The sequence below is a fragment of the Oncorhynchus clarkii genome, chromosome 12 (genome assembly GCF_045791955.1).
Source record: "Oncorhynchus clarkii lewisi isolate Uvic-CL-2024 chromosome 12, UVic_Ocla_1.0, whole genome shotgun sequence".
Taxonomy (NCBI): Eukaryota; Metazoa; Chordata; class Actinopteri; order Salmoniformes; family Salmonidae; genus Oncorhynchus; species Oncorhynchus clarkii.
Genome location: NC_092158.1, coordinates 53,557,536 through 53,618,483, shown reverse-complemented (window position 1 = coordinate 53,618,483; position 60,948 = coordinate 53,557,536). Strand labels below are relative to the sequence as shown.

General features: G+C 40.9%; 1 protein-coding gene across 3 annotated transcripts; it reads left to right on the top strand.

Annotated features, from left to right (window-relative positions):
- Positions 1–7,502: 7,502 nt before the first annotated feature.
- LOC139420804 (septin-8-A) lies at positions 7,503–53,460 on the top strand. 3 transcript variants are annotated; one of them, XM_071171089.1, is made up of 10 exons: positions 7,503–7,703; positions 16,268–16,382; positions 16,643–16,838; positions 17,693–17,879; positions 19,424–19,585; positions 26,216–26,312; positions 28,465–28,633; positions 28,842–28,974; positions 30,685–30,854; positions 51,453–53,460. In XM_071171089.1, exons 1-10 carry the CDS (start codon positions 7,674–7,676, stop codon positions 51,613–51,615), a joined length of 1,422 nt encoding a protein of 473 aa, XP_071027190.1. In that variant the 5' UTR covers positions 7,503–7,673; the 3' UTR covers positions 51,616–53,460. The 3 variants fall into 3 exon arrangements, with proteins under 3 accessions (XP_071027190.1, XP_071027189.1, XP_071027192.1); XM_071171088.1 differs by having other exon boundaries at positions 51,450–51,677; XM_071171091.1 differs by lacking the exon at positions 51,453–53,460 and adding an exon at positions 33,503–34,491.
- Positions 53,461–60,948: the final 7,488 nt, after the last annotated feature.

Here is a 60,948-nt window from a genome sequence, read left to right as displayed (position 1 = left end):
ATTCAAACTCAGTTTTTCACAATTACTGACACGTAATCCCAGTAAAAATTCCCTGTTTTAGATCAGTTAGGATCACCACTTTATTTTAAGAATGTAAAATGTCAGAATAATAGTAGAGAATGATTTATTTCAGCTTTTATTTCATTCATCACATTCCCAGTGGGTCAGAAGTTTATATACACTCAATTAGTATTTGGTAGCATTGCCTTTAAATTGTTTCACTTGGGTCAAACGTTATGGGTAGTTTTCCACAAGCTTCCCACAATAAGTTGGGTGAATTTTGGCCCGTTCCTCCAGACAGAGCTGGTGTAACTGAGTCAGGTTTGTCGGCCTCCTTGCTCACACATGCTTTTTCAGTTCAGTTCAGTTTTCTATAGGGTTGAGGTCAAGGCTTTGTGATAGCCACTCCAATACCTTGACTTTGTTGTCCTTAAGCCATTTTGCCACAACTTTAGAAGTATGCTTGGGGTCATTGTCCATTTGGAAGACCCATTTGCTTCAATATATGAACATTATTTTTCTACCTCATGATGCCATCTATTTTGTGAAGTGCACCAGTCCCTCCTGCAGCAAAGCACCCTCACAACATGATGCTGCCACCCCTGTGCTTCATGGTTGGGATGGTGTTTTTTTGGCTTGCAAGCCTCCCCCTTTTTCCTCCAAACATAAAGATGGTCATTATGGCCAAACAGTTCTATTTTGTTTCATCTGACCAGAGGACATTTCTCCAAAAAGTACGATATTTGTCCCCATGTGCAGTTGCAAACTGTAGTCTGGCTTTCTTATGGCGGTTATGGAGTATTGGCTTCTTCCTTGCTGAGCGGCCTTTCAGGTTATGTCGTTATAGAACTTGTTTTACTGTGGATATAGATACTTTTGTACCTGTCTCCTCCAGCATATTCACAAGGTCCTTTGCTGTTGTTCTGGGATTGATTTGCACTTTTCGCACCAAAGTACCTTCATCTCTAGGAGACAGAACACGTCTCCTTCCTGAGCGGTGGGACGGCTGCGTGGTCCCATGGTGTTTATACTTGTGTACTATTGTTTGTACAGATGAACAGATGAAATCTTGGCTGATTTCTTTTGATTTTCCCATGATGCCAAGCACTGAGGCACTGAGTTTGAAGGTAGGCCTTGAAATACATCCACAGGTACACCTCCAATTGACGCAAATGATGTCAATTAGCCTATCAGAAGCTTCTAAAGCCATGACATCATTTTCTGGAATTTTCCAAGGTGTTTAAAGGCACAGTCAACTTATTGTATGTAAACTTCTGACCCACTAGAATTGTGATACAGTGAGTAATAAGTGAAACAATCTGTCTGTAAACAATTGTTGGAAAAATGTATTGTCATGTACAAAGTAAATGTCCTAACCGACTTGCCAAAACTATAGTTTGTTAACAATAAATTTATGGAGTGGTTGAAAAATGAGTTTTAATGACTCCAACCTAAGTGTATGTAAACTTCCGACTTCAGCTGGGGACACATGGAAATAATTGGAAAAATATGCTGACTTGTCTTGGGAGGTGGGCTCAGCTAGCCTGTAGTCGTCAGCACATTATATAAATGTTAGCCTACTCCAACATTATTCAACGGTTAGCCAACAAAAAGTTTGAAAAAAATACCAAAAACACTAGGGAGTATCTGACCATTCACATACCTATTCCACACATGCATAGAATGCATTGATACATTTAAGTATTACAATATGCTAGGCAAAGGTGATGCAATGTTACAAAAACAGTAGAAATGCCAGGCAACACTGTTTCAATACCAAAGACATTACGCCGATTCTGTTGCAAAACATTTAGTCTGTTGCAAAAGTAACCTTTTACTCCAAACGGAAAATGTTTTGCAATGAGAACGAGAGTTTTGGACAAATTCAGGTTGGTCCCTCCCATTGATGGTCCCTCCCCGTTTCGTTCTGTTTGTTCTGTTTGCTTTTGTTTGGGTCTTAAAGGCCCAGTGCAGTCATATATTTCCACTCTTTGAGATTTAAATAATACTGTGAAATTGTGAAGATGATGAAAATGCCCTTTTAATGTAATAGCTGTTTTAAAAAGACCATCTGCAATACCAGCCTGTTTTGATGGGATGGAGTTTTGGCCTGCCTGGTGACATCACAAGGCAGTAAGTTAGCTAATAGACCAATAGGAAAGAGAGTTCCAAATCTCTCTGCCAATAACATCTAGTTTTCAGTTTCCCCCTCCCCACTCAGACCACTCCAAGACCAATAAGATATTTACAGCAGAAAATGTTTTGTCTTTGTAAGAGGGACATATCCATAGATTTTTGTTGTTGATGTATCTACACTCAAGCTGGGCGATGTTTGTACAATGTCCACATGTAGCCTACACCTGAAGGGATATCCCTTTAAAAAAGAGTGCAGCATTGAAACTGCAGTAAAAGTGCAATAACTGCAGTCGACTGTGGAATTTTGGAAGCAGTAATAACTGTTATGACTCCAACCTACAGAATAACTGCAGTGTACTACAATGTAACTACAATTATACTGCAGCTACACTGCAAAATTACTGCAGTTTAAAAAAACGGTGTTATTTTGGATGCAGTATTCACAGCATACTGCAGTTATACTGCACTCTAACTGCAATCTTTAATCGTAAGGAATTAGTTCTGGGATTTGTCTCCCAGGAAAGATCTAACAGTGGACATAAGGAGAGATGAGACAAAACTAGCCAATTATAGAATAATGTGTTGAAGGACAGCTGAGCTGATTGAAGACCACTTAGGCTTGTTGATATTGTTTCCACGGTAACAATTGACATGACGTGATGAAACTTTGAAAATAAGTTGCAAGCTACTTTCGTAGCAAGGCGCTGTAAAACAAGTGTCTTATGAAAAACTTTCCAGACACTGGGTCTTGCTATCTTGCCATAACTGACTTGACAGAGAAATATTAGCTAGATAGGATGGCCAAGAACTGAAGAACAAGGACATTGAAAAGGTAAATCTAGCTTTTTTTTAATGCATCGGCAGAACAGAATGGCAGCGTCTCGTAAACTCATGGGTGGGGGAGTGTGTCTCTTTGTTAATAGCTGGTGCGCAATCTCTAATATTAAGGAAGTCTCGAGGTTCTGCTTGCCTGAGTTAGAACACTTCATGATAAAGCTGTAGACCATACTATTTACCAAGAGAATTTTCATCTATATTTTCTGTAGCTGTATATTTACCACCACAAACCGATGCTGGCACTAAGACCGCACTCAACAAGCTATATAGGGCCAGCATTCCTAGTGGCCGGGGATTTTAATGCAGGAAAACTGAAATCCGGTTGACCTCATTTCTACCAGCATGTCAACTGAGTGTGCAAAGCTGTCATCAAGGCAAATGGTGGCTACTTTAAAGAATCTCAAATATAAAATATATTTTGATTTATTACAAACTTTTTTGCTTACTACATGATTCCATATGTGCTATTTCATAGTTTTGATGTCTTCACTATTATTCTACAATGTAAAAAATAGTAAAAATAAAGAAAAACCCTTGGATGAGTAGGTGTGTCCAAACCTTTGACTGGTACTGTATATGTATAGTACATAGCTATCTCAACTACCTTGTACTCTGCACATCGTCTCGGTACTGGTACTCCTTGTACAGTCGTGGCCAAATGTTTTGAGAATGACACAAATATTTGTTTTCACAAAGTTTGCTGCTTCAGTGTCTTTAGATATTTTTTGTCAGATGTTACTATGGAATATGGAAGTATAATTACAAGTATTTCATAAGTGTCAAAGGCTTTTATTGAAAATTACATGAAGTTGATGCAAAGAGTCAATATTTGCAGTGTTGACCCTTCTTTTTAAAGACCTCTGCTATCCGCCCTGGCATGCTGTCACTTAACATCTGGGCCACATCCTGACTCATGGCAGCCCATTCTTGCATAATCAATTCTTGGAGTTTGTCAGAATTTGTGGGGTTTTGTTTGTCCACCCACCTCTTGAGGATTGACCACAAGTTCTCAATGGGATTAAGGTCTGGGGAGTTTCCTGGCCATGGACTCAAAATATCAATGTTTTGTTCCCCGAGCCACTTAGTTATCACTTTTGCCTTATGGCAAGGTGCTCCATCATGCTGGAAAGGCATTGTTCGTCACCAAACTGTTCCTGGATGGTTAGGAGAAGTTGCTCTCGGAGGATGTGTTGGTACCATTCTTTATTCATGGCTGTGGCTGTATTCTTAGGCAAAATTGTGAGTGAGCCCACTCCCTTGGCTGAGGAGCAACCCAACACATGAATGGTCTTAGGATGCTTTACTGAAGGCATGATACAGGACTGATGGTAGTGCTCACCTTGTTGTCTCTGGACAAGCTTTTTTCCGGATGCCCCAAACAATCGGAAAGGGGATTCATCAGAGAAAATGACTTTACCCCAGTCCTCAGCAGTCCAATCCCTGTACCTTTTGCAGAATATCAGTCTGTCCCCGATGTTGTTCCTGGAGAGAAGTGGCTTCTTTGCTGCCCTTCTTGACTCCAAAAGTCTTCGTCTCACTGTGCGTGCAGATGCACTCACCTGCCTGCTGCCATTCCTGAGCAAGCTCTGTACTGGTGGTGCCACAATACCGCAACTGAATCAACTTTAAGAGATGGTCCTGGCGCGTGCTGGACTTTCTTGGGTGCCCTGAAGCCTTCCTCACAACAATAGAACCGCTCTCCTTGAAGTTCTTGATGATCCGATAAATGATTTAGGTGCAATCTTACTGGCAGCAATATCCTTGCCTGTGAAGCCCTTTTTGTGCAAAGCAATGATGACGGCATGTGTTTCCTTGCAGGTAACCATGGTTGACAGAGGAAGAACAATGATTCCAAGCACCACCCTCCTTTTGAAGCTTCCAGTCTGTTATTCAAACTCACTCAGCATGACAGAGTGATCTCCAGCCTTGTCCTCGTCAACACTCACACCTGTGTTAACGAATCACTGACATGATGTCAGCTGGTCCTTTTGTGGCAGGGCTGAAATGTAGTGGAAATGTTTTTTGGGGATTCAGTTCATTTGTCTGGCAAAGAGGGACTTTGCAATTAATTGCATTTTTTTTTACAAAACATCCACATTCAAACGACAACATACAGACGAACACAAACATCCACAACATCCTGCCCAGACCCACCTGCTCACACCCCCATCTCCTGTGCGCATATTACTCTTGCCACATGGCCTCAAACTGCACAATTTTGTTCCTCTCCGTAGCCCACACACTTTCAACATTTAGATAAAGCATTTGACCTTTCCATTGTGTTAATGATGGAGGAGTGGTTGATTTTACGTTTTAAGTATAACGTTTTTGAAGATGATTGAAGAGAAAAGTATTGTCCAACCCATCAGGTATAGTATCTCACTGCACCCATATATGCCATGTCTTCAAAAATGCTGACATTTGAATACTTCTGGCAGCCAACTTTCTAACTCCGCCCATAACTTTTGGACTTCATAGCATTCCCAGAAGGCATGGATTATTGAGTCATTGTACATTTTACACTTAAGACATGACTCTGGCATTGTGCTGTAGAATTTGTGAATTTTGTCTCGTGTAATACATTTTATACATTAGTTTATACTGGATTAAGCATTTTCGATAACTGTAAATTCATTAGTTATGTTCCAACATTCCCTCTATCTTGTGCCAATATCAGTTATTTTTTAAGTCTTGCTTCCAGTAGTTTATGTATTGTAGTTTAGATTGTCAGTTGGACAGGCACTCTGCAAGGTTCTGTTTATCTTACCGATCATATAAATATCATTTTCTGACTCAAATAGAGTTCCTACAAGATTGCTCTGTCCAAAAGATTTCAAATTGAAATTTGTTGATATGAAACTTTTAAGTTGCATGTATTTTAAAATATCTACATTGGTCAGTCCAAAACTGCTTTTTAATTCGGTCATAGAAATAAATGTATTTCCTATCACCAAGTAATTTATGTTTTTTATGCCTTTAGTTTTCCATGTAGACTAACTTATCTTTGAATACTGAAAAGCTCTTCAAGGATTTTTCCATAGGGTTGTGTTTTTAGGTACCGTAGTGATATTTGTTCTTGTAGAAGACATTTGATTTTCTTCTATATTGTTAGTGTTCTTAACTATTAAGTTGCTGATGTGTTTAGCTTTATCCTTAGAAAATAGACACGTAAAAAAAAATCTGGGGATGAGTATGCTCCTCCTCAGTATGTACCCATTATTCCACTTTAGTGCATTTAACTATATGTTAACTATGTTTAAGTAAAAGCCCTGGGTGGCAAATTGATACAATTGCAAGTCTGGAAGGTTAAAACCACCCTCTGATTTAGAAAGATGTAGAACTTCCATTTTTATTCTATGAGTTGTATTTGACCATATAAAGTCTGTTATGACCTAGTATACTTTTTAAAAGAATGTCTTCTGTGTGGTCATGGGTATTACCAAGAATAAATATAACAACTTTGGGAGCCATGCCATTCTGAAGAGGTTTATATTCTGCCTGTAAGATTTATGGGAAGATTGTTTGTTTTAATTAGATCTGTATACGTATTGTTGAGTAATGGGATAAAGTTATCTTTATATATTTGTTGTTTGTTGTCACTTATTAAGCCATCCTAAGTATTTGATATGTTATTGTGGTCCACTTAAAGGGTTGCTGTAGAGATCAAGAGTTGTTATTTTCCCTATTTTATATACAGAGCATTTAGAGTATTCTGAACATATTTTTTTGCAAGGGGGGCATTGTGTTTTCAATATTGGTCTGGAATATCAGGAACTATTCTGCAAATAAGTTTAGTTTATGTTCATGTTTACCAATACTGATACCTGTTAGGTTTGGGTCCTGTAGTACAACTGCAGTTATAAAGTGCAGTATAACTGTTGTACGCGGCAAATACTGCGTCCAGAATAACAGATTTTTACTGCAGTAATTTTGCAGTGTACCTGCATTTAGAGTGCAGTACAACGCAGTTATTCTGCAATTACTACATCCAAAATTCAACAGTTGACTGCAGTTAATGCACTTTTTGTCAGTTTCAATACGGCAATCTTTTTCTGTAAGGGCAGTGCAAACTGGTGGGAGAGAGGTCATTCATCCCTGTCTTGTGCTCCTTTCTAAAGCGATTCATCAGATAATGTATTATTTGTGTGTATATCAGTACATTTGTAACAGCCTAAACATAACGAGACTTATATTCGATCAAATAAGCCTCACGTAATTCGACACTCTATCATAGACCTCCATACAAAAAAAGGGTTTATCTCATTCGGACAAATTTTGGGCGCAGGAAAATCCTCTCGTTTCGCCTCTTACGCTCTTGCATTGATTGAAGAAAAACGAGGCCAAATCAGGTATTGCAGTCAAAGCTCTCCAAACTACAAATCCCATGAGTGACCTGCACGGCAAAAGCTTATCGATGGCTTTTCATAATCATCAGCGCTTGGAACGTCATTGATACAATGTTGAAAATGTTTCTTCATCTGCAAAGATAATAACAACCGTTCCAAATCTTCAGCGCGCTGTCCTGTCGTCGCTTGCATACCTCCGACAGCATTCCTAAACCAAATGGGAGTTTCCAGGAAGTGGCCATATTGGAAGCACTACCAAGCTCGTTCCCCTGTGTCAGTTTACGGAGAGAGTGAGACGAGGGCAGTTCGTTCCCTTTTGCCTAGCTCGGCATTAAAACGTATACATTCCGCACCATGGCTGCTACGGATGTAGACATATTTTCCGTAAGTACACTAATACAGTTTTCTGCCTATCAGCGTATCGCAATATGCATCTATGTAAGGGAATTTGCAATTATTCGTGGAAGTGTGGGCTATGTGGACTAACCGTAGTGAGCAGAGATGGTGGAAGTGATTTCTCTCAATAAGTGTTCACGTTGGATTGTCTTGATGGTGTTGTGCTCAGGACATGGCTCATTAATTATTTGCGAGTTTCGTAATGAGTTGACTACATACAGAGGCATATCGTTATTGCTGTATTGATAGTAGCATATACCGGTAGTATGTGCATTGGTGTAATTCCTCCATTGAGTTACACCAGCTGATAGCTGCTCATACCACGGTATGGTACCTACAGGAAATTGTAGTGACCCCAAATCTCCCTGGACAAGCATTTAGACTACCCCATATTAGCTACAATGTAGCAACATTGTTTACTAATCATTGGTTGGTTTTATCTAATCATTGATTTGACCTTCTTCCCTTGAGAAACAATGTGGTTACATTGGAACTTCCTGTTTAGGCAGTCTAAAATTATGCTTTAGGCTAGCCGCCATACTAATGATTTAATGTTGTGATGGAGATTGAATTGCCTTTTTGAAGGGAAGATGGGCATCTTTTTGTTCAGTAGCCTAATTTTTTTTGAAGAGTATTTTTTTTAATATATATATATATTTTGCAGCACTTCATTGTTTCTGAGTATTATTAAACTGATGTTTTATTTTTTATTTAACTAGGCAAATCAGTTCAGAACAAATTCATATTTTACAATGACGGCCTACCCCGGCCAAACCCTCCCCTAACCAGGACGATGCTGGGCCAATTGTATGTCGCCCGATGACGGCCGGTTGTGATACTGCCCGGGATCGAACCAGGGTCTGTAGTAACGCCTCTAGTACTGAGAAGCAGTGCCTTAGACCGCTGCGCAACTTGGGAGCCGTGATGTAGTAGTTCTTTCTGTCTGAATGCATCCCAAAATCTATCCTGAAGATACAGTGTTGAATTGCATCTCACAACCTCTAAAAGCCAGGATGTTGAATTAAAAACATATTTTAACTTATTTTACCAGTTGTCTGTACGGTTGGTCCTTTTGCAGGTAGGAATGTGATACAATTTATCCAAAGGAAAGTATAATTACATGAACTTTTCAAAGCGCTGGTACGAAGTTCAGATTTCTATGATCTGAAACATGCGCAGATCCACGTTGTGTGCATACTTCGGGTGATGGAAATTTGAACGCACTACCAGCGCTTTGAAAAGTTGAAGTAATTAAATCAAATTAAATCAAATAAAATCAATAATTGTCACATGCTTCGTATCAACTGGTGTAGACTAACAGTGAAATGCTTACTTATGGGCCCTTCCCAACAATGGAGAGAGAGGAAAAATAATAACACAAGGAATAAATACACAATGAGTAACATTAACTTGCCTATATTCACAGGGTACCAGTACCGAGGCTATGTACAAGGTAATTGAGGTTGATATGTACATATAGGTGGTGATAAAGTGACTAGGCAACAGGATAGATAGATAAAACAGTAGCAGCAGCGTATGTGATGAGTCAAGAGTTATTGCAAATAGGGTCCATGCACATAGTCCGGGTAGCAATTGGTTAACTAATTATACTTTTCTATGGATACAGAATCACACTCCAACTTGCAAAACGACCAACCACACGGACAACCGGTAAAGTAGGTTAAAACATTTTCTTCAAAATTCTGTCTTTTAGAGGTTGTGAGATGAAACTTTCCTAATCCAAATGCTCATTTATGCCTGTCGTAGAATTCAATGTAACTCAACGTATGGTCTTCAGGGCAGTGTTCATTTTGGCAGCTATTTTAGATGGTCTAGTTTTAGTCTTAAAATACCTTTTTTAGTTTTAGCCATGTTTATGTAATTTAATCCTTCGTTAGTTTTAGTTATCAGTCGACTAAAACTCTGGACAATTTGTCTAGTTTTAGTCACAACCATTTTAGTCACAACCATTTTAGTCACAAGTCAGTGCATTTTTTATATTAAATTATGAATATTTAGGCACATTCAGATAGCCTTGTCCAACTAGGCCTATTATTCCTTTGTGTACCTTAGCTGGCAACATTGATATTGTGGCAGATTTTAACCAATGCCAGCCATAATTAACTCTATAGGCTATAGAGCTTTGACTACAGGTTAAACAATTTACAGCTCTGATTTTCTCCACATCATAATCAAGGGGGCGAAATAACAGTGGCATTAAAAAATGCCAGAAGTATTACTATACTTCTAAAATGTTACATTGTTTGAGTTTTTTTTCCCCGTGTGTCTCGTTATAGTCATAGTTTTAGTCAGGAAAAATGGGTAATTGACAAGTATTTTTCGTTATAGTTATTGTTGGGGAAATTAACACTGATTCAGGCTACCCAAAACCTAAACCTGGATTATGATTAGATGTCATCAAAAACAATGCAAAATATGAATGGTGTTTGTAAGGCATGTGGCTACAAAGACACCACACAAGATGGTGTGATAAGCTTTTTTGGTACAGGTCCACAGTGTTGATTTAACTTTTAGCCAATCCATAAGCACATTCCTTGAGTTGTTGAATTAGACAGTAAGCACTAAATTGCTTGGATAAGTAGATTAACAGAGGAGCCACTCCTTCCTCAACTTGTCACATTTGATTTAGGGAAGGGAGATTTTTCACCCTAAAGAGAGAACACCTCCTAAATTGCAGATTGCATGCAGATACAGTACTCCCCATAGGTTACATTGTATTGCCGAGTAGGGGCAGTGATTTACAGAATGATCAAGCCAAATGATTAGATTTGCGTATAGGGAATGCAGTGAAATTGGTGTGAGGAACAACTGTGTCATTCCTATTTACTACCCAAGTTTTATGTTGTAGCCTACGATGCAAGCAAGACGATTTGTTTGAAGGGCACTGTTAATTATGACTGGTTATTGATGGGGAGGATGTATGGTTGATTGCATTGATAGGTTGAACAAAGTAGGGTGCAGAAAGCTATGTGAAACAATCAGTGTCAAAACAATAAAACAAGAGTTGTAGGGGAGCATTGATCGTATTGTACTACAGCGATCTATTTTAGCCCTGATTTATATAATGAATTGCCCGTAGCGGCTGTAGAATGTTTGATGCTTACTGACCCCTAAGAACATCAATGTGTTATGATGCCAACATAATGCATACCATTGGGCCACGCACATTACCTTGAGATGAAAGGCATGCTAATGAGTTTTGACACTTAAAAAAAAAATCATACTTTTTTGGTTGTTGATGCATATTAGTAATCCTATAGTAGATATGCACCTGCTGCTTGCAAACCAGTAGTGTTATTTTCTTGGACATCCACTTTTTATTTGACAGTCTTTTATTCCCATCAGTGGAGTCTGCTCAAAGGAGGACGGGGAGGAGGACCATCCTCAGTGAATTTCATAAAAATAGTGAAATTAAAAAAGTTAGAATTTTTAGATAAAACTATTCTAAATATATTCACGGGACCAAATAATTGATTAAAACACACTGTGTTGCAATGGAAGTCTACAGTAATCTCAACAGCACTCTGTAGGGTAGCTCCATGGTGTAGCCGGAGGACAGCTAGTTTCCGTCCTCCTCTTGGTACATTGACTTCAATAAAAACCTAGGAGGCTCTTGGTTCTCACTCACTTCAATAGACTTACACGGTAATTATGACAACTTCCAGAGGACGTCCTCCAACCTATCAGAGGTCTTGCAGCATGAACTGACACGTTGTCCTCCCAATCAAAGGACCAGAGAATTAATCTAGTACTGAAAGCATAAGCTACAGCTAGCTAGCACTGCAGTACATAGAATGTGAATAGTTGACTCAGAGAAAAACAATAGTTGAACAGTTTTCAACAAATTAATTTCTTCAAAAATGAAGGAGAAGTGAGAGAGATTGTCTTTTTTGTCTTTTTCCACACTTTCAGTTTCACTCACTTAGCTAGCAAATGCAGATAGTTAGTTTAGTCTACTCAACACCTGGATCAAACAGAGGAATGCCATGTTAGCTAGCTGCCTATAACTATCCAACACAACACTGGAACTCTTCCAAGTCCAGGTAAGCTTTTGGTTTTATTAATTTATTGGCACCGGGACCCACCAGTGTAAATGCTGAACTGCTTAATGACTATACACTGTAATGTTACTGCATGATTGTAGCGGGTTTACTAACGCATTAGTTCTATTAGCTATGTTGACTGGGATGTTACTTTAGCTAATAAGGTGATGACGATGTAGGCTGTGTGCAGCGGTTATGACATGGTTTGGCAAGCCTTTTTTTGCCTGGTCACATACAGCTGATGTGTTGTGCATTGAAGTCCACAAACAAAGGAGAAAAGGTGAGAGAAGGAATACAACGTGGCTGCTATGAATGTGAACTGTGTTTACACGTGATCAGGGGTGTATTAATTCTGTTGAAAAACATTTCTTAAACGGAAGCAAACGAAATGAATAAATTTACCTGAAATTGTCTAGTAGAAAGTCTTGTTTGCAACTGTTGGACTAATGATGACACCCTAGATGAGCTAGATGCAGGAATGTGTGTGCAAGGCAGTATTGAATGTGTCACTGTCTGTCACCTCAAAATTCTCTCCACCTGTGTGCACCTACGTTGTAAACTTTCATTCATAGGCTAGGTTGTAGCAACCTCATGATGGGTTAAGGGAAAATTAGAGTATCATGTAGTAGCCTAAACCTATCGATGGTACATTGAACTGGGTGAATGGAATATGAATGACCGTCATCCAATATGCTGTAAAAGACATAAGGCAATGCTTTTGGAACATTTATTTTGTCCCCCCTCATCATAAACGGCACTGACCGCCACTGATCCCCATGATAATGAAGTTTCTAGCATTCTCTGTAGAACGATTTGGGACAGATTCTTGTAACCTGAGTGTTGCATAATCTGTTTTATATTGACCATGCAACACAGTACAGCCTGGAGGCTGGGCTGTCACATCCACTGTTGTAAAACACTGATTAGCTTAGGCTGTGTGGGGAGTCAATTATCCATGTTATTTTGATTCCTATATCTCACCATCTGATGTCATACACATGCACAAACCTATGAAACTGTCGATTTGGCTGTAACTGAATGTATTTCCTGACACCAACAGATTGGTATGCTCCTGTCGATCTCGTAAAATGGCCACTGCTGTCTCCCCTCTCCTCGGTCTTGTTTCTGTCTTTCCTTTTGGACAGAGGCGTGTGACGAGAGAGACGGAGGAGTTTCTGCCAGACAGGCAGCTCTGTGTATGAGTGTGTTTATTAAAGAAAATATAGACTTTATTTTTCCTTGGATGCCTGGTGCCATGCGATGACCTAATCTCCACCATCTGCATACTGTAGACCTGTGCAGCCTTGTGTTAATAATTCTCCATTATACTCCGTGTAGTGCCAGTAGCAGCAGTAGTGTGTCGCTGATGGGTTGTGTGTTAGTTCAGATCGACTTCAGATTGACTTCAGGTGGGGATGAAAATTCTTCTGGGGGTCTCTGTCAGTTTGTCTGGGAATAAATCGTCCCAAGATCCATGTTTTGCCCTAAGGCTTAATGTTAACATTATGTTTTTTTTGTTTAAGTACTTTGTAATTTGTAATGTATTGTCACAGATAAAGCAAGGGACTGTACAAAGAGCTTTCAATTCTTATCAAGGTTTACTAGCCTATCGGCAATTACATGGAAATGGAATTACGCAGAGACTCTGATTTTTCACTATAAAATGTACAGTCGTGGCCAAAAGTTTTGAGAATGACACAAATATTAATTTCCACAGTTTGCTGCTTCAGTGTCTTTAGATATTTTTTGTCAGATGTTACTATGGATTACTGAAGTATAATTACAAGCATTTTATAAGTGTCAAAGGCTTTTATTGAAAATTACATGAAGTTGATGCGAAGAGTCAATATTTGCAGTGTTGACCCTTCTTTTTAAAGACCTCTGCAATCCGCCCTGGCATGCTGTCAATTAACTTCTGGGCCACATCCTGACTCATGGCAGCCCATTCTTGCATAATCAATGCTTGGAGTTTGTCAGAATTTGTGGGGTTTTGTTTGTCTACCCGCCTCTTGAGGATTGACCACAAATTCTCAATGGGATTAAGGCCTGGGGAGTTTCCTGGCCATGGACTCAAAATATCGATGTTCTGTTCCCCGAGCCACTTAGTTATCACTTTTGCCTTATGGCAAGGTGCTCCTTCATGCTGGAAAGGCATTGTTCGTCACCAAACTGTTCCTGGATGGTTGGGAGAAGTTGCTCTCGGAGGATGTGTTGGTACCATTCTTTATTCATGGCTGTGTTCTTAGGCAAAATTGTGAGTGAGCCTACTCCCTTGGCTGAGGAGCAACCCCACACATGAATGATCTCAGGATGCTTTACTGTTAGCATGACACAGGACTGATGGTAGCACTCACCTTGTCTTCTCCGGACAAGCTTTTTTCCTGATGCCCCAAACAATCGGAAAGGGGATTCATCAGAGAAAATGACTTTACCCCAGTCCTCAGCAGTCCAATCCCTGTACCTTTTGCAGAATATCAGTCTGTCCCTGATGTTGTTCCTTGAGAGAAGTGGCTTCTTTGCTGCCCTTCTTGACTCCAATTCTTCGCTTCACTGTGCGTGCAGATGCACTCACCTGCCTGCTGCCATTCCTGAGCAAGCTCTGTACAGGTGGTGCCCCAATACCGCAGCTGAATCAACTTTAGGAGACGGTCCTGGCGCATGCTGGACTTTCTTGGGTGCCCTGAAGCCTTCCTCACAACAATTGAACCGCTCTCCTTGAAGTTCTTGATGATCCGATAAATGATTTAGGTGCAATCTTACTGGCAGCAATATCCTTGCCTGTGAAGCCCTTTTTGTGCCAAGCAATGATGACCATGGTTAACAGAGGAAGAACAATGATCCCATGCACCACCCTCCTTTTGAAGCTTCCAGTCTGTTATTCAAACTCAATCAGTGTGACAGATTGATCTCCAGCCTTGTCCTCATCAACACTCACACCTGTGTTAACAAGAGAATCACTGACATGATGTCAGCTGGTCCTTTTGTGGAATGGCTGAAATACAGTGGAAATGTTTTTTGGGATTCAGTTAATTTGCATGGCTAAGAGGGACTTCATCTGAACACTCTTCATAACATTCTGGAGTATATGCAAATTGCCATCATACAACCTGAGACAGCAGACTTTGTGCAAATTCATATTTGTGTCATTCTGAAAACTTTTGGCCACGACTGTATACCAAAAAACCAACAACATTGATTTCAAAGTTTAACAAACCGTAGGACTATAATATGCATAAGGATTATTTTTAATAATTTTCACTGAACTTTTTACAAAAACACATTTACAGGAAGAACTGTGCAGATACAAAACTTTGTACCAGAATAACATCGAGGGAGGGTTTACTGTGATTCAGTTTTAACAAACTTTGAACAATTTAAAGTAAAAAAATGTGCAGATGCAAAGTTGTCATTGTGCATAGAGTTTTATGGTTTGTTAACATTGATTTTTAATGTTTTTGGTTGGCATATATTTTAAAGGGAAATATATCAGCATAGTTCTGTCACTTTGGAATCGCCCTCACATATTTCTGAGGTCAGCCGTTTCCCATGCAAATCACTGGATCAAGAGGAAGTGTGGTGTTTCCTTTCCTCTGAACTTTTTACCAGAGTCTCTCTGAAAGGCACTATCTCATGACTCTTATACTATTACTTTGCACTCCTATACAGACTACATTCCCTGACTAGTGTGAAGGATGGATGCCTCTCAGCTTATGTGACGTGTGCATTCAGTCAGAGTTCATCTCTGAGGAGTTCGTGTCCACATCCGCAGTTCTGTATGATCCTTGAGAAAACACACTGGAGCAGGTTTTGTGTTTGTTTGCATTCCCTTTGTGGCCCTCAGTCGATTCCAATTGCACACAGGCCTGCCTGCACTGCTCAGCTCTTAGGCTGTGTCCGGTGACATCACCCCCCCCCCCCCCCCCCCAATATGCAGCCTTAGTAGGAAAGACCAAGCCAGACACATGTGGATGAGCCCGTTGATCTCAAGATGGTCTCTCGGCTTTCCCTGCACAACGGAGATGGGCAAGATAAGGGACTACATTATTGTTCCCCCCCACCATGACTCATTAGAGATTAGCTGTTGTTCACTGAGGTGGGAGTAGGCTCACTCCCTAACCGTTGCAGTTGCCAGATTTATTTTGTGTGACCTCAATTAATCCCACTTGATTTTTGGAATCTCTAGTCTCTTCTCTGTGCAGAGATGCCACCTCCTGTTTAAATGATTACTCCAGCTCCCTCCTCAGCACTCTCCAGAGTGCTCATCTCATTATTTAAGCTTTAAGGCACATTATGATGAGCTACATGTCCTGTATAATGTATTATCTGAAAATGTCATATGCATAGGGGACAAATGGAATGTGGTGGTGGTATTTCATATTGCCTATGTCCTCGATTCACAGTAATACGTTTTCTCTCAGTGCTTTCACCCCCTCGCATATCTCTAGCCCTGCCACCATTATTCATTTATTTGATACTTTCTTTTTGCAGAATGAAGAAAAGCGTAACCTCAGTTTGGGCGGCCATGTTGGTTTTGACAGCCTTCCCGATCAGCTGGTCAGTAAATCGGTGACACAGGGTTTCTGCTTCAACATCCTCTGTGTAGGTGAGCATCAAACCACATGGTAGTGCTACTGTTACTGTTACTGCACTATCTCAGGGCACCTTATACCCTATATAGGGCTCTGGACAAAAGTAGTGCACTATATAGGGAATCGGGTGCCATTCGGTATGCAGCCAGGGTTATTTCTGTCCTTGATATGAACAAGAATTAAGACGACTGCTGCTGTGAAGAGGCTGAGAGAATAATGTCCCCCCTGAGAGTTATTGAGACCTAACAACACTTTTCCCTCTCTTGCCTCCTAGGGGAAACGGGTATTGGCAAGTCGACGTTAATGAATACACTTTTTAACACAATGTTTGAGAACGAGGAGGCCAGCCACTACCAGAATGGCGTGTGTATGCGGCCCAGAACATACGACCTCCAGGAGAGCAACGTCCACCTAAAGCTGACTATTGTGGACACTGTGGGGTTCGGGGATCAGATCAACAAGGAGGAGAGGTAAGCAGCAGATGCTTAGAATCCTACTTTCAGCTGTTCACTAATTGAAGCATTGCCATTGAGTCTCTCTATCCTTTTCATACTCACAGTGAATGATAACATGCCATCTTTTAGAATAAATTGCTTACATTGCCTGGAATGTAGACAAGACAAGCACAGTCACTAATTTTTCAGGACATTTTTTTCCGCCCCCTGAATGGAGCGGGGTTTAGAAGGATGAGGAGGAGGACATTCTTGGTTTGAACTACAGCTGTGGGACTGAGTGTTTGTGTGATCTCTGCAGCAAGATGGCTCACACGCCCCTGAATGATACAGTGGGAGGAACAGGCCGTAACTCATGTTGTTTGGGAAAAAGCTGCAGCAATAATGCGTCCCAAATAGTCTTTAAAGGTCATCAGTGACGCGTTCTGGGAAAATAGCTTAGAGACGTTAAAGTCAAGGTTAAACATTGTGTATATATGTTCTTGGCAAGCCTTTAGATCACTTATTTACCCTACATGCTACAGTATAGTGGTGGACACAGGGATGTGACTAGTACTTTTAGTCCATGATTTCACAAGCTAACCAGGGTTTAATAGTGACTTTGTGATTGTTTTTTCGTCTCACTTCCTCAGAATGCTAGACTAAACACACTGGCATATTAAATATTCACCTCTGTGACCTCTTAAATATTTTTTTTACACAAGTAGATGCAGGATACTTGAATAAAGATAATTTCTGTACACAGACATCTGATACCCCCACTGGCAACTTTGAAAGAAACCAAGAAAGTACATGGGATAGTGGGAACAAAAGGAATCAAAGTCAAACTTTGTTTTACACTTCGTATAACTACATTGCTTTTCATTTTGCAGTTATAAACCGATAGTGGACTATATCGACACACAGTTTGAAAACTACCTTCAGGAAGAGCTGAAAATCAAGCGCTCCCTCTTCAACTACCATGACGGGAGGATCCACATCTGTCTGTACTTCATCGCTCCCACTGGGCATTCACTGAAGTCCTTGGATTTAGTTACCATGAAGAAACTGGACAGCAAGGTAAAGGATCACTACCACCAATGCCTTGTGGGCAAAAAACAGACTGCATCCTATTGTTTGACTTAAAAAATATTTAACTTTGACTGGTATGAATTTCAGTTGTAGAATAGTCAGATATTCATGTAGGTCTGGGGACCCACAATGTCCTAGAAAAGGAAGCGACAGACATTCCACATAGCATTTTATTGGATAGGATTTCCTGAGGTTTATATCATACCCTAGTGTATTGGTCAGAATTATTAAGCAAGTATGAGGCTGTAACTTCTTACTTCTATGAAGATCTTTTTTCGTTCATGGTTTCGTGTGAGTAACTGGGTATTGGGCAGCAGATCCATATTTTAGAACAGTACATTGATTTCAGCCTATTGGAAACATGAATGGTCGGTGCCTCGATTAGTAAACTTGTGGAATTCATCTCATCACTATTGCAGTTGAAGTGTGGGTGAGGGAGAGAGTGTCAGAACTAGCAACTATTTTTTTATTTTTTTAGTTACCCAAAAGGGGCGGGTGAAATGTGTGAAACACTGAGACAGACCTGACAATGCAAACAGTACTCAAACCCCTATTAGCGACAACCCTACAGAGCTTGTATATCAGACCGGTTGTACGGCCTATAAAGCGGTTCTAGGAGTGGTGGAGAGGCAATTACAGGCTTGTTTGTGTCTGGTAATGCAATGACGCATATCAAACCGATAGTGTGGTTATGAGCAAAGCATAGTAGCTTACTTTAGCCAATACTCTCCTCCAGCATGGCTGTATCACTCTCTGAGCTGTCAGAAATGAACCATTTTCACAGGAGGCAAAGAGCAGACTATAAATCAGTTTATAATTTTATTTAAAGGTCTATGATGTAAAGCAGACCGGCAATGGTGTTTGACTAACACTTCCAGAAAGGCTATTAAGCCGGAACAGTGACAGTTAAAAATGTCTAGGGACTCTAGAGATGGGTATCTGCTCTTTTACCTCAATAGACTTTTTGTAAAGGAAGGAAGAAACTATGTAAAACAACCATCACATCTGTTTTGTAGCAAAATTATTGTGAATGGTCACATCGAATAAGGCCTCCTTTTGACCTTAACAAACTATATATAGCCTGGAGGTGATGAGAGACGTCTGTGACTAAATCTATGTCGTCTCAGTAATCCGAGGAGCCAAAGAGAAACTGTCACAATGTGTTTATTTTCCCATCTCTTTTAGAGCAGAGATGGGACACCATTCAGTTTTTCTTAATTGCTGTTTGTTTTATTTCTCTGTGTGGGTTTGACTGAGCTCAACCCATCGTGGTTGCAAAGTGCCTCTTTTGCGACATTCAGTAATTTAAGTATGTGTTGATGACCCTGTGGCAAAAATACAGATGCTCTGACTCATTAATTTTCAGCATCTTATCTAATCATGCTTTGATTTACAATTGTACGCACACCCGCCATGAAACCCTTCCAAACCTTTTCAGAATATCTGAAGATATTCCATTCGAAGGAATAACCTCAAAGCAAACCAAGTGGAGTTGATCTTAAGGCCAGAAATAAACTTTTTTTATCCTTCAGGTGAATATAATCCCCATCATCGCTAAAGCTGACACAATCTCCAAGAGTGAGCTCCATAAATTCAAGATCAAGATCATGAGTGAGCTGGTGAGCAATGGAGTGCAGATCTACCAGTTCCCCACAGACGATGATGCAGTCACCGAGATCAACTCCTCCATGAATGTGAGTTGTACACTCACTCAGTGTTAACCTCACTGTATAGGAATGTATGGTTTTAATAGCTGAACATAGTTTCCTCCCTTTGAAACTGCCTCCGTTTGTACTATTTTCCAACTGTAGAGAACTGTGAAGAACTGCACGACTCGTTCTCTGTGCCAGCTATTTCCTATTATGTAAATCAGGGATAGGCAACTGGCGGCTCGCAGATAAAAAAAATAATTGTGTGAATGTAATATATAGTCGGAAGTTTAAATACAGTTAGGTTGGAGTCATTAAAACTCGTTTCACAACCACTCCACAAATGTCTTAACAAAATATAGTTTTGGCAAGTTGGTTAGGACATCTACTTCAGTTAGGACTGCTATCTACTTTGTGCATGACACAAGTAATTTTTCCAACAATTGTTTACAGACAGATTATTTCACTTATAATTCACTGTATCACAATTCCAGTGGGTCAGAAGTTTACATACACTGAGTTGACTGTGCCTTTAAACAGCTTGGAAAATTCTTGGAAAACAGCTTGAGAAAAAAATTCATGGCTTTAGAAGTTTCTGATAGGCTAACTGACATCATTTGAGTCAATTGAAGGTGTACCTGTGGATGTATTTCAAGGCCTACCTTCAAACTCAGTGCCTCTTTGCTTGACATCATGGGGAAATCAAAAGAAATCAGCCAAGATCTCAGAAACCTCCACCTCCACGAGTCTGGTTCATCCTTCTGATCAATTTGATGTTTTAAATTGACAAAAAAAGTGCTTTCCTTTCAAAAACAAGGAAATTTCTAAATGACCCCAAAATATTGAACGGTAATATGCATGTACAGTGGGGCAAAAGTATTTAGTCAGTCACCAATTGTGCAAGTTCTCCCACTTAAAAAGATGAGGCCTGTAATTTTCATCATAGGTACACTTCAACTATGACAGACAAAATAAGAAAAAAATCCAGAAAATCACATTGTAGAATTTTTTTATTAATTAATTTGCAAATTATGGTGGAAAATAAGTATTTGGTCACCTACAAACAAGTAAGATTTCTGGCTCTCACAGACCTGTAACTTCTTCTTTAAGAGGCTCCTCTGTCCTCCACTCATTACCTGTATTAATGGCACCTGTGTGAACTTGTTATCAGTATAAGACACCTCTTCACAACCTCAAACAGTCACACTCTAAATTCCACTATGGCCAAGACCAAAGAGCTGTCGAAGGACACCAGAAACTAGTCCTGCACCAGTCTGGGAAGACTGAATCTGCAATAGGTAAGCAGCTTGGTTTGAAGAAATCAACTGTGGGAGCAATTATAAGGAAATGGAAGACATACAAGACCACTGATAATCTCCCTCGATCTGGGGCTCCACGCAAGATCTCACCCCGTGGGGTCAAAAGGATCACAAGAACGGTGAGCAAAAATCCCAGAACCACACGGGGGGACCTAGTGAATGACCTGCAGAGAGCTGGGACCAAAGTAACAAAGCCTACCATCAGTAACGCACTACGCCGCCAGGGACTCAAATCCTGCAGTGCCAGATGTGTCCCCCTGCTTAAGCCAGTACATGTCCAGGCCCGTCTGAAGTTTGCTAGAGAGCATTTGGATGATCCAGAAGAAGATTGGGAGAATGTCATAGGGTCAGATGAAACCAAAATATAACTTTTTGGTAAAAACTCAACTCGTCGTGTTTGGAGGACAAAGAATGCTGAGTTGCATCCAAAGAACACCATACCTACTGTGAAGCATGGGGGTGGAAACATCATGCTTTGGGGCTGTTTTTCTGCAAAGGGACCAGGACGACTGATCCGTGTAAAGGAAAGAATGAATGGGCCATGTATCATGAGATTTTGAGTGAAAACCTCCTTCCATCAGCAAGGGCATTGAAGATGAAACATGGCTGGGTCTTTCAGCATGACAATGATCCCAAACACACCGCCCGGGCAACGAAGGAGTGGCTTCGTAAGAAGCATTTCAAGGTCCTGGAGTGGCCTAGCCAGTCTCCAGATCTCAACCCTATAGAAAATCTTTGGAGGGAGTTGAAAGTCCGTGTTGCCCAGCAACAGCTCCATAACATCACTTCTCTAGAGGAGATCTGCATGGAGGAATGGGCCAAAATACCAGCAACAGTGTGTGAAAACCTTGTGAAGACTTACAGAAAACGTTTGACCTCTGTCATTGCCAACAAAGGGTATATAACAAAGTATTGAGAAACTTTTGTTATTGACCAAATACTTATTTTCCACCATAATTTGCAAATAAATTTATTAAAAATCCTACAATGTGATTTTCTGGAGAAAACAAATTCCTCATTTTGTCTGTCATAGTTGAAGTGTACATATGATGAAAATTACAAGCCTCTCATCTTTTTAAGTGGGAGAACTTGCACAATTGGTGACTGACTAAATACTTTTGCCCCACTGTATGTGATATACAAAAAAAACATCCTCTCACTGTCAACTGCATATATTTTCAGCAAACTTAACATGTGTAAATATTTGTATGAACATAACAAGATTCAACAACTGAGACATAGACTGAACAAGTTCCACAGACATGTGACTAACAGAAATGGAAAAATGTGTCCCTGAACAAAGGGGGGGTCAACATCAAAAACATTGAATCAAGGCAAAGGGTGGCTATTTTTGATTTAACACTTTCTTTGATACTGCATGATTTCATATGTGTTATTTCATAGGTTTGATTTCTTCACTATTATTCTACAATATAGAAAATAGTACAAATTAAGAAAAATCATTGAATGAGTAGGTGTGTCATTTTAACTGGTACTGTATTTCACAGCGGTTTAGATGGTACAATGATTCTCGACATCAGGGATGGGAAGCGTTTGATGGGGTCCACATAAAAACAGTACTCATCATGGCTCGTGGGCCCCACCATTGTTGGTAATTCGACCATGCTTACTTCAAGTTTAGATTGCAGGCCGCTAGACTAACTTACCGATCAAATAGAAAATGGGCTAATTGAGTGACTGCTGATGCGCAGCTCCATTTTGAAATTGCACCTTGTTCACTCTATTATTATTTCTCAACAGTAAATTAAGACTCTGACTGAGTTTAAAAACATTTAGACTTTTGTTGTTGTTGTGAAATTGGGCTGAGGGCTTACAAAAGGGCCAGTTACCCATCTCTGCTCTACGCTATACTTTTTTGTTTTGTCATAAACTGAAATTAGGCAAACTATTAAAATTTTAGCATCCAGGAAATGACGGAGCCCTTTCTGCATAGTGCATCTTTTAAGAAAAGCTTTCAATCATGCCAGCCTTCTCTTAATTTCTATTCGGTGTCTGAACTGTGCGTTGTCGTTTTTTTAATTCATAAGAGTCAATATCAGTAACGTAATACAAACATCCCCATCAAAATCTGTCGGTTTAAGCTAGAGACCAGGGAAGGGGAGACTCATGAACACTATGGTGTTCTCCGTTTTGCTCTACGACCCCCTCAAGTGTCACTCGTCTGAAAGTAACCCATACAAAGAAATGGAGGTAGTTTTGTGCCAACAAAAATAAGGGGTTAAATATGTGTCCAAAAACTCATATCCTGAGCTTGCTCCTAGATACAGGACAGACACTTTTAAACCTTATTTTTGTGCCTGTCTTTTTTGCAATTCATGAATGTGTTGTTCAATGTGTTTCTATGGGCTATAGTATTAAAGGCCAAATTCAATATCTTATCCCCACAAAAAAAGATACCTAAAGGGATCCTAAAATTCTAAATCAAATAGCTAAATGATCCATGGTATGAGGGGGCTCTCTCCGCCCCCAACAGCTTAGACTTTGAGGTTGACTGCATAAATAGATTGATTGCACAAATCAGTTCTGCGTGTGTGGGTATGGATGTGGGCCTGCAGACCCGCGAGCCACTGCAGCCCCCACCCCCATTAAAGTTGCCCATCCCTGATGTAAATGAATTGGCTGCCTGGCATTGGTAGAGCAGACAGAACAGGAGTTGTTGTTCTGTCCTGTCTATTGATGTGTCCCAAATGGCACCCTATTACCTATATACTATAGTGCACTACTTTTGACCAGAGCCCTATGGGCCCTGATCAAATGGAGTGCACTAAATCGGGATTAGGGTGCCATTTGGGACGCACCCTATAGCACTGTGTTCAGGCTAGATTACCTCGGTGCCTGGGCCCTAGCCAGTTTTGGCTTGCCACTTAATTCTTGAGGTTCCTTCTGGTGAACATGTTTTCCTCATGATGGCTCACTGGCCAGGGTCATTCTGGGAGCAATAAAGAACCATGGGCCAGTTACACCAACACTGGTCACTAGATCATCGCCAGGGGATCTCTCGTTATGCCCTTACACACACGCGTGGAAATGTACCTATATGCACAGGGCAAAATTTAAATGTTTCTAATAGTTGAATTATAAAAAGCATGGTAGCAATTGAAAGTGACCACTGGAGATTATGGGGAAATGATCACACCAAGGTGAGGACACAACAGTTCACCTGACACAAGAATGAATCCAAACATTACACTGTTGATTTGACTTGACCTTTACTGTACTTTTCACAGCATTGGTCAATAAGGAAATCTGAAAATATGTTCAGCAACATAAGTATATTCTTTGAAATGTGGGAGTAGGTGCAAGATAATAAAAAAAAATATTACAAGTGTTTGAGCGAGAAGCTTCCAAGTGGCCTCACATCTCTCCAAACTGTGCCCACCATCAGACAATTACTGTTTTATGCAATCCAAAAATGGTCCATTATAAATCGCAATCTGGGTCAGGTGGGCATCATTTGAAAGCTTATTCTATTGCTGACATGCGTCAGTCGACATAAGTTCTAAAATACAATTTTACAGTGTTAGGCTTTCGAAGGCATTTCAGACAAACCGACTGTAATTTTGTTGCACATAGAATGGTGTCATGAGTGCATTTAAGTGTGTTCCATGGCAAACGCATCCCGTCATTGTAACTGTGGATCAAACATAGCGATCATAATCATCGATACTGCAAATTTACATGAGTTTTCAAATATGGAAATGTGAAGTTCACATTTGGGACTCATGGGTGTGTGGTTTGCTTGTATGACTTCAAAGCTGTATTTATTATAATTCTCAACTTTCAGAAACACGTTGACCTCACTTGGATAACAACAAATGTGAAAAGGTATCTTAATTAGCAGAAGGGGAGGGGCATATTTTTGTTGCGCACGGTACTCAAGTTTATAACTGCCGTCAGTCAAAACCATACAGTGAAGTGGAGAACCTGAACTCTGTATAGCGCCTTACTGTACAGCCACTGTGTTCCAATTTAGGCGCTTATCAATGACAAACTCTGCCATTTTCAACTCGTATACGGAATGACACGTGCTGTGAGTGGAAAGGGCTTTCGCCATCATTACGTGCTCAAATCAACCACACGTCTGATCTCAATTACAACCATCACCCGCCACCGATTTTACCGCTCCATAACATGGGTGTCATAATCTTTAGTCCTGATTGCGACCAACATTTTTCAAGATAATACCCACCAGAGGACGAAATCATCATTGGAACAATTTGATCTTGCGATTTTATGTATTTGACAATCATTCTGTACAACTGAAATTAAGTATTTCATTTACTCATTTATCACAGCAAATCTACTATGGCACTGTAGCCTACTCTGTACATTTATGAATGGGAAAAATCATGGTGTTGGATAAAATTTTTTTGTTGACTATTTATGTAATCCATTAATGATTTTACTTGTCTGACTCGAATATGGCCATTTCTTATCAAGAGGGGAAAAATAAATATTCCTGAACTGTAAACTACACATGTGACATTTGAAACAAAATTGTGGTTGTGTTGTATTTTGAATCAAATTGTATTGTATCCTAATATTGTGCAGACATCGGAGATTATTTATTTGTTTGTAGAACGTGATAAGTCAACTATGAACCTCATCATTTCGTATAGTGCTACATGAATTAGGCAGTGGGCCTATTGTTGCATATTGTACTTTATTGAAGAAACAATGTCTGTCGCACATGTTGCTGCAATCCATGTAACTTTAATGAATTAATATAAAGTTGATCTTCAAGAACGTTATTTTCGCAAAGTTATAATCATTGTAATTAACAGGCTACATTTCCAGTCATATGTCACATTCTTCTCTTTAAAAAAATATATTTATATTTCGTTGTTCCTGATAGGATGTTTTCTCCACTGGGGTGGGAGTAGTAAACGCAGACAATTGCCATTTCCATTGTCTAGTGTTAAGCCAGCTTGACAGTAATAGCGTCAGATCAGCTGGTCTTCTAGTTTTATTTCCGCAGCTTTTTTCATTGCAACCAGGGTTATTTTAGCTTGGAGCTCTGTGTAATCTCCCGGTAGTAGAGTGTTGAGAAATCCAGCTGTAACCTGCAGGTAATCCGCAGCTGTCAACACTGTTTAGAGTTACTCTTGTGTGGTCTATGGCAACGTTGGTACAGCCAAAGTTTATCTATTGCCTGTCTGCTTTTTTTCCCTGTCTTCCATGGACATCTGTCTAAGCAGTTAGACCTGTCCAGTAAAAATGTTGGCTATACTGTGAGGAAGGAAGTGTAACCTGTGTGAGAGTGATGGGTGTTGTGGAAGCTGCTTCTGGTCAAATCTGTAATCTGACTAACCTCTTGACCTCTGAACTCTTTCAGGCTCACCTCCCCTTCGCTGTGGTGGGGAGCATCGAGGAGGTCAAAGTGGGCAACAAAACGGTGCGGGCCAGGCAGTATCCCTGGGGAGTAGTGCAAGGTGAGTACCTCTCCTTCTGTACCTCTTTGCTTCTTTCCATTTCAGGAGAGAACCACTGTTCAGGAATCAGTCCCTAGTGTCTTTGGAAAATGGCAAAGACCGATGAATGCACTATTGGTAGTATTACTGCAGGGACACTGCCACATCTATTGGTAGTATTACTACAGGGACACTGCTACATTGTTTGCTTTGTTTGCAGATGTTTAGCTGTGGTCGACAGGGATGGCTAAACGCTGTAATTTGATCTTGTCACTGAGCACTGTTGTGAGAATTTTTTAGTGTTGAGTTTATTTTTATTTACAGGGACAGTGTACATTAATCAACGTTTCAGTAAAAGTGCTGGTTTTAGCCAGTCAGCTAATTTTCAACCGCAGTCCCTGGGCAGGTTATTAAAAACAATTACAATAGCAACATAGGACAAGCAAGACGAAGCATACAGACATAGCAACATAGAACAAAAATCATAAAAGCAACAGTGTCACCCTAATATTTGAACCCAGCTGGGAGTTTGATTCAGAACGCTCTCTCCATTATCCTGTGGCTGTTGTTTCCAATCCACAATCCTTCAAGGACTGTGGTTTAGGTTTATTTATAAAGCCTGCCTCATAGGTTAAGCGTGTAGCAGAGGATTTCCATCAATCAATAGGGTGATAAATTATAGGCTAGATAGAAAATGATTAAGTCAGAGGTTCCCAAAGTGATGTAAGAAACTGCCAGTTTTTGCTTTTTGAATTGGGACTATGACGGCCTATTACCAATCAGTCTGACCGTACTTTTGAAAGCATTTCAATCTGAAGAAAGTGTGGTTTGAAGTGATTAAAATACATCAGAAAGGTATTGGGAAGTTCAGAAGATCATCAGGAAATAATTTTGGATGATCTTCTGTCTTCCCCTTGTCAGGTTTGGTGCCTGGTCTTGTCCACTCTGTTCTAATGAGTCCTGCGCGGCTTGTGAGCATTGTCGAGGGAAACAGAAGATGCATATACGTGTTCCTGAGAGTCTTATCTTTCAGTGAATGGGTCATAAAAAAAAACAATTTTGAAATTGTTTGGGAAACTGGATTAAGTGAATCTTGTGTGTTCACTTGATTGAATCTCCCTCGCTTATAGCAGCAACTATCTCAATCAAAACAGTTTTTTCCTATGTCATATATGGGCTATGATAAATGAGAAACACGAAGTCTTGTGGGGGGTGGGGGGATATTTTGAGTGCTTTTTTAAATTTCACCTCAGGATATCGCTCTTGTTATCTCTGAACCCCAGACAACTATGACAGATGGCAGACCACTGGTATTTCTTCCCTCCCAACTATTTCTGTGCAGAGTGTGTAATGTGTTTCTCCCCTGCCCTGGCAACTCTGGGTTTCCCGGGGTCAGCAAATTGCACCCCGGATCTCAGCGGGGAGAGTTTACCAGAGAGGTTGTTAGTTGCCAGATGTCAGCCATTTTCTTCCACATTTCTCATCTCCAAAGACTTCAAAGTGGAGGTCATTATTTGTCTGTGTATGTCATTTCTCTCAAAGTATTTTCACGTTCTCTGTATACTGAAGGCGTAGTGACTTTCATGTCGAAAGTAATCATGTTCCACACTAAACGCTGTGCTAATTGGCACTTTGTTTTTTTACCACATCCTTACATCCAGCACAGTGCTCACAGCTGGGGTTGATACAGTATTTATTTCCACTATATCCTGCAGTATACCACTGTAGCCATGGAGTCCATGACCTTCCTCTGGGCAAATCCTCCCCCACTTATGTCAGTGTGAAAAGCAGGAAAGGCTTCCTGCTCCAGTCCTCACATGATTGGATGCCTGAGAACTCTTTGACTCTGAGTTAGTGGACCATAACCTCTGAACTTTGTCCTTTTTTTTCTAATTAATGTACACTACTCTTGCCAAATATTCCCACATTTTCCCCTCAATCGTACTGTGCTTTCCTCAGTTGATGTGATGCTACTCCTACTCTGAGAGGAGAGTTATCTTACAGCACCTAGTTTATCATTAATCAATTGCAGGAGTCCCACAACGTGGACCCATTGAACTTGTATATCATTCATGTAGATTCATTGACCGTGGTTGATGGTGGTGCCTGTGACCTCAGATGTTAGTAACATAGTCTCGTTGACATTGCATTGTCTCTGTGCTGTCCCGTCCAGTGGAGAACGAGAGCCACTGTGACTTTGTGAAGCTGCGTGAGATGCTGATCAGGGTGAACATGGAGGACCTGAGGGAGCAGACTCATGCCCGCCACTACGAGCTCTACCGCCGCTGCAAACTGGAGGAGATGGGATTCAAAGATACAGACCCTGACTGTGAGCCATTCAGGTGAGGCAGCAAGGCTGATCACAGAACACACAAACACTGAAATTAATTGTTTAGTCATATGTTATAAGAAAGCAGACCAATGAATCTGAGTTCAGCATGTAAAGATGCTCTGTGAGTGATTTAAAAATGGTAATTCCTTTGTGAGTTAGTCCAAGCTGTAGTTAGTCTGATATGTAGTAAGCCACTTCTTTGTGTGTCCTGTCCACAGCCTCCAGGAGACCTACGAAGCCAAGAGGAAAGAGTTCATGGGAGACCTGCAGAAGAAGGAGGAGGAGATGAGACAGATGTTTGTCAACAAAGTGAAGGAGACTGAGGCAGAGCTGAAAGAGAAGGAGAGAGAGGTGAGGGTGTGGCTGCTGGCTGGGAAAGAGGAGGAAGGTGGGGGGGTGAAGGAAATTAGTTTGCGGTCTTATGTAGGATTCAGTTGTTGCACATACAGTACCTGTCAAAAGTTTGGACATCTACTCATTCAAATGTTTTTCTTAATTTATTGAAGACATCACAACTATGAAATAACACATGGAATTATGTAGTAACCAATAAAGTGTTATTTCATTTTAGATTCTTCAAAGTAGCCACTCTTTGCCTTGATGACAGCTTTGAACACTCTTCATTCTCTCAACCAGCTTTTGCTTTCCCAACAGTCTTGAAGGAGTTCCCACATATGCTGAGCACTTGTTGGCTGCTTTTCCTTCACTCTGCAGTCCAACTCATCCCAAACCATCTCAATTGGGTTGAGGTCAGATGATTGTGGAGGCCAGGTCATCTGATGCAGCACAATCACTCTCCTTTTTGGTCAAATAGCCCTTATAAAACCTAAAATGATAGTCCCACTAAGCTCAAACCAGATGGGATGGCATATCACTGCAGAATGCTGTGGTAGCCATGCTGGTGAAGTGTTCCTTGAATTCTAAATAAACCACAGTGTCACCAGCAAAGCACCCCCACACCATGACACCACCACCTCCATGCTTCACGGTGTGAACTACACATGCGGAGATCATCCGTTCACCTTCTCCAAATCTCAAAGACACGGTGATTGGAACCTAAAATTTCAAATTTGGACTCATCAGACCAAAGGACAGATTTCCACCGGTCTAATGTCCATTGCTCGTGTTTCATGGCCCAAGCATGTCTCATTTTATTGGTGTCTTTTAGTAGTGGTTTCTTTGCAGCAATTAGACAATGAAGGCCTGATTCACGCAGTCTCCTCTGAACAGTTGATGTTGAGATGTGTCTGTTACTTGAACTCTTTGAAGCATTTATTTGGGCTGCAATTTCTGAGGCCGGTAACTCTTAATGAACTTCTCCTCTGCAGCAGAGGTAACTCTGGGTCTTCTTTTCCTGTGGCGGTCCTCATGAGAGCCAGTTTTATCATAGCGCTTGATGGTTTTTAGCAACCACACTTGGAGAAACTTGAAAAGTTATTGAAATTTTCCACATTGACAGACCTTCATGTCTTAAAGTTATGGACTCATTTCTCTTTGCTTATTTGAGCTGTTCTTGCCATAATATGGACTTGGTCTTTACCAAATAGGGCTATCTTCTGTATATCCCCCCACCTTGTCACAACACAACTGGTTGGCTCAAACGCATTAAGAAGGAAAGAAATTCCACAAATTAACTTTTAACGAGGCACACCTGTTAATTGAAATGCATTCCAGGTGACTACCTCATGAAGCTGGGTGAGAGAATGCCAAGAGTATGCAAATCTGTCAAGGCAAAGGGTGGCTACTTTGACGAATCTCAAATGTGAAATATATTTTGATTTATTTAACACTTTTTTGGTTTAAACATGATTCCATATGTGTTATTTCATAGTTGTGGTGTCTTCACTATTATTATTATACAATGTAGAAAATAGTAAAAAATAAATAAAAAAACTTGAATGAGTAGGTGTGTCCAAACTTTTGACTGGTACTGAATGTTGACATTGACACCTACATACTGTCAAATGTAACAATGCATATTTATACCTGTGCTGACCTTTTTGATGTAGATAATCAAGTTTTATCTCTTGGCCTGACATCTTATCTATCTGCCACAATCAGTTGCACAACAAATTTGAGCAGCTGAAGCATATGCACCAGGAGGAGAAGAGGAAGGTGGAGGAGAAGAGGCGGGAACTGGAAGAGGAAATGAACGCCTTCAACCGCAGGAAGGTGGCAGCTGAGACGTTGTCCTTAGCCCAGCCACTCAAGAAGGACAAGGACAAGAAAAAGTAAGCAAGTTCCTGTCCTCTTCCACTCACTCTCCCTTTATTCCTCCCTTACCTTCTCTTACCCTATGGTTTAGCTTCAAAGTCCCTTTGTCCTCCCTTTCTCCCCAAAGGATTGAATTGAGATCACAGATAGCAGTGGATTGACTTAGAGTATATACCCTGATCATGAGGGGCCTTCCCCTCCGTCCCCCCAAATTCCATACCAGGGTGATGTATTTATTGTACACTGAAATAGTTATATGAATATGAGCAGACAGACTTATGGAAAATACCTGACCTTAGCAGTTCCTAGTTGGAGAGAGACAGGTTCTCTGTGAGGCAGTCACAGACACTTTTTTTTTTTTAGCTTCTAAAGTCTCCATCTAGTGGATAATATGTGCATTGGCAGTTATTAGTGAAACCGTTCATCCATTTTGTGGTTAGTCTGACATATTTCATAGTTCCTGAGGTAGTGCTTGGGTTTTCACTACATTAGGGATTGTACGTTATTTATGAGGGATACCTGGAGAAAATGGTAACTCTCTGAAGTTTAAATGGTAGTAAAATATATTTTTACTCAACCCTCCCTGAGCACTTGAAAAAACTGTTCCCTCAAAAGAAATGTGGCACTGCGCAAATTTCAGGTCTGCTGAGTGCAAACATGAATGTTGTCAAATTCAGTGCAACTTCCATCGCGCGTTTACTATGAACACTGAGGCCGTATCCGCTTTAATTATTTAATTGATTTTTTTTGCTATTGTGCAAATGCCCGTCGGTCGGAGGCATGAACACTTTAAGCGGGCCAAGTCCAACATAACAGGAACAGCCACAGACATCTCTACCAGGGGTTTCTAAAACGGCTGTCGTCAACAGTCTTGTATGACAAGACTTGAACTCGCCCTACTATCGGAGTACCACCACTACTGCATATGCAGACAAACTGATCCATCGCACGAACCTTATCACAAGATCTAGGATCCACATTTTTTTGTGTGTCTGCCTTGATGTCCATAAAACTCCACGGACCCCCTTGCGCAGTGGAATTTAGAATGATACGTGACTACTGCTATCCATTCAGCACCACGGTTCAAAGGGCGCTCAAAATAATCCTCATCAAGATGTTGCCTACATCTGATAGACCTACTCATCACTTATTATTTTATACAACGGGTGGGTTTAATCCAGAATGCTGATTGGTTAAACCACATTCCAGCCAGTGTCTATTCCACAAGCTACCACCGGCTGAATCTATGATGTTAAAATGCCTATTTACTCTGTTCCATCGGACTGGCAATCCACTGTCTAGTCTGCCCAGCCAGGCAATTTATAAACTTTATCTCCATTATAAAAAGCATTTAGACATTATCTCTCATTTATTTTAGACTGACATTTAGTTTAACTGTGGAGATTTGTATAAACCTTGCTGTTTGTCTCCGACGTTTGCAGCCTTGTTTCAATATTCAAATTCGATCTTCAGCTGTCGCATAGTAATGAACGTGTTGGGATGAGACAGACAGACAGGCGGGCAGCTTTTTATGGGTTCTATGTGAGGGTTCTATGTGAGGCAGTCACAGAACTTTTTTTTATTGCTTCTACAGTCTCCATCTAGTGGATAATATGATAACACCGGCCCTCGACACCAGTGTTAATATATCCTTCAAACACCGGCTTCTCGGGATTATCATTTAAGTATTCAATCTGTGGGTACAAACTTTGATCTGAGAAATGATTGTCACTGAATTATTTATTTAGCTCTCACCTAAAAGAAAAATAACACTACACCACTGCTTCTCGGCTATAGAAAGTTGTAGCGCTCCCTCTGAATGTCAGTCAAACCATGAATGGGAACGCCTATCCATCGCAATGTGTAATGCAGTGTAGCCTAGTGTTAAAAAATGTATTTATATATATATCACACACACACCATCCCAGCAGTGCAAAAACTCAAAGTACATTTTCTTAAAAATATAACTTTGCCCTGTGCTTCTCCCAGCATGCTTGTTGTATAGCCTAGGCCATGGAACATTTGATTGAGACCACACTAGGCATGCTAGATATTGCGCACCCAGCAGAGAATCGGGGATGAGGGGCAGCATTGGGCACACATGAGATACTATAATAAGCAACTAATTCTCAAACCCTGAGCATGTGGAATTTCATCAATTTACAAATTACACGACCCTCCCCTGGACTAAACAAAAAAAAAACATATTAACCCCCCCTCCCATTTAAAAAAATAAATACATTGAAATTGAAAAGGCATGACGCTCCCCCATTTTCCTCCCGGTAACTATTGTGTAAATTTCGATCTCTTCGTAACAGTTTTGTTAGAACTTTACATTTACACTGGCATTTTTCATGAGTGGTCTTCAAAATGGAGTTGAAGGTCTCCCTCCCCTGACAGCTCTGAATTATCACTCCTTCATTAATTATTCTGTACGGACATTATATTGATTCTCTGAGGCACAATCCACACATTTTCTGACCTTATTTTTTTCTTTTTTCTGTCTTCTCTTTCACCTTCATTATACTTCATCTTCATGAAGTCATACATTTTTCTGAAAGCATATGAATGTGGAATGTATATGATTTGCATTATTTCACTCCACAGTGTTTCCATTCACTTTATTTTGTCATTTGTGGTCATTTTCTTTGTCATTTTCTTTCAGTTAATGTATGAGCCCAGTATGCCAAGCCGACCATGGATTTGTCTTCCATCATCATAGTGACGTCAACGTTTGTTTTTTGACATTCCTTCATGACATTGTGCACATGGACCAAAGACCCTGATGGGACAGGAGACCGAGAGAGCTAACTTGCTGACAGTGGCCATTCCCTTCTCTAGGATCATTAATGTTATAATTTGGAACATGTTTTTTTATACATCTTGTTCTTTTTCTAGTTTGAGACTTACTGATGTGTTTTGCTCACCATCACTGATTTATAACAGAAGGCACAACAACAAATCATGGACTTTGAACTTCACTGTTTTTTGGTACTAACTTGTGTTGTTACCTTGTTCTCCCATATTGTCAGTTAATGTAATGTTAATGGATAAGCATTTACTGGTAGTGTAGGTGGACTCGACTCCTCACCAGCCAAACACCATTGTCTTACATCAGGTGGCGTCACTCCTACGTGACATTCAACCGACAGTGTAGACATTTCATTACGCTATCTGACATAAGACAATGGCCGTACACCTCATAGAGTGGGGTCTGAATTCTGAGCCAAACTAGGCCAGACCTTAATCCTGCATAGCAATAACGTAACTAAGTACAGTACCTGTATATTTATATTTTTGCAAACTGGTATATGTAGGTACCATCAAGTATACTAGTACTAAATATTAAAAATATGCAATCATTTCTGGTGCTGTTTTATGTTAATCCAGAAACCTGTATGTGAATATTTTCAGAACTTACTTGGCTTTATTAAAATGCAGATATGAAAAATGGATATGATAAAGCACACTATCCTGTATGTTGTCTAATTGTGATGTACCGTAAGCCATTGACATGAGTATGTGAGTGGTGTCAGTTTACACGGCCCATATACAATGCAGAAACTAATAGAGGCCTGGACTAACAATAGAAATGTTTACGTCGAAAGACTAGAAGTACTCGTTTTCATTGAAAATAAATGCAACCATCGCATTGGATGTCTCCCTATCCCATGATTTGATTTGATTTTATAAACTTGAGGGTTCGAGCCCTGAAAGCTGTGGCATATCAGACCGTATACCATGGGTATGACAAAACATTTATCTTTACTGCTCTAATTACGTTTAAACAGTTTATAAATGTACAGACGTCAGATCTTAATATGACCCATTTCGTCGTAGGAGGAAAATAATCTTGCACAATAAGGATTTTGAATGTGTATTTAGAATTGACGATAGAAGTCAGCTGGTAGCTGTGTTTGTAGTCTACACAATAATTTAGACTGCAGATTCACTGGGTGTCAGTACAAGTATGTATGCTACGTGCAAGCTACAGAGCGTCGCATGTGAATTCTTATGTGGATTATAATAAATGGACAATATTTGTAGGGGATAATGTATTCTTCGTTGGGGGAAAATCTGTTTCTTTAGATCAATTGTTTTATTCTATGTTCAAGGCAACCAATAGGCAAAATAAATGAAAGGTTATTTCAGTTCCTTCCATGAACCAGTGGGTACAGCCACTGACAATGGCACACGTGCCTGAGTAGGCATGAGTTTGAATCTGGTCCACAAATGCCCTTAATATTTTTGGAGGAACTAGTACTTTTCTAGTTACTCTCTCATTTCTGGGGGAAGTAACTGACTTTTTACTAAGTTTCAATTGACCAAATCCCTTTCGTTACATATACTGAAAAAATAATATATAAAACACAACATTCAACAATGTCTTATATGTTGCTGCCTTACAGTTCATAAGGAAATAAGTCAATTGAAATAAATTCATTAGGCTCTAATCTATGGAGTTCACATGACTGGGCAGCCAAGCCCACCAATAAAAATGAGTTTTTCCGGTGAAGAAACCGGGCGTGGAGGTCCTGAGCTGGCGTGGTTACTCGTGGTCTGCGGTTTTGAGGCCAGTTGGACGTACTGCAAAATTCTCTCAAACAACGTTGGAGGGGCTTTATGGTAGATTATAATTAAATTCTCTGGCAACAGCTCTGCCTGACATTCCTGCAGTCAGCATGCCAATTGCACCGCCCTCAACTTGAGACATTTGTGGCATTGTGTTGTGACACAACTGGACATTTTAGTGGCCTATTTATTGTCCCCAGCAAGGCGCACCTGTGTAATGATCATGCTGTTTAATCAGCTTTTTGATGCGTCACACCTGTCAGGTGGATGGATTATCTTGGCAAAGGATAAAACGCTCACTAACAGGGATGTAATCCAATTTGTGCAAATCTGAGAGAAATAAACATTTTGTGGATTTTCTTTTTCAGTTCATGAAACATGGGACCAGCGCTTTACATGTTGCGTTTATATTTTTTGTCAGTGTAGATTTATTATATTATTGCTGACAGACACAAACCTCCCAACCAAACATGATTAAAATGTTTTTTACATGAATTGATACTATTGGTTCCCCTTTAAATCTGTATGACTATTGAAGTGAAGCAGGTGTCTTCATATTTTTGTTATTGGGTTCTTAGCCAGACGTGATCAGAGGTAAGTTGCACTTTACCTTCGGCCTTTTAATAATATATTTCTGCAGTAAGATAACTATTTCTAAGATATTCTACTGTTAATTGTGTTTTGAGGAGAAGTACAAATCAAATGGCTACTTAGCTAGCTTTGGCAAACCCAGAATCTGACAAAAAGTTGAATCTCCTGTTTTTAGCTCATATGATCTGTTAGTTGGTCAACTAGCGACCTTGTCATTGGCACAACGCTTGAATAGATTAATCAGATGTGTGTGGAAGTAGCTATCATATTAGGTTGCCACTAAGTAAACTGTCTAAGCTAGCTAGCTGTGTCAACCATGTAGGTAGCTAATGTTAGCTGGATCAATGGGTCAGTTCAGCATCCTCCCACACATTTCTCACTCTTGCTCTCTCAAGGAAATAAAATACCATTCAGTGGAAAGGAGATATTTGGAAGATGAGGACACATTTCATAGCAGGTTAGGAAAAGGCAAAATAAAACACGACATCAATTTCATTCCATGGTGAAAATGTCTAATTTGCATACTGGTAACATAAATGGTGAAAATTCGGTATTGACTGTTGTAACACTTACCTGTTCATTCTGAGTGAAACATTTTACATCACACTTGGTGTAAATCTTTTTAGTATGATTTCACCATCACATACCTCAAATGATATTGTGACATGTATTTCTTCCAATGTCTGGAGTACCATTATGAAATTGTGCACATTGATAGATTAAGTCGATACTGAATTATCATAATTGAAACTGTAACTTACAGCCTACAGACTTTGTTTAATGTCAGTCTTCATGGGAGAGTACCTGTGCTGGGGGACATCTGCAAGATGGTGCTGTCAGGCTTTAATGATAGATTAATGTCAAATAAATTGCATGAAGTTGTCCTTTTGCTTTGCTGTCACAGTTTATTTTTATTTACCTTTATTTAACTAGGCAAGTCAGTTAAGAACAAAGTCTTATTTTCAGTGACGGCCTAGGAACAGTGGGTTAACTGCCTTGTTCAGGGGCAAAACAACAGAGTTTTACCTTCTCAGCTCGGGGATATGAACTTGCAACCTTTTGGTTACTAGTCCAACGCTCTACACAAGGCTACCCTGCCGCTCCCTAGTTAAGTCGATTTCTGGCCGGATACTTTTTACTGTTACTTGAGTAGTTTAAGGAGTCAAATTTTACTTGAGCAAATTACAATTAAGTGACAGTACTTTTACTTAAGTTTTCAGTACTCTACCCACCTCTGCAAATACTATAAAACGTGGGCGAGCAGCCGCATATGAAACACATTGGGCTTATTTTGGCGAGAGTGAGCCCTCTCACTTCGCCTCTTCCTCTCTGCCTTAGTCCTGCTTGCAACCAAAGTCTTTCAAGTGGAAACGTCTAGGAGCAACAACGGCTCAGCCGCAAAGTGCTAGGCCACACAAGCTCACAGGACAGGACAGGACCGCCGAGTGCTGAGGTGTGTAAAAACTGTCTCTCCTCGGTTTCAACACTCACTGAGTTCCAAACTGCCTCTGGAAGCAATGTCAGTACAAGAACCCATGAAATTGGTTTCCATGGCCGAGCAGCCACACTAAGATCACCATGGTTCGGGCCGCTTAGATCCAGCGAAGGGAAATCTCAACATTACAGCATACAATGACATTCTAGGCGATCCTGTGCCAACAAGATCATCAAGGACCTCAGCCATGGCCTATTCACCCAGTTATCATCCAGAAGGCAAGGTCAGTACAGGTGCAGCAAAGCTTGGATAGAGAGACGGAATAACAGCTTCTACCTCAAGACCAGATAATTTTCTCTTTTTTTTACCCCGTTTTCAACCCAATTTATTGGTAGTTATAATCTTGTCGCATAGCTGCAACTCCCATACGGACTCAGGAGAGGCGAAGGTCGAGAGCCGTGCGTCCCCCGAAACACAACCCAACCACCCTGCACCGTTTCTTGACACAATGCCCAATTAACCTGGAAGACAGCCGCACCAATGTGTTGGAGGAAACACTGTGCACCTGGCAACTGTGTCAGCGTGCACTGCGCCTGGCCCGCCACAGTAGTCACTAGTGTGCGATGGGACAAGGACATCCATGCCGGCCAAACCCTCCCCTAACCCAGACGACGCTGGGCCAATTGTGCGCCGCCCCAAGGGTCTCCCGGTCACGGCTGGCTGCAACAGAGCCTGGACCCGAACCCAGAATCTCTAGTGGCACAGCTAACACTGCAATACAGTGCCTTAGACCACTCGGGAGGCCGCTACCATCTGACTATTAAATAGCCATCATTAGCCGGCCTCCACCCAGGCGGCAGATAGCCTAGTGGTTAGAACGTTGGGCCAGTAACCGGAAGGTTACTGGATTAAATCCCTGAGCTGACAAGGTAAAAATCTGTCGTTCTGCCCCCGAGCAAGGCAGTTAACCCACTGTTCCCCGGGCCTGAAGACGTGGATGTCGATTATGGCAGCCCCCCGCACCGCTCTGATTCAGAGGGGTTGGGTTAAATGTGGAAGACACATTTGTTGGACAATTGACTAGGTAACCCCCCTTTCCGACCCTGAACTTAGTCACTGTCACTAGCAATGTTTCCCAAACTTTATATTGACACCGAACATATTTCAGGTCTGCTGAGCGCAAACTTGAACGTTGTGAAAATGATGTGCAACTTCCTGCTTGGACAACACTAAGGCTTTACCCGCTTTGTTTGTTTTTTAACAGTGGCATTATGCTACTGTGGCTATTTGATCTTAATATAGGCCTACCAGAGTCGCCTACCATCAAAAACAATGGAGAAAATGCATCCCATAACATTTTAACATGGAAATGGCTGTTCTATCGTTCAGTCTACAGTAACAGCCAATGTTCAATGTAGGCCTACATTCCATGAGACTTTTGAAAAACAATATGCAGAGCTTGACATTAAGGTAACAAATGTTTGATGCAAGAAACCAATCAACAAAATAAAATGCATTGTTATTCCCTTACCATTATTACAGAGAAAAATAAATTATTCCATCCTCTGCCTATTGACTACTTAGCTTATTCAAGCCTGTCTCAAAATACCCCACTGGTCTGTGTAGAGTACGGGCGCAATGGAATCCTACCCAGATGCGTTCTTCCTACAACAACATCTCTTGCATAGTTCGTTTTGTTTCGGTATGTTGCATTAAAAGTGGCTAATATCGCGTTGATTCGATCACAATTGTCACAGTAAAGGGAAACATTGATAGTGTTAACTTCACTCAACTTTCTAGAATTTTCCCTGTTATCTCCATGGGCAAATCTCGAGCTTCTTGCCATGCGCTGATATTTTCTTCTGTTCTGCGTTGAACGTTGTTAATAAATATCACCTGGGACATGAGCAGCAGTGTGCGGCATTTTCCTTTCTGTTTTACCCATTTCATATGTACAGTGTATTCAGACCCCTTCACTTTTCCCACATTTTGTTATGTTACAACCTTATTCTAAAATGGATGAAATTGTTTGTTCCCACTCATCAATCTACACACAATACCCCATAATGACAAAACAAAAACAGGTTTTAGACATTTTTGCTATTGTATTAAAAATAATACTATCACATTTACAGTTGAAGTTGGAAGTTTACATACACCTTAGCCAAATACATTTAAATGCAGTTTTTCCACAATTCCTGACATTTAATCCTAGTAAAAATTCCCGGTTTTTAGGTCAGTTAGGATCACCACTTTATTTTAAAAATGTGAAATGTCAGAATAATAGTAGAGAGAATGATTTCTTTCAGCTTTTATTTCTTTCATCACATTCCCAGTACATACACTCAAATAGTATTTGGTAGCATTGCCTTTAAAATTGTTTAACTTGGGTCAAACGTTCCACAAGCTTCCCACAATAAGTTGGGTGAATGTTGGCCCATTCCTCCTGACAGAGCTGGTGTAACTGAGTCAGATTTGTAGGCCTCCTTGCTCGCACACACTTTTTTAGTTCTGCCCATACATTTTCTATAGGATTGAGGTCAGGGCTTTGTGATGGCCACTCCAATACCTTGACTTTGTTGTCCTTAACCTACTGGGACAAATCAACAGAAATCTCATAAATCAAAATGCTCAAACATACATGTATTAGGCACCATTTTAAATATAAAATTCTCATCAATCCAGCCATAGTGTCGGATTTCAAAAATGCTTTACAGCAAAAGCTCCACAAACGATTATGTTAGGTCACCACCAACTCACAGATAAACCCGGCAATTTTTCCAGCCAAAGAGAGGAGTCACAAAAAGCACAAATAGAGATAAAATTAATCACTAACCTTTGATGATCATCAAATGACACTCATAGGACTTCATGTTACACAATACATGTATGTTTTGTTCGGTAAAGTTAATATTTATATCCAAAAATCTTATTTTACATTGGCGTGTTATGTTCAGAAGTTCCAAAACATGCAGTGATATTGCAGAGAGCCACATGAATTCACAGAAATACTCATTATAAATGTTGATGAAAATTCAAGTGTTATGCATGGAACTTTAGATACACTCCTTAATGCAACCGCTGTGTCAGATTTTTAAATTTTTTTACGGAAAAAGCATAATCTGAGAACGGCGCTCAGAGCCCAAACCAGCCAAAATAAATATCCTCCATGTTGCGCAGTCAACATTAGTCATAAATAGCTTTATAAATATTCACTTACCTTTGATCTTCATCAGAATGCACTCCCAGTAATCGCAGTTCCACAATAAATGCTTGTTTTGTTCGATAATGTCCATTTATGTCCAAATAGCTTCTTTTGTTAGGGCGTTTGGTAAACAAATCCAAAAGCGCGTTCAGGTCCAGTCGGACGAAAAATTCAAAAAGTTATATTACAGGTCGAAGAAACTTGTCAAACTAAGTATGGAATCAATCTTTTGGATGTTTTTATCATAAATGTTCAATAATGTTCCAACCGGAGAATTCCATTGTCTGTAGAAATGCAATGGAACGAGAGATACCTCTCACGTGAAATGCGCGTGACTGAGAACGAGGTTGCTGGCAGACCCCTTAGACAGCTCCCATCCGCCCCCCCCTTCACACGAGAAGCCTGAAACAATGTTCTAAAGACGGTTGACATCTAGTGGAAGCCCTAGGAATTGCAAAATAACCCATATCCCACTGTGAATTCGATAGGGGCTGAGTTCAAAAACTACAAACCTCAGATTTCCCACTTCCGGTTTGGATTTTTTCTCAGGTTTTTGCCTGCCATATGAGTTCTGGTATACTCACAGACATCATTCAAACAGTTTTAGAAACCTCAGAGTGTTTTTTATCCAATACTAATAACAATATGCATATATTCGCATCTGGGACTGAGTAGGAGGCAGTTCACTCTGGGCACGCTATTCATCCAAGAGTGAAAATGCTGCCCCCCTATCCCAAGAAGTTAAGCCATTTTGCCACAACTTTGGAAGTATGCTTGGGGTCATTGTCCATTTGCAAACATGCTTTATCTTCCTGACTGATGTCTTGAGATGTTGCTTCAGTATATCCACATCATTCTCTTCCCTCATGATGCCATCTATTTTGTGAAGTTCACCAGTCCCTCCTGCAGCAAAGCACCCCCACAACATGATGCTGCCACCCCTGTGCTTCACGGTTGGGATGGTGTTCTTCGGCTTGCAAGCCTCCCCCTTTTTCCTCCAAACATAACGATGGTCATTATGGCCAAACAGTTCTATTTTTGTTTCATCAGACCAGAGGACATTTCTCCAAAAAGTACGATCTTTGTCCCCATGTGCAGTTGCAAACCGTAGTCTGGCTTTTTTATGGCGGTTTTGGAGCAGTGGCGATATCGGATATGTGGATATAGATACTTTCATACCCGTTTCCTCCAGCATCTTCACAAGGTCCTTAGCTGTTGTTCTCTGATTGATTTGCACTTTTTACACCAAAGTACGTTCATCTCTAGGAGACAGAATGCGTCTCCTTCCTGAGCAGTATGACGGCTGCGTGGTCCCATGATGTTTATACTTGCGTACTATTGTTTTTACAGATAAACGTGGTACCTTCAGGCATTTGGAAATTGCCTCCAAGGATGAGTCAGACTTGTGGTCTACAATGTTTTTTCTGAGATCTTGGATGATTTCTTTTGATTTTCCCATGATGTCAAGCAAAGAGGCACTGAGTTTGAAGGAAGGCCTTGAAATATATCCTCAGGTACACCACCAGTTGACTCAAATGATGTCAATTAGCCAATCAGAAGCTTCTAAAGCCATGACATCATTTTATGGAATTTTCCAAGTTGTTTTCCAAACTTCTGACCCACTGGAATTGTGATACAGTGAGTTATAAGTGAAACAATCTGTCTGTAAACAATTGTTGGAAAATTACTTGTGTCATGCACGAAGTAGATGTCCTAACCGACTTGCCAAAACTATAGTTTGTTAACAAGAAATGTGTGGAGTGGTTGAAAAACAATTTTTAATGACTCCAACCTAAGTGTATGTAAACTTCCGACTTCAACTGTACATATTCAGACCCTTTACTCAGTACTTTGTTGAAGCACCTTTGGCAGCGATTCTTCAAGTCTCTGAATGTACTTGAGTGACCCAGCCAGAGCCCAGACTTGAACTGGATCAAACATCTCTGGAGAGACATGAAAATAGCTGTGCAGCGACGCTCCCCGTCCAACCTGACAGAGCTTGAGAGGATCTGCAGAGAAGAATGGGACAATGACTACAAGCTTGGCACACCTGTATTTGGGGAGATTGTCCCATTCTTCTCTGCAGATCCTCTCAAGCTCTGTCAGGTTGGACGGGGAGCGTCGCTGCACAGCTGTTTTCATGTCTCTCCAGAGATGTTTGATCCGGTTCAAGTCTGGGCTCTGGCTGGGTCACTCAAGTACATTCAGAGACTTATCCCGAAGCCACTCCTGTGTTGTCTTGGCTGTGTGCTTAGGGTTGTTGTCCTGTTGGAAGGTGAACCTTCGCCCCAGGTTGAGGTCCTGAGCGCTCTGGAGCAGGTTTTCATCAAGGATCTCTCTGTACTTTGCTCCGTTCATCTTTCCCTTGATCCTGACGATTCTCCCAGTCCCTGCCGGTGATGCTGCCACCACCATGCTTTACCTTAGGGATGGTATTGGCCAGGTAATGAACGGTGCCTGGTTTCCTCCAGACGTGACTCTTGGCATTCAGACCAAATAGTTTAATCTTAGTTTCATCATGATCTGAGTGTTTTAGGTGCCTTTTGGCAAACTCCAAGTGGGCTGTCATGTGCCTTTTACTGAGGAGTGGCTTCTGTCTGGCCACTCTCCCATAAAGGCCTGATTTGGTAGAGTGCTGCAGAGATGGTTGTCCTTCTGACCAAGGCCGATCTCCCCCGATTGCTCAGTTTGGCTGGGCAGTCAGCTCTAGGAAGAGTCTTGGTGGTTCCAAACGTCTTCCATTTAAGAATGATGGAGGCCACTGTTCTTGGGGACCTTCAATGCTGCAGACATTTTTTGGTATCCTTCCCCAGATCTGTGCCTCTACAAATTCCTGCCTCTGAGCTCTATGGACAATGTTTTCGACCTCATGGCTTAGGTTTTGCTCTGACATGCACTGTCAACTGTGGGACCTTACATAGACAGGTGTGTGTCTTTCCAAATAATGTCTAATCAATTGAATTGAGCACAGGTGGACTCCAATCAAGTTGTAGAAACATCTCAAGGATGATCAATGGAAACCGGATGCACCTGAGCTCAATTTTGAGTCTCTTAGCAAAGTGTCTGAAAACTTAAATAAATAAGGTATTTATGTTTTTGAAGGTTTTATGCATTTGCAAAAATGTCAGAAACCTGTTTTCTCTTGTCATTATGGGGTATTGTGTGTAGGTTGAGGAGGAAAAAATTATAATTGAATCAATTTTAGAATAAAGCTGTAACGTAACTGTGGAAAGAGTGAGGGGGCTGAATACTTTCTTAATGCCCTGAATATGCTGTATTCTAGTCAAGTCCATCCTATTCAACTATTGCTGTACATACACTATTCTATCCATGTTTTCTTCAGATATACTATATATATATATATATATATATATATATATATATATATATATATATATATATATATATCCAGTAAAAAGTTTGGACACAACTACTCATTCAAGGGTTTTTCTTTATTTTTTAATATTTTCTACATTGCAGAATAATAGTGAAGACATCAAAACTATGACTTAACACACATGGAATCATGTAGTAACCAAAAAAGTGTAAAACAAATCAAAATACATTTGACATTCTTCAAAGTAGCCACCCTTTGCCTTGATGACAGCTATGCACACTCTTGGCGTTCTCTCAACCATTTTAATTTCAATTAACAGGTGTGCCTTGTTAATTTGTGGAATTCCTTTCCTTAATGTGTTTGAGCAAATGAGTTGTGTTGTGACAATGTAGGGGTGGTATACAGAAGATAGCCCTATTTGGTAAATTATGGCAAGAACAGCTCAAACAAGCAAAGAGCAACGACAGCCCATCATTACTTTAAGACATGAAGGTCAATGCGGAACATTTCAAGGACTTTGAAAGTTTCTTCAAGTGCAGTCACAAAAACCATCAAGCGCTATGATGAAAATGGCTTTCATGAGGACCACCACAGGAAAGGAAGACCCAGAGTTAAGTTCATTTGAGTTAACTGCACCTCAGATTGCAACCCAAATAAATGCTTCACAGAGTTCAAGTAACAGACACATCTCAACATCAACTGTTCAGAGGAGATTGTGTGAATCAGGACTTCATTATCGAATTGCTGCAAAGGAACTACTACTAAAGGACACCAATAAGAAAAAGAGACTTGCTTGGGCCAAGAAACATGAGCAATGGACATTAGACCAGTGGACATTTTTCCTTTGGTCTGGAGTCCAAATTTGAGATTTTTGGTTCCAACCTCTGGGTCTATGTCAAAATCAAATTTACTTATATAGCCCTTCTTACATCAGCTGATATATCAAAGTGCTGTACAGAAACCCAGCCTAAAACCCCAAACAGCAAGCAATGCAGGTGTAGAAGCACGGTGGCTAGGATAAACTCCCTAGAAAGGCCCAAACCTAGGAAAAAACCTAGAGAGGAACCAGGCTATGAGGGGTGGCCAGTCTTCTTCTGGCTGTGCCGGGTGGAGATTATAACAGAACATGGCCAAGATGTTCAAATGTTCATAAATGACCAGCATGGTCAAATAATAGTAATCACAGTGAACAGGTCAGGGTTCCATAGCCGCAGGCAGAACAGTTAAAACTGGAGCATCAGCCAGGTGGACTGGGGACAACAAGGAGTCATCATGCCAGGTAGTCGTGAGGCATGGTCCTAGGGGTCAGGTCCTCCGAGAGAGAGAGGGAGAAAGAAAGAGAGAAATAGAGAATTAGAGAGAGCATACTTAAATTCACACAGGACACCGGATAAGACAGGAGAAATACTCCAGATATAACAGACTGACCCTAGCACCCCGACACATAACCTACTGCAGCATAAATACAGGAAGCTGACACAGATGGGGCCAGGAGACACTGTGGCCCCATCCGATGATACCCCCGGACAGTGCCAAACAGGCAGGATATAACCCCACCCACTTTGCCAAAGCACAGACCCCACACCACTAGAGGGATATCTTCAACCACCAACTTACCATCCTGAGACAAGGCCGAGTATAGCCTACAAAGATCTCCACCACGGCACAACCCAAGGGGGGGCGCCAACCCAGACTCAACCTTCTCAAGTGACGCACAACGCCTAGGGACGGCATGGAAGAGCACCAGTAAGCCAGTGACTCAGCCCCTGTAATAGTGTTAGAGGCAGAGAATCCCAGTGGAGAGAGGGGAACCGGCCAGGCAGAGACAGCAAGGGCTGTTCGTTGCTCCAGTGCCTTTCCGTTCACCTTCACACTCCTGGGCCAGACTACACTCAATCATAGGACCTTTTGAAGAGATGAGTCTTCAATAAAGACTTAAAGGTTGAGACCGAGTCTGCGTCTCTCACATGGGTAGGCAGACCATTCCATAAAAATGGAGTTCTATAGGAGAAAGCCCTGCCTCCAGCTATTTGCTTAGAAATTCTAGGGACAATTAGGAGGCCTGCGTCTTGTGACCGCAGCGTACATGTAGGTATGTACAGCAGGACCAAATCGGAAAGATAGGTAGGAGCAAGCCCATGTAATGCTTTGTAGGTTAGCAGTAAAACCAGCCATTGCCTTAACAGGAAGCCAGTGTAGGGAGGCTAGCACTGGAGTAATATGATCACATTTTTTGTTTCTAGTCAGGATTCTAGCAGCCGTATTTAGCACTAACTGAAGTTTATTTAGTGCTTTATCCGGGTAGCTGGAAAGTAGAGCATTGCAGTAGTCTAACCTAGAAGCAACAAAAGCATGGACCAACCTTTCTGCATCATTTTTGGACAGAACATTTCTGATTTTTGCAATGTTACGTAAATGGAAAAAAGCTGTCCTTGAAACAGTCTTGATATGTTCGTCAAAAGAGAGATCAGGGTGCAGAGTAAGAGACGCGTGTGGGTGAACGTATGATCTCCGCATGTGTATTTCCCACCGTAAAACATGGAGGAGGCGTTAGGGTGCGGGAGTGCTTTGCTGGTGACACTGTCTGTGATTTTTTTTAAAGTGATACGCCATACCATCTGATTTGGGCTTAGTGGAACTATCATTTGTTTTTTTAACAGGACAATGTCCCTACACATTTCCAGGCTGTGTAAGGGCTATTTTACAAATAAGGAGAGTGATGGAGTGCTGCATCAGATGACCTGTCCTCCACAATCCCCCTACCTCAACCAAATTGAGATGGTTTGGGATGAGTCGGACCGCAGAGAAGGAAAAGCAGCCAACAAGTGCTCAGCCTATGTGGGAACTCCTTCAAGCCTGTTGGAAAAGCATTCCAGGTGAAGCTGGTTGAGAGAATGCCAAGTGTGCAAAGCTGTCATCAAGTCAAGGGGTGGCTACTTTGAAGAATCTCAAATATAAAATATATTTGTGATTTGTTTAACACTTTTTTGGTGACTACATGATTCCATATGTGTTATTTCATAGTTTTGATGTCTTCACTATTATTCTACAATGTAGAAAATAGTAAAAAATAACAACAAACCCTTGAATGAGTAGGTGTTCTAAGACTTTTGACTGGTAGTTTATGTGGGAACTCCTTCAAGACTGTTGGAAAAGCATTCCTCGTGACGCTGGTTGAGAGAATGCCAAGAGTGTGCAAAACTGTCATCAAGGCGAAGGGTGGCTACTTTGAAGAATATAAAATATATTAGTGATTAACAGTTTTTTGGTTACTACATGATTCCATATGTGTTATTCCATAGTTTTGATGTCTTCACTATTATTATACATTGTAGAAAATAGTCAACATAAAGGATAACTCTTGAATGAGTAGGTGTGTACAAACTTTTGACTGGTACTGTATTTCTACTACAGACTACTTGCTCCTCTTAATATTTCTATATTTCTTAATTCCATTCTTTTACTTTTTAGATTTGATATTACTGCACTGTTGGAGCAAGGAACACAAGCATTTCGTTACACCTGCAATAACATCTGCTAAACATTTATGCAACCAATAAAATGTGATTTGATTTGAACTTTGTGGCATCAGTTTGGAAAAGGCCCTTTCCAGTCCCAGCATGACAATGCTCCCGCCGTGCACAATGCGAGGTCCAAACAGAAATGGTTTGTCGATCGGTGTACAAGAAGTTGACTGGCCTCCACAGAGCCCTGACCTCAACCCCGTCGGACACCTTTGGGAGGAATTAGAATGCCAACTGCGGGCCAGTCCTAATTGCCCAACATCAGTACCCGACCTCACTAATGCTCTTGTGGCTGAATGGAAGCAAGTCCCTGCAGCAATGTTCCAACATTTAGTGGAAAACCTTCCCAGAAGAGTCAAGGCTGTTTAAGGCTGTTATAGCAGCAAAGGGTGGACCAACGGCATATTAATGCCCATGATTTTGGAATATGTTTGACAAGCAGTTGTCCACATACTGTTGGCCATGTAGTGTATGTGAAAACACCCTAAGATAGCAAGCCAGGATCCCAAGGACTTTGACTGCCTCAGAACGGAGAAAGAGAACTGCTCATGTTTAGCCAATCACAAGGCTCGTTTGAATTTCCTGTTGCATCAGAAACGTTATCTGCAACGAGAGAGATTTAAGTTAAGATCTGGCATCTGTACACTAATTATATAAGTTGTAGACCAACAGAACAAAATGGAGAGAGCCCATCTTAGCCTTACAGTAAAAAGTAAAACCCTCTGCTATTAAGAAGTAAACAAGAGTGAAAGAGGAAGTTGCTGTGTGCGTTCTCCCCCACCACATGATTTACAACAAAAAAGTTTACGAAAGGCTGGTACATTGTGGTCTTGAACCAACCTGAAGTAGAACAGAGAGCTGTCATCCATTTACCATGAACAATTGAAACAGCAGACTTCATAGAATTTGTGCATAGAATACATTCTTTTTTTTCAGGGTCTACATACAACTTTTAAGGTTATGATGGGTAGAAAGGGATGGATACATGTGGACAGCTTATTGAAAACTCATAGATCTTCTTGTTTCAGTTACAAAGAAGAGATGGTGGTCATGAAATTGAACGTTTGTCATAGCTTTTATTCTGGAGATAACATAACAGTAACATAGCTGCCTTTTCTGACAACCAAAGAGATAAGAAATGAACGCTTTTCACTTTGGAAAACAGTGTAACATCAACGACGGAACACCATTTACGTTATAACTTCACACACAAAAAAAAAATGTATTTCACAGTCGAAAGCACTACAATACTCCACTGTATAACTATAACACATCAGTTCAATGTGGTAAGTAAAGAGGCACGTTATAACAGTCCCACACATTGAGATGTGACTAGCTTTAAAATGAAAGAATTTCATGTCTTTGCAGCACTGTCATTTGTAATCAAAGCATTTTGTAAAAGTAGCTATAGTGATTAACTTGTTTGAAAGGTCAACAGAACAAACATGTTTTAGTACAACAAAGTAAAAACAAAAGATGAGTCTTGAAAAATATAATTATAAAATTATATGTATATAAAAAGCTCCTCTAAATATCAAAGTGCTGAATAGGTCATGGAAGAGGCAATACCAAGTTCCTGACAAGGTATTCTTGGTCCTCAACTAAATAAAAACAATCCCCAACACATGCAGACAGGTTCAGTCCAACAGGATATTAGCTCACAGCAGGGTGGAGAGGTGGGCAGGGGGACACATTCTTCTGGTGGGCCTCATGGAGGATATTAGTATCACTGTCCCCGTCGACCTCCAGAGCCAACCCCTCGTTGTATAGGCACCTAAAACCATCGTAGAACTTGTCTGTATCCCCCTCCCCCTGGCTTCCTTTTCCCCTCCTGGACTGCCCGAGACCCGGTTTGCCCGCAGGCTCCCAGGACACCTCATCCTGAAGCTTGGTCATCTTGGTGCTGTCAAATATGTACACTGCATTGGCTGGTAGGGAGAATTCCAGGCTGGTGAGGTATTCGTCCACCATCTCCTTGCAGTGGATGAACTCCATGCTCTGAATCTGGAGCAGAAAAACACACAGTGATTTCCTCAGACAAGGCAAACAGGTTTAGTAAAAATAAAAACACCTTATGACAGATGTCGATTGTGTGGGATCCATTGTTTTTAACTCAACTGTAATAAAAAATAAGATTGAAATATAAAAAAATGTTATGGACGGCATTTTTTTTTTTTAACCAGGAACGTACAAATACAAAGACCAAATACAAAAGAAAAGTGAGAAAAAAGGTGTTATTGTGAACTGAAAGAAAGATTTATACCTGTCAAAGGTTTGGACACCTACTCAGTTTTTTTATTTTTTATTTATTTTTACTATTTTTCTACATTGTAGAATAATAGTGAAGACATCAAAATGTAGTAACATGTAGTAACCAAAACAAGTGTTAATCAAATCAAAATATATTTGAGATTCTTCAAAGTAGCCATTCCTTGACAAGCCATTCCTTGACCTTGACAGCTTTGCACACTCTTGGCATTCTCCCAACCAGCTTAATGAGGTAGTCACCTGGAATGCAATTCAATTAACAGGCGTGCCTTGTTAAAAGTTAATTTGTGGATTTTTTTTCCTTAATGCATTTGAGTCAATCAGTTGTGTTGTGACAAGGTGGTATACAGAAGATAGCTCAATTTGGTAAAAGTCCATATTATGGCAAGAACAGCTAAAATAAGCAAAGAGAAACGACAGCCCATCATTACTTTAAGACATGAAGGTCAGTCAATACAGAACATTTTAAGAACTTTGAACGTTTCTTCAAGTGCAGTTGCAAAAACCATCAAGCGCTATGATGAAACTGGCTCTCATGAGGAGTGCCACAGGAAAGAAAGACCCAGAGTTACCACTGCTGCAGAGGATAAGTTCATTAGAGTTACCAGCCTCAGATTGCAACCCAAATAAATGCTTCACAGAGTTCAAGTAGACACATCTCAACATCAACTGTTCAGAGGAGACTCAGGCCTTCATGGTCGAATTGCTGCAAAGAAACCACCACTAAAGGACACCAATTAGAAGAAGAGACTTGCTTGGGCCAAGAAACATGAGCAATGGACATTAGACCGGTGGAAATCTGTCCTTTGATCTGATGAGTCCACATGTAATATTTTTGGTTCCGTCTTTGTGAGACGCAGAGTAGGTGAACGGATGATCTCTGCATGTGTGGTTCCCATCGTGAAGCATGGAGGAGGTGTGATGGTGCTTTGCTGGTGACATTATCTTTGATTTATTTCGAATTCAAGGCACACTTAACCAGCATGGCTACCACAGCATTCTGCATTGATACACCATCCAGTCTGGTTTGCGCTTAGTGGTACTATCATTTGTTTTTCAACAGGACAATGACCTAACACACCTTCAGGCTGGGTAACAGCTATTTGACCAATGAGAGTGATGGTGCTGCATCAGATGTCATGGCCTCCACAATCACCCGACTTCAACCCAATTGAGATGGTTTGGGATGAGTTTGATCACAGAGTGAAGGAAAAACAGCCAACAAGTCCTCAGCATATGTGGGAACTCCTTCAAGACTGTTGGAAAAGCATTCCAGGTGAAGCTGGTTGAGAGAATGCCAAGAGTGTGTAAAGCTGTCAAAGGCAAAGGGGTGGCTACTTTGAAGAAATCTCAAAATATATATATTTTTTTTTAACAATGTTGGTTACTACATGATTCCATGTGTTATTTCATAGTTTTGATGTCTTCACTATTATTCTCCAATGTAGAAAATATTACAATCAAAGAAAAACCCTGGAATGAGTAGGTGTGTCAACTTTTGACTTGTAATATGGTCCAACATACTTCCCTAATGTTTACTTACATGAGCACCAACTTGGTTGCATAATTACACTGCAAACACAAAAGCATGACAGCAAACAGCCAAGTGTTTTGAACAGTGTGAGGGGTGGTGATAGTGCCATTGGGAGATGTGGCGTGTCTTACCTGTGCTTTCTTCAGCAGATCGGTGAAGACTGAGAACCAGTCTGGGGTGAGCCTCTCCAACTCCAAGGTAATGATGGCCAAGGCTAGTGTGGAGCCCTTGAACTGTGATAGCTGGTGGCAGGCCATACAGTGCTGCACCTGCCTAGTCCACAATGCCGCCTGGAGGCAAGGCCTCTTCTGAGAATGAGCACCCACAGACGAAAGGTGGGGGTGGCCAGAGATCAACAGGGCATGGAACTGCAATAATCACAAAATACAGAGGATGGAGACCATCATTAATACATATCCACTGTTTCATTCATTCATTCGTCACAATTCATATCGATCACGGACAACTTTCCACATCTTCTCTTTAACAGCCATTCCCATATTACATTATCTTCTTAGTAACCCCCCCATCTGCCCCCTTTCCTTGCCTGGGGTGTGATGCCCTCTTTGCTGTGTGCAGTGCTAGTCTGTCTCCCTGTTTTAAGACTGTTAGTGTAAAACCAACATGGGGGGCTACATTTGTAATGCCCAAATCTTTTTTTCTTCTTCTTTGTCACAAAATTGTGAATGCATTTGCATGTCTCCACTCTTTAGCAAATAGTCAGCCATGTTGTTTGAGCAAAGGAAAAACACTTTAGAATTTCAGGTTGTCGTTTAACAGATCTAGTGGAAATGTTGAAAGAGCTCATCTTTGAATCCACAGCTCAATCATACAACTGTGTTATGGTGGAAAGTATGTGACAATATTCCTGTAGTACCCATTGTTGTTTGAAAGACAATGGAGATATGACCACTATTTCGGTTGCTGAATGCAAAGTACATTTTCAGGGGAATGTAATTGTTGGAAAGTTTATTTGAAAAGTATTAGAGAATTTATTTTTATTTAACTAGATTTTCTTTGTATCATGTTTCTTTTTTGAATTCTACAATACTTGTATTTTTGTAATAAACCTATTGTGAGCTAGGACAATATGGAATAGTTCTTATGGATTAAACTATAATCTACACACAACTAACTGGTGAGACATTCATCAATCTCTGAAATGTTTCAGTATTCAGAACAATCTTATGTTATAATTTGAGGAAATTCTCACATTGGCTCTGGTGTGAAACAATGAAACTGCCCTTAAGTTTTACTTCACACCAATATAATTCTGTTCAAGGATGTTGGCCAATGGTTGTGGTCTGCCATGGTAACATTGCAGAGACGTCTACTACTAGACTTGAGGATGAAATATGTCTGGTAATAGTTAGTGTTTGATGCTTATTTGACTTCCAGTTTGTGGTGTGTAGTATAAAGTATGGATCTTTCCAAGATGTCAAACTCCAGTGTGCCATAAACAATCTATACAGCATGGCATTTGTTTTAATGAAAATAAATATGCATACATGACAGCACAGTACTAGTCCAATTAATCTAATTTGATTTAACCTTTTTAAACTAGGCAAGTCTAGGCAAATTCTTATTTATGTTAAAATTGTAATTGGAAGTGGGTTAGGGTTGGACAAATTATATCTTAAAAGCCTCTCCCCTTGTTAAATAACAGGGTTCTACTTTCTGCTTTACTACTGGAGGTAAATCAGATAAGTGCCTTGGCTTGATCTTAGCTCTAAATTGCACTTAATCACCTTGTTTTAGATGACCGCTTGTCAATGGTGTCAGGTGTGGACAGAGACATATCACAGGTGGACACAAGTCAAATCAATGCACAATTTCTAGGACCAATACTCTTCCCGGGGAGAAGTTAACATTGGCCATCTTTGACAAGATGAAGCGTGTGTTCCCTTGTGCTTTTGTACCGTGTTTGAGCCTGTCAAAGCAGTGAGGACGTGTTCACGGCTACTTACGATGTGAATGAAGTCGATTGGCGTTGCGGTATACAGGTCCCAGCTCAGCTTATCTAGTATGATCCTCTCCATGCGAAGAATCTCCGCTGTTGAAAAGTTGCATCCGCTCTGCACAACAAGGCCCTTGACTGATTCAATCACCTGTTTCAACAGACATCAGCAAGGGAGCTAATAAACATATTGTATTAAACTAGAGTTGTGTTTTATTTTGATTTATAAGAAAGAATAAACTTATGTTCTCTATGTTCAATTATGTTTTGCTAAACTTCCAAGAGATAAAAATCCCACCTCATCCTCCTCATTGATTTTTGCTGAGAGAATCAGAGAGGTGAAGGCGATACACTTCAGGTATTTGGGCGGGGCCTGAAACAGAAGGTGATTTAGCACCTCTAGAATTTAGCAGAATGTGAGCTGTGAATTATTTTCAAGAACAGAGGATTTCCATACCTTCACTGTTGCTAGAAGTCTATTCAGAACACAGACTCCAAGAGCAAATGTTTCTTGACAGAAGTTGAACAGTCTGCACATTTCACCCAGCCAGAGGATCACATCTTGCAGTTGGAATGGGGTAATGTCAGTACCCTGTGTGCGATGGAAAGAATCAAGAGGTCAGAACTTTGCAGGGGTGTGTGGTGAATGTGTCAGACTGTGTCAAACATTAGGCTCAGTCAAGATGGTTGCCCATATACCTGAATGCAGCTGTTCTTGAAGACTGGCACTTTCCAGAGGCGCATCTCCCTGCCCAGTGCATCCTCCAATAACGCCACCAACCGTTGGTTCTCTGCAGTTCCTGGGTTCTTCATTGTGACCTTGGTGCCGGCCAGGGTTCTCCACCACCTAAGGACACACCGCGTAGTGTTACAGGCCATGCCATTTACAGTGGGAGAATGAAATGGATCACAGCTAAACACAACTTCATAGGTTACATTGAAAGTCAAAGTCATAGATACCAGATACTTTGCAACAAAACCTTTTCTGAAATGTCCAATTAATAGCCCAAGGTTCTCCTTTCTTCTTCACAAAGGGTTAATCTAATGTCACTTTCCCCAGGCTAGAAATGTCTCATTTGGATAGTCTAATTCTAAACAGCTGATTTCTGAGCAGAATGTGTCAACCAGTGGAGTAAAGTACTTAAGTAAAAATACTTTAAAGTACCACTTAATAAATTTTTTGAGGTACCTGTACTTCACTACATTCCTAAAGAAAACATTGTACTTTTTACTCCAAACATTTTCCCTGACAACCCAAAGTACTAGTTATATATATTGAATGCTTAGCAGGACAGGAAAATTGTGAAATTCACACACTTATCAAGAGAACACGTGGTCATCCTTACTGCCTATGTTCTGGCAGACTCACTAAACACAAATGCATCTTTTGTAAATAATGTGAGCGTTGGAGTGTACCCCTGGCTATCTGGAAATTTGCTTTGCTTAATATAAGGAATATGAAATGATTTATACTTTTACTTTCGATACTTAAGTATATTTTCAAAATTAAGTATCAAAAGTAAAATGTAAGTATATTTAAAACCAAATACTTTTACTCAAATAGTATTTTACTGGGTGACTTTCACTTTTACTTGAGTAACTTTCTATTAAGGTATCTATACTTTTACTCAAGTATGACAATTGGGTACTTTTTCCACCACTGGTGTCAACATAATCAGCCTGGTTGTCTCATAGACTAGAATTAACATAGACACTCATTAGTATATGTTAGGTTTGGAATGGTTACATAAAACAGAATGTTACTTAAAGCTGGGACCCTACAAAATTAGCACAGAAATGTGACTTACAGTCATTCTAGTCGAACGTAAGTCTAGGCGGTAGATCTGTTCTATGTGTACTATTTCTATGCTTCCCGTTATTAAGTTTCATTTTTGCGTCTTTTACTTTCGGTGTTGTACACCAGTTTCAAACAGATGAAAATACAATAATTTTGGTTATGGATGGGTAGGTGTGTAACTCGAACGTCTGGTAACTCAAATGATGCGTATTCGAATCTTATCACATACATCTTTAGCAACTACTTACTAATTTTTTTGCAGCTACTTAACATGTTAGGTAACCCTTCCTGACCACCTAGCTAATGTTAGCCACAACAAAATTGGAATTCCTAAAATATCAAACATATTGCAAATTCTTAATATATTGTACCAATTGCAATTCGTAAAATATACGAATTGTAATTCGTGACATATAATACGAAATGGATGACGGACGACATCCACAAATGAATACATACGAAACCTAAAATATCATTCTAAATGGAGGGCAATAGATTTACATGTACTATGTTAAGTCTACCCCTGAGTCAGGTTGCAGCAATGGATCGTACATAAGCACCGAAGGGATTTTTCAACAGTGTACAAAAGCACACAGCGCTCCATTGATAGATTGACTAGGCAGGAAATCATGAAAAAAGCGTTACATTTTTGTTAAGGCACGCCATTTTTAGATTTTCATATGCTGTGTGCAACAATTTTGCACATTCATAAATTATTAACTTTTGCTTGTGCATAAAAACAGAAGACATATGGGCGGGATAGTGAACAGCTGCAACTGAAGTCAATTGCTCTTGTTTTGCATCTCAGATGCTGCCGTGATATCTTTCTATCCTTTATTTCTTCAATTAGTCTTCTTACCTTTCGAAGTGCAGATATGTTCTTCGACAACAGGCGCATTTATATTCAGATTTTAATCGTCCATGTTTACCAAAGCAAGATGATTCAATCAAACAAGATGGAATTTGTCAGTAACAATAGTACAGGATCTCCTCGCAATCTAGTACACAACCAAATAAAAGACACATACTTAATTTCATACAGGCTTATACGGATGTATAAACACTACATAAAAACGATAAAAATGAAGACGGCACATAAGAGAAAAACAACATCTAGCCCAGCAGCGACTGTTTTGAACGCCCCTGACTCCGCCTATCTTTTCATCATGTCGGTAATAAAACATTGTGTTAGTAGTGGGGCAAACATACGGGATCCGTTATACAAAATGGTCGAGCCTCCACCGAAAATGTCCCTTACAACATGCATTGTAAATTACTATTAAGTTATATTATTTGGGCTACGCTACTTTTATCATGTGCATGAAACCAGTCGTCTGATTTTGGGCATTGTGTTTCAAACAATGAAACCTTATCAGGTTGTGTTCCTTCTGCAGCACTCTCTGAGCCAGAGACAAAGGAGACATAACATTATGAGGGCCCCCAGCCCCTATAACAGTGGCCCGACGTTGTGGGTAGGCTAAGCTTGTCGGTTGTTCTCCCTCAAGCACTAGGCCTTCATTTAATAAATTACAATAATTCTATATGTTTTTTAATGAACAAGAATACAACACAAAAACAACTGTAAGCATAGATTTTGTTAGGCTACTGCATAGAGGATGACCATCGACAGACATTACATAAATCAGTTACCACAAAACAAGTAGACCTAATACCGCTGTTTCAGAAATGCATTTTTGCCATAGATAACATTTCTGGTGAAGGGTGCACTTGCAGCCTGCAATTCGGGGTGTTCCTGCATCTGTACTTCTATTGGTAAATGTTTAAGCTAGGACAGGTGGGAGGTGAAGGCACTCCAATACAGTAGGTGGCGTTAATTGCACAATAACGTTGGATACCAGCCGCCGATAAACCCCACAGAAGAAGAGGCTGGGGCGACAATGGTAAGTAACCGTTCACCATTAGACAGTGTCCCTTGTTCCCGCCTGTTGGGCATTGTTTTCTGCAGTTCTGTTCACAACGGCAGGGGGCATGTGTTCAGCAGGCGGTAGCGAAGAACACTGTGTGCTAGCTTAGCCAGCTAGTCCGGGAGGCGGTGGCGACTCCGTGAACTAGCATGCTAGCTATTTATTTATTTTTTCTCTCAGTTTTTTTGCAACAATAATATAACAATATTATACATCAATACAGGGACATTCCTGTGTACACAAAGCTAGCTAGTTAGCTAACATACAGTGTCGCCCCAGCCTCTCGCCTGCTGTGCTAGTGGGAGGTGAGGGAGACCTGTAGACAGTATCCTTCGCCGCTGTCTGTCAGGCAAGGTTTTCTCCGGTACACAGCACGTGGGAGGCAGGGGACACACCATGTGCTAGCTAACTAGCAAACCAGTACATGGTTAGCTAGCACACAGTGTCCCCCCATCCTCCCACCTGCTGTGCTAGCGGTAGGTGTTCATGCCGGAACCAATGGGATGCTCGGGGGGGTTGTTCATGAAGGAACCAATGGGATACTTTATATTTTTAAATTTTATTTCACCTTTATTTAACCAGGTAGGCTAGGTGAGAACGAGTTCTCATTTACAACTGCGACCTGGCCAAGATAAAGCACAGCAGTTCGGCACATACAACAACACAGAGTTACACATGGAATAAACAAACATATTGTCAATAACACAGTAGAAAAAAGAAAAGTCTATATACAGTGAGTGCAAATGAGGTAAGATAAGGGGGGTAAGGCCATAAATAGGCCATGGTGGCGAAGAAATTACAATATAGTAATTAAACACTGGAATGGTAGATGTGCAGAAGATGAATGTGCAGGTAGAGATACTGGGGTGCAAAGGAGCAAGATAAATAAATAAATACAGTATGGGGGTGAGGTAGTTGGGTGGGCTGTTTACAGATGGGCTATGTACAGGTGCAGTGATCTGTGAGCTGCTCTGACAGCCGGTGCTTAAAGCTAGTGATGGAGACATGAGTCTCCAGCTTCAGTGATTTTTGCAGTTCGTTCCAGTCATTGGCAGCAGAGAACTGGATCGGTAGGATGGTCAGATTTACGAGGGTATGTTTGGCAGCATGAATGAATGATGCTTTGTTGCAAAATAGGAAGCCGATTCTAGATTTAATTTTGGATTGGAGATGCTTAATGTGAGTCTGGAAGGAGAGTTTACAGTCTAGCCAGACACCTAGGTATTTGTAGTTGTCCACATATTCTAAGTTAGAACCATCCAGAGTAGTGATGCTGGACGGGCGGGCAGTGATTGGTTGAAGAGCATGCATTTAGTTTTACTTGCATTTAAGAGCAGTTGGAGGCCACGGAAGGAGAGTTGTATGGCAATGAAGCTCGTCTGGAGGTTAGTTAACACAGTGTCCAAAGAAGGGCCAGAAGTATAAAGAATGACCTTGTCTGCGTAGAGGTGGATCAGAGAATCACCAGCAGCGAGAGCGACATCATTGATGTATACAGAGAAGAGAGTCGGCCTGAGAATTGAACCCTGTGGCACCCCCATAGACTGCCAGAGGTCCGGACAGCAGGACCTCCGATTTGACACACTGAACTCTATCAGAGAAGTAGTTGGTGAACCAGGCGAGGCAATCATTTGAGAAACCAAGGCTGTTGAGTCTGCCGATAAGAATGTGGTTATTGACAGAGTCGAAGCCTTGGCCAGGTCGATGAATACGGCTGCACAGTATTGCCTCTTATGGATGGCGGTTAAGATATCGTTTAGGACCTTGAGCGTGGCTGAGGTGCACCCATGACCAGCTCGGAAGCCAGATTGCATAGCGGAGAAGGTACGGTGGGATACGAAACGGTCAGTAATCTGTTTGTTGACTCGGCTTTCAAAGACCTTAGAAAGGCAGGGTAGGATAGATATAGGTCTGTAGTATTTGGGTCTAGAGTGTCTTCCCCTTTGAAGAGGGGGATGACCACGGCAGCTTTCCAATCTTTGGGAATCTCAGACGATATGAAAGAGAGGTTGAACAGGCTAGTAATAGGGGTTGCAACAATTTAGGCGGATAATTTTTAAAAGAAAGGGTCCAGATTGTCTAGCCCGGCTGATTTGTAGGGGTCCAGATTTTGCTGCTCTTTAAGAACATCAGCTATCTGGATTTGGGTGAAGGAGAAATGGGTGAGGCTTGGGCGAGTTGCTGTGGGGAGTGCAGGGCTGTTGACCGGGGTAGGGGTAGCCAGGTGGAAAGCATGGCTAGCCGTAGAAAAATGCTTATTGAAATTCTCAATTATTGTGGATTTATCGGTGGTGATAGTGTTTCCTAGCCTCAGTGCAGTGGGCAGCTGGGAGGAGGTGTTCTTATTCTCCATGGACTTTACAGTGTCCCAGAACTTTTTTGAGTTTGTGCTACAGGATGCAAATTTCTGTTTGAAAAAGCTAGCATGTGCTTTCCTAACTGCCTGTGTATATTTGCAACTAACTTCCCTGAAAAGTTGCATATCACGGGGGCTATTCGATGCTAATGAAGAACGCCACAGGATGTTTTTGTGCTGGTCAAGGGCAGCCAGGTCTGGAGAGAACCAAGGGCTATATCTGTTCCTGGTTCTATATTTTTTGAAAGGGGCATACTTATTTAAGATGGTGAGGAAGGCACTTTTAAAGAATAACCAGGCATCCTCTACAGACGGGATGAGGTCAATATCCTTCCAGGACACCCGGGCCGGGGGGGGGGGAGGGGGGGGGGGGATTGCAGGAGCGCCCTGAATTGACTTTTTGGATAAACAAAAATACTTTTGGTTATGGAAAATATAATTCCCTGCAGTTTATATGGTGATTCTATACACTATACAGGTTTGTTTTGTCACATAAACTGAAATTAGGTTAACTATTAGAATTTTAGCAACCAGGAAATGACGGAGCGATTTCCCCATGGTTCATCTTTTTTGACATAAAAGTCCGTGCAGTGCAATGCTTTCACAACTGTGTTGGTGTGAAAGACCATGATAGACCATGATAGGTCCATAGTGATGTGGGCATAAAGGAACTTGAAGCTCTTTACCCGCTCCACTACAGTCCCGTCGATGTGAATGGGGACGTGCTCGGCCCTCCATTTCCTGTAGTCCACGATAAGCTCCTTTGCCTTGCTGACGTTGAGGGAGAGGTTGTTGTCCTGACACCACACTGTCATGTCTCTGACCTCCTTAATGATGGTGTTGGAGTCGTGCGTGGACAAGCTTTTGTTGGTGAATAGGGAGTACAGGAGGGGACTAAGAACACACCCCTGAGTGTAGGCGACAAAACATCCACCATGCTGACCCTCACCACCTGGGAGAATCCTGTCAGGAAGTCCAGGATCCAGTTGCAAAGGGAGATGTTCAGTCCTAGGGTCCTTAGCTTTGTGATGAGATTGGAGGGCACTATGGGGTTGATCGCTGAGCTGTAATCAATGAACAGCATTCTTATGTAGGTGTTCCTTTTGTCCAGGTGGGAAAGGGCAGTGTGGAGTGCAATAGAAATTGCATCATCTGTGGATCTGTTTGGGCAGTAAGCGAATTGGAGTGGGTCCAGGGTGTCTGGAATGATGGTGTTGATGTGAGCCATAACCAACCTTTCAAAGCATTTCATGGCCACAGATGTGAGTGCTATGGGGTGATAATCATTTAGACAGGTTACCTTGGCATTCTTGCGCACAGGGTCTGCTGGTCTGCTGGAAACAGATACAACAGACTAGGTCAGGGAGAGGTTGAAAATGTCAGTGAAGACACTTGCCAGCTAGTCAGCGCATGCTCTGAGTACACGTCCTGGTAATCCATTTGGCCCTGCGACCTTGTGAATGTTAACGTCTTTAAAGGTCTTACATCGGCTACAGAGAGTGAGATCACACAGTTGTCCAGAACAGCGGGTGCTCTCATGCATGGTTCAGTGTTGCTAGCCTCGAAGCGAGCATATAAGGTATTTAGCACACCTGGTAGGGTTCAGCTG

Bases quoted from the DNA above. Each gene is read 5' to 3' on its own strand.
- LOC139420804 (XM_071171088.1), top strand. From the start codon at position 7,674: ATGGCTGCTACGGATGTAGACATATTTTCC. The intron at 17,880-19,423 runs GTAAAGGATCAC...TTTATCCTTCAG, and splicing joins TGAAGAAACTGGACAGCAAG to GTGAATATAATCCCCATCAT. The intron at 28,634-28,841 runs GTGAGGCAGCAA...TCCTGTCCACAG, and splicing joins CCTGACTGTGAGCCATTCAG to CCTCCAGGAGACCTACGAAG.